Here is a 60,498-nt window from a genome sequence, read left to right on the forward strand (position 1 = left end):
AATAACTTAAAAAAAATTACTGATTAATTTTTTTTAAGGGACTAACAGGAGATAATCAGTAATCACACATCTCATGGTCATTGATCATTTTACTGTGGATTATGATAATATAACAGAATGCCATCAATTATGAATATCCACCGCTTTGACTTGATCGAGTTTATAGCATAACAAGCAAGGTGTTTACAGTTGACATTGTTTAAAATTTATTGACAATTTAATAAGTTTAAAAAAATTATTCATGAGACTTAATTCTTGTTTGAATCACATTTCTAATCTTATAATTAAACATGATAGTAGCCTTAAATTAATTTAAAATGATATGTATAAGATGAATTCAAATTGACCAAAACTATTCTTTAAGAAATACGAATCAAATACCTATGTGTTAACATTATGTTGTTTGTAAAATATTTTAGGAAAGGCTCAACTTTCATAAAGTTATTCAAATTATTTGGAAGTAAAAAAAACATAAAATATATTTTTAATTCATAATAAATACTTAAATCTTGTGTTTGTTCCTAAATTTTTTTTTTATTGAGTTCTTACTAAAATAATAATTTTTTTTTGTCATTAACACTTTTTTTAGTTCTTGATATTTGTGTATGTTCCTTTTGATAATTTTTTTTTATTTTTTATAAAAAAGATTAATGATAAATGAATTTTTTTTATCAAGGAACAAACATAAAATTCTCTAATTTATCAATGATTAAAAAAGTGTCAAGAACCAAAAATAAATCTTATATTTTATCATGGAGCAAAATGAATTTTTTTATTGAAAAATAAATATAAAATTCAAATATTTATTAAGAATCATTAAAATATTTTTTTTTTGAAAAAAGCAAGTTAAAGTTTTGATTTTGATTTTTTGAGCATTATATATGGACAAAAAAAATTCTGTTACGAATATCAGTTCTAACATAATGTAGATATTTTTAACTCAAAAATAAGATTAATTGTCAGAAAAATTTCCCGTATTCTTATAACAAAATAAATAAAGATGAAATTTCCCTATATAAACGTACAAAGTTCAGAATTGTCCTAAATAACCATGGTTTGGTGCATAATTGTCAGCAATCAAGCTTTGAAACCATCTACAGTTACAACTCTCTCTCTCTCTCTCTCTCTATATATATATATATAGCAATGCAAGTTTTAAAATTGGAAGTCCTCGTTCCAATCACTCGCAGTACACATGCTAAAATTGTAGGATATAAATGTTGAATCAATATAATATATTTTGGTAAAGTGGCAGAAACCGAAAGTTGAATCTATCAAAATCAAAATAGATGCTGCAGTGTCACGTCGTGGTTCATGAGGAATATGGGAACCATAATTAGATAGGACAAACGTACGAAGAAGCAAGGTGACGCAAGTACCCAACATAGTTAGTTGGTCATCTCACATTAACACTTTACCTTTGTCAGAAGCCACATAAAGGGTCCGAATATGTGAATAGATTTAGGACCGCGCCATTTCCATATTTTCTTTCACAGGTACCAAAAGATGGAAGAGTAGCAAGTAGGAGATCATTCGTGAGTGCCCAAATGAGTGGCAAGAGTTCCTCCTATCTGAGATAGAAATTGATGATGATCAAAGATATAATTTCATTTGCCTGCAGCAAATAAGCAACTCTTCGGTTTAACTCCACTTCACCAATGATCCAGGTTGCCATCTCATGCAACACCTTCTAAAATGCTAACTAACCTCCCAACTTACGAGTCTTTATATATACGTTGCCAATTAATCTATGTATAATTGTTGTGAGATTTCATATGTTTATTAATTTTTGTAAATCATGATATTAGTATGAATATTTATAAATAATTTTTTTATTAAATACAAATATTTTTTGTTAATTACTTTTAATGACATCTTTCCTTCACATGTTAGAAGTGTAAGTAAAATTTTCTAAGCATGAAAATCGAATAAAATGAAAGAATATAATATTAATATTATGTTCGAATAACAATGGAAAAGTACATGAATTGATTTGTTTTGATGATTAATCGAAGAGACAAAACTTAGAAGATGAAAACTAATTCAAAAAATAAGCTATTGAAATTATATGCTTCTTGAACACAAAAGTAGTTATTAACAGATTTTCGACAAGAGATGTGAAGACACAAGTGTCAATATCTTAGATAATTAATCTAAATAAATTACACACCTTACAAATCCTATAAATGGATATAATTAGGTATAACAATAATTATTTTGTATTGGTTACAAAGATCACAAAAACCTCTACACCAACATACTGCATACTGCACAAGAAAAATGAATACTGATTACTAGGAGAAAATGTATATGTTTGAACTCATTTCTTAATATAATTTATAATTTTTACAATTGTTTTCCTTTTATCAATTTGCACATCATGCAATTTTCTTTTTCTACATTTTTTTCTCGAAACTCTACTTCTTTCAATTTTTATTTCTTCTCTAAACTCAACCACTTATATTTTCTACTCTTTACTTTTTCTACAACTTTCATTTCATTTTGCATTTTACTTTCAATTTACGTTTCAAGTACATTACATTATTGTCATTTTGATTATTGCTTGCATTTCAATTCTATTTACATTTTGGTAGTATTTTACTTTTTTGTCATTTTATCTTTATTTGCATTTCAAGTTGATTTATTTTCAAAATATTTTATTTTACAAGTCTTTTCATCTAATTTTGTTGCAACTTTACTTATTTTAATTATATTTACTTGTTTCAAAAAAACATTTATATTATAAAAAAACTATAAACATGACAATATAATCATTGTGATCATATTTCGAACAAGTATATTTTTTATTTACATTATATTTTTAATAATAATTATCAAAAACCATTTCCTTAACAAATCCTAATAATAGAATGACTATCTTCTATGGTAATGTGATAATAACTAATTATGTAGAAATTCTACGTTTATTTGATTGATTTAATAATTTCTTTAATTGAAAGTTATATCAACCACGAGTTTGAATATAAAGAATTTATAATTGTGATTTTGTTACTTTAACTAAAATAATATTATTTATAATTGATAAGAATCAAAGTGTGAAAACTATAATAAATTACATTTCAATTACCTAAACAAATTTTCACCATAAATATTACCACAAAACTCAAACCCAAAATTTTACTTAAGGATTAAAATTTTTTTGAAGCATTGAAAAATGTTTTCAATCTCTGACCTACAGGAAATTCGGTTAAGCTTTTATTGAGGTAAAAGAAAAGTCAAACAAGTAAGTGAAGGGGGATAGAAATTTAAGCTGGAAGCTACCAAAAATAGAAATTCAGGCTGAAAAAATAGATCGCAGAACTTATTCGTTTTATATATATATCGGGTTTGTTTGTTTAAGTTTATTTTTTAAAAATATGCTTTTATATAGAATAAGTAATTGTTTAAGTAAAATTTCAATTTGGTGATATGCTTGTTTAAATTATTTTTTAAAGTTTAAATGAATTGACATATTATATATTATATAAATTTCTTATGCTACTAGGATTCTTTTATATTTTTTAAATATGATAATGTGGAAGTGCGCAAAGATATTCGTGACTAGAATATGAATCGAAGTATCAAACCGCAAAAATCGTACAAAGCATATCGTCACCGACTTTACCACGTCTACCTGCATTGCACGGGCACAGCCTCATTATTACTTTTATTTTCTTTCCAATATATTCCAGCAGATCAAGCAAGATTGGAAATCTCGAACATTCTTACATTATGCCTACTTTTCCAGCAAAGTCTATAGTTATATCAATGTTAATTCTTAATACAATCGATTAAACTATAAAAAATTGATTTATTATATTTATATATAACTTGATCGACAGAGCATGCTAATTAACCAAAACAAATTATCAATAGGTTTGGTTAAATTACATCTAAATCTCTACACCCATAAGGCCATAACATAAGGTTTGAGATTGAAAAATTGTGTATTCTCACAAGGCTTTTGATCGAGTATTATCCAACCTATCTCTGACAATAAGTCAGGAGCCGAGAGAGTCTCGTATCCCCTATGACGATTAGATCCAAATATTTTGGCCAAATCACAAGGAAAAATTTGAAATACTATCCCTCTTAATAATGACCTTATACACCAATCCAAAGATTGTGGAAAATGAACCAATCCATAATATGAGGGAACCATCTTGAAAAATCTTAAGGTAGGCTTAATCACGTTACACCAACATAAAGCCTAAACTCCACCTAGATTGAATTACATATATGGATTCTTTGGTGGACGCCCTCTAACCCTAGTGGAGGACTCCTATATACCAAACAACAACCATTATAATTAAGATCTTTAGCTCCCTAAGAGGACTTTGAGTTATCCTTGTAAACTTCAACCTTATGAAACTAATCTCTTGTATGAAAACTCCAATCTTTGTTTGTTGATTTCCTACACTAACAACACATTTCCCACGTATTTTTCCTTTGTAGTTATGCATATTTTCAATTGAAACATCTGCAATCATGTATCTATACCATTATCGAGGTCCTCAACTGTAATTCTTCCACCTATTTCCATGATAACGACAATAAGAGTGGCTTCTGAAGCGCATAACAAGTTTAGGAAAAAAAAACACTAAGGAGAAGAGCAAAATGATTTTCTTTTTCAATTTTTATTGAAAATAAATATTTAAAATGAATTTTTGAGATGGTTGATTGCTTAATTTTTATTGGATGATAGTGTAAAATAAATTCACATTATTAATGCATATATATTATATTACTCTCTTAATTTAATTTAAATATCCAAGTCAATTTTTTATTATTATTTGAATTATATCATGTTAGCTTTAATACTCTAACGTTACATTGATTTAAATGAAATTAAACTTGAATTCCTTAAATAGTATCTCAAGTTTGAATTTGTGGATATAAAAAAATGGCTAAAAAGAGATATTCTATTAAAATTGATCAAGTCTCTTGATAAAGATGAATTATTGACAAAATTAATAATTACTTCGCACTTACAATGAAATATATGTGAGTTAATCAACTCATGGTTATCAATTTTGTGAAACAAAACTTTGTACATTTAGCTATTTCGTAAATAAAATGTTAAATAATTTATTTGGTCTCTTATCTTATTTTTTTGGTTTAGTTTGGTCTTTAATGTTTTAAAAATATTTTGGACCTTTATCTATTTATGTTGATTTAGTTTGATCCTTTTGCTCATTTCAATTTAATGTCGTTAATGAAATAAAAATATTGGAGGCTAAAAACCGCCACAAAGTGTAAGATTCTTCCACCTCTTCTTCTTCTCCCTCTAATTTGTGCCAAAACAAATGACATTGTCCAGATCTCATCCAAATCCATCACAACACAACACTAATCCATCAAAATAAAACTCGTTTTCCTCTTCTTAACCCTAAGATCATCATTCTCTTTTCAAACCCTTTCCCTTCTCTCAACTTCAACACCATTTTCAACCTTCTTTTTCCTTTACCTAGGTATAGAAAGAAGGTTTCAAAAACATTTGTGCAACGAATCTAAGAAGAGGATAAAGGAGAGCCTTTGAAACCCATCGGATCTACCTAACAATTGCAAGGAATATCCCCCAACAACTTGCTCTCATGTTACAACCATCCTCGTCAACAAATGCAGCAAAGATTGATACTGCTAGATGAAAAAAAATAATAGGGTGAAGATTGACATGCTACAACCATGAATCCAGTCCACTAGTGAGATCTTCCAATGTAGGTGTCTCTAATGATGCATCTTGTGATCTTGACCTCTAAGAAAAGGAGTGGAAAGACGATGATGGTGATTTGTGTTTTAGGGATTCTTGATTTATGATTTTGGGTTATGATTTGTGATTTAGGAGTTCTTGACTTGTTTTGGGCTCTTTTCTTATTCTAAGTTTTGGATGTATTTTGTTCTTGGCGTTTACACAATGGAAATGTTTAAAGAAAAAAAATTATATTTTGTGATGATTTTTAGCTGTCAATAACTTATATTATTAATGACATTAAATTTATGGCTGATGAAAATGAAAGAACTAATTTGAACCTTTTAAATAAAATAAAGAATCAAAATGATGTTTTTTAAAAATAAAATATCAAATTGAACAAAAAAAAAAGTAAAATAAGAAACTAAATAGTTGATTTGACCTATCTAAAACAACAATAAAGGTTGTATGGTTAAAGTTTGTTGCTTGTGACTGCATGTTGTTGCATTTATCAAAGAAGTAATATTAATTTGTGCTAATTGATCTAAGTCTAACATGAAAATACCAACTAACCTCGATCAATTAAAAGAAACCGTAATATTAATAAAAATAGCATGTAAATGCAAAGTAACTTATAAATTATTTCCACTAGTACTCGTTATTTTCGTAAAATCAACTATACCAACAAAACAATAAAACAAATTAACAAAAAGTGTTGGTGTTTAATAATATGGAAAGAGAAGTGTCGGACATCCGTACTGTACAGATTATGATCAAGAAGACATTATTTGACTACGATGACCGTGACCGTGAAGTGTTGTATGATCATGTTTAGTGCTACAACTTTTTTATCTTTTGGAGGTTAACGTTAGTGGGACGACTTTTATCATGTGCTCAATCCGCTTTATCCAACGAATAGAATTCCGAGATTAAATATATAAAAAATATGTATTGGGTATTGACATCTTTTTTAATTTAATTTAAAAATTGTATTTTGATATTTTTTTTAATAATTAAAACAAACTAATTCAGATGCACATTAAGATCCCCAAAATAAACATGGAATCCCCAAAGATAGTGAGGAACCAACGGAAATGATAATGAAAACATGTAAGAAAAATACTAAAATGATATAAAGTACGTAGTTTTCGTAAAAGTACGTCAAAGTAAATTTTTTTACCCTGGCCTTTAAACAACTTTTCTCTCTTTTTTAAATATGTTCTCTTTACTCATATTCCTTTTTTGTCTGGAGAAATTATTGTATAACACATTTTTTTTTATATAACTATGGGCCATAATAAGAAAAGAGGAAGAAATGTGTGATGAAATACATGATATAATGAAGAGAGACAAAGAAAAAATAATACATATTGTAAAAATTGTTATTAAAAATTATTGTCTCACTCGTTTTATTGGTGAAGAAGAAGAAGAATTTAAATGATTAGTAAAATTAATTCAATCATAAACAACTTTTAGTTTATAAGATATTAATAAATTATAGAATTTATTCAGTTTAATCAAACTTTGTTTATTCTTTAAAAAAAATCACATTTTAATTATAGATTTTATTGGTTATAATGATTAATTATTTTTGTTCATATAATGATTAAACTATATAGCCCGAATATTAATTTCTTTTATATTTTTGTTTTATTTCTAAAACATTGATAAAGGTTTGGAATTACTAATTATGTACACTATGATAATTAAGCTCTTGTCTTCTTATGGCTAATCTTTGTCTTAATCCCATTAAACACGTCAGAGTACCACAACTAGAACTTTTAAAAACAATCAAAGATAATGTTGCCATGCTCATTTGTTGAAAAAGAGAAAGTGAAAGTGAAAGTTAGAGACGATCACATTTTATAAGGCGATCACAATTTTTTATATTTTTTGAGGTAAAAGGCATTCACAATAATTAAAAGGCGCAAAAGATGAAAAGGTTTTATACTGCGATATGATCGTATTTACGAAGGGTCCTGACTTTGTCACGCATCCACCACAGTCACTTGGTTTTTTTCTCCTGTGTTCAATAGACTAAAAATTAGTTTGGCTATTTTTTTTAATAAATACTATTTATAGAAGGGAATATTAAAATGAATTTAAAAATAGAATAAATTAAAATTTTCTAAAAATAATACACTTAATTTATGCATTTTTTTATAGAAATTCTTTCATTTAAATTTTTCATAATTTGGGGAGTATATATGAATTGATTTTAACTTATTAAAGAAAATTGATTTATTTAAACTTCTAATTTTTTAACTACTCTTTAATTTATTATATTTTTTACCACTTCTTAAGAATTAAAAATATAATTAATTTAGGTAATAATATTAAGTTGCAACCAAAAAGGTTAGTAAGATCAACAATTTGTATACTTTTTCTAAAATTATCCTTAAACTATTGAGATTTTATTTTCATATTTTCTTGTGATACAAACACGAAAAGAACACGGATTGCCTTAAAAAAAATATGATTAGGGAATAGTAGTTTTTACTCTTTATTATGGAAGAGTATCGATCTCACGCTCAAGAAATTAAACAAGTGAGAGTGTGAGTAATAAGTTGTGCGATTTTGTTCATGGCTAGCTAGATGTCTGGATAAAGTCATACGGAGTATTTAGTTCCTTGTTTAAGAACTAAAATAAAGCTATCACAATCGAAAAAAACACACTCATATCCCATTCAAATACAACTTGATTCTAAATTACAAAAGTGTTTCATATTTACGTGCTGAATAAATCTTAAAAACCTAAAAAGAAATAAATTATCACTTAACATTTTACTAAGCATTAAATTCTCGATAAAAATGAATTCTCACTAACCATAATAATGATTTAATAAGTTTCATTAATTAACATAATGGTATAGGAAGCACCAATATCTCATTGGTACAACTCAATCTTTTAAGGAAAGTCTCATGTTCAAGCACATGAATGAAAAAAATTAACATGATGAGACAATAAATGTGATTAATCAATTTTTTTTTATAAAAATTAATCATTAATAAAAATGAATGAATAATCTATATCAATATTATGATATCAATATTATAATGGTCTAAAAAATAATGATTTCAGAAGCTTTAAAACTAATAAAAAGTAAGAAAATATAAAAAACAAATGACCTTATTCTACCAACATTAAGTCTGAAAAATACATAAAAAATATATTTTAATTAACTATTCAACCCAAAACTAATTAACTCGGCTAAATAAACTACAACATGTAAATGCATCATGTACAATTATTTATGGATGATTAAAATTAAAATTTAATTAACAATTGCATGATTAGCTAAAAAATCATGTACACTTTATTTTAATTTTTTATATTATTTAATGATCTTTCTTTTGTTATGGTAACAAAATTTCCCACATAATATATATATATATATATATATATATATATATAATAAATCTACAACTTTTAATTAAATTTTAATCTTAACCATCTATATGTAATTGTACTCAATCCATATTTATAATTCACTCATTGATAATTGTATTTCTTAAAAATGTCTCATGTAACCTACAATATGAATATTTGTCTTCATGTTTGTGTTTAAAAAAATACTTATATGTTGATAACTACTATGATGCATGTCTTTGTATTTATATATAAACCATTATTTCGGTGTAACTTTAAAATAAGTCACATCCGTGTAATTTATATATTGTCTAATTATAATGTCACACATGACTTAATTATTAATTTTATTTTTATTTTTAATTTAATATTTTTAAAAATAAATTTTTATCCCTAATTTTCTTAATTCTAAACCTAGCTTGATGACAGTGGAAAAGAATATTAGGTTTAGAATTAGAAAGATTATGAATTAATTAGGGATAAAATTCCCTTTTTAAAATATTAAATTAAAAATAAAAATAAAAATAAATTTAATTTGTAAAAAAATCCTTAAGCATTAATTGTAAAAAAAATTAATATTTTAATGTGACAAAATAAATCACATAGTGACATGATTAAATAATATATAATCAAATCAATATACCTTATTTTAAAGTCACATTCAAATAACGGTCTTAAATATATATATATATATATATATATATATATATATTCACACCCATTATTCACACATTATTTAAGTGTGTAGTGCTGACAAAAAAAATCATAGATTTCACATGAAATTTATATTAATTTATTAAATTTTATTTTCATTTTTATTAACTATGAAATAATCAATCAAAACTTTATAATTAAGCATTTATAACATTTCACTATCAATACATAAAAAGGTTAAATTGTTTTGCAGCTATTCATATTTTACAAAATTTTCAACTAATTTTCCTTATCTAATTGTTGTTATGAAAAATTAACCAAAAATACTTGATTAGAAGTGTAGACATTGAATCGATGCTTTTGTGATATGCTATGATTACAACTAAATGTAAAAAATTTCTATAGAATACAAATTTCTAAACATCAATACAACTCAAGTATTATTTGATAACTCTCTCATAATTATATTAAAAACCAAGATAAATATAAGTATGCTTGATAGTAGTATAATACACTTAGTAAACCACAATGCAGGTAGGGACACTGCCGTCACAAGTCCTCTCTACAGAAAAGCAACAAAACGAGTCTCACACTCACACTCACAATACATTCACTCACACATTCATTCAATTAAACTCTGTCCCCATCTTACTCCAACAACTGTTTATTTATTCCTTTACTTTTCTCATTGACTTTGCTATTTCCCTCCCACTCTCAATTCACACCTAAGTCTCCACTCTCCACTTCCCCACCCACCACCCCCTCCTTCATTCCGTATTTCGTACAAACTATATACTGTACCCTCACAAATTATTATACCCAAAAAAATAATAATTTTTTTTATAACACTTGATGTCTAATTCAAAAGATTAATACACTAGTATAAAATTATGTTCTGCTTCGATTTGGGAGAACAATTTTATTTATTTAATGTGTTGAATTCATTTCATAGGATTCTCTTGAAATAACAATAATCATGAATTACGAATGAAATTAGTATTTGACTTGGGAATTGAAAAAAAAAAACTGTTATCATCTCTCACCCAAAGAAAAAGAAAAAGAAATACTCCTCCATGGCTATATATTGAGACTCATCCCCTATGGTTTAGAACTTGGAGTCACACACACTCTCTCTCTCTCTCTCTTGACCAAAAAAATCAACAACATACCAAGCTAGCTAACATGCAGGAGGACAAGAAGATGAAGGTGAAGAAAGGATTCCTCGCTGTTCAAGTGGGTTTAGAAGACGACGACGAAGGTGTCTCTTCCCCTCAAAGATTCGTGATTCCTATCTCATACCTTTATCACCCTCTCTTCAAGCGCCTTCTGGACAAGGCTCGTGAGGTTTACGGCTACCACACCGATGGCCCACTCAAGCTCCCGTGCTCCGTCGACGATTTCCTCCATCTCCGGTGGCGAATCCAGAAAGAGTCCACTCCTAACCAAAACCACCATAACCAGAGCCACCATCGCCTTCCACACGCTCTGCACTTCCACTCTTGTTAGGGGCTGTGACCCTTCTTTTTCTTTCTCTCTTCTTTTCAGTGTGTGTTTGTGTGTCGATAGTAGTGCTAATTAGGGAATTGACGCCGCTCTGTGTTTTAATGTCCAGAGGGAAATTTATAACAACGGAGAGAATCAATTTCTCTCTGCTTCCAAATTACAAATCCTCTTCTGCAGAATTTACTTGTCTAGCTTTTTTTTGTTTTTCTTTTTCTTTTTCTGATTAAACTGTTGAATTACTCGGACTCTATAGTTGTTACATTTTAAGATTTGGTCTTTACATGAGGAAATTGTGAATTTAATTCTACTTTCTATACATGATGCATGCATGCCAGTTTTGATCCTGGTTGCTAACATAAGATATACAAGATTTATTTAACAGTATAAAATATCTGTAAATAGGTGGGAGAAAGAACAACTTTGCTACTTATAAAAATCTTTGTTTAATTTGAATAGAGTTGTCTTATATATAGTATGGTATATGTGATATCTATAAGACGTTTTTGGTGATGGAAATTACTAAAAATAAAATAGGTAGAGATTAAAACTACATAGATCAAGTGAATAATAGTTTATTTTTTGCTGGACAGATGATGAGAGTATCGAAATATATTGAAATTCTCCTTTTTTCTTCCAATGTTTTGGGATAGAGTAATCATTGTCCAGCTTGAAAATTGAAGAGTTGAAGAGCATGATATAGTTCGTGTACTGCATAATTTAAAATACTTAATCATTTTTCAATATTGGTTTTGGTTTGTCACTTGTGGTAAAGCAAAAATGGAGCTAGAATGGGTGATTATGAAGGTGGTGGTGTTGTTATTAGTGGCCTGATGAGCAATTGGAATTAGGAATTGAGAATTAATAGTGGTGTTGGTGGAAGAATGAGGGAGGGAAAATAGAATAGAATAGTGAGAGGCAGCGCATGTGCAAGAACCTCAAGCTGCAACTGACTTTGCTTTTTGGAACATTCAGAACCCCTAACCGCTGCAACGGATCTCCTATGCTATCTGCTATCTGGCTCCTCTGCCACTTTCTCTGTCTAGCTGTGCAACACTACCTTGCTGAATTTGCTGATACGATACACTTTTGGTTTGATTTGGTCGCTTTACCAAACATTATTTCTTTTACTATATCTATATGAATAGACACTATGACTATTATATCTTTTTTAATAAATATTTTAATGAAGTTAATCTCCATTTATTATTTGCTCTTAATATTATTAATTAATATTTTTTTATCTAAATCACATGACCTAGTTGTGTGTACAGGACTTGAATCCTCAACTAGTTAAGCTGGAATAATCTCACAGAAATAAACTTTGTTTATCTCTTTTTTGTTAATTACTCTCTTTATTCTTAATTATAAGATTTTTTAATAATTTTATTTATCTCTTTTTACAATACTATTTTTTAATTTCTAGACGTATTAATTAATTTTTTTCCTACATATCCTTACTTAATTATTTTCTCTTCAAACATTAATAAGAAACAATTAAGTAGATAGAGATATAAAATAAAGTAATTTTGGAATGATAATATACATAATTGACAAATTTAATGTGAATAATTAAATTAACTATTTTTCTTAAAGAGTGAGAATTAGTTGAAAGTGTCATATAATTAGCAACAAAGAGTATTAAATAATTAATTAGAATATATTTTGGATGCGATTTTTAAAATGATTTAAAAAATTACTAATTTAAAGTAATTATCATAAAAGTCAATAATTATATGATAATTTACGATTGAAGGATATGGTAAACGAAATTATATTAAGGGACTTTAAATTAAATTTTATTTTAAAAGTATTTACTCGAGAATTAATATATAAAATTTCACAGTATGTAAGTGGTACTTTTTTTATGATAATCTTTTTTAAATTTGTTAATCAATATCTTAAGAAAATTTATTAACATTTTCTATTAAAAAATAAATTAACTAATCAAAGGATTTAATTATTATAGAATAAAGAATGTGTTTTAAAGGTATAGTGTTGTAACTAGTAGTTTTTACATATATAGTAAGGGTATTTTTGGATTTAAATAAAAACTAGTATTTTAATGCACACGACAAATGTTTATTTTACATAACAAAAAATTTATAGAAAATAAATATTTTTAATAAATAAATTATATTATAATTAATTTTTTAACAAATTAAAATATATATATTTTATATATAACTATATTTTAAATTTATGATAAATAATTTATATTATGAAGTGAGATTATTTTTAACTATTAATAAATTTTTTTTAAAAAATATTATAATTCAATTTATAAATAAAGATGAAAATGATAGATTAAAAGATGTAAGAGGTTAAGAAATACTCTTAATAACACTTTCATCGAAAGAAAATAACTCTTATGCTTTCATGAAGAATGTATCTTAAATTACTCTCATTCAAAATAGTTATTTTAATTTATAAATATAGATGAAAGGGGATTAAAAATAAGAATGGGTAATAAATAAGAATATTTTTATAATGTAATAATAAATTTTTTGAAAGGATGTAATAATAATTACTATCATGTAAAATAGTATAATGAAAATACATAGCCACTGTGAATAATGAAGATTTTATTTTATTAAATTGAAAAAATTTAAATAAATAAGACTTTTCTTAATTAATTGAATAAAAATTGTGAATTTTTTTAGTAAATTACATTAATTTTAATCTTTAATTAGTTATCATTTTTCTATTAGTTTTTTTGAGCTTTAGGTCTTTTCTTGGATATGGGCTACATTGATACCTTTTTCTTGGGCTTGATGTGCAAACCGCGTCCTCGAGTTTGAGAGAGTTTTGAATGATCTATTTAAACATTGCAAATTAACGACTCTCTTACTTATATAGCATTTTTGTTTTATAATCCTTCAACATATTATTCTCATTTCATAAAAAAAGGAAGAAAATAAACTTATTCAACAGTTCACATGATATTTAATGGAATATTTTAAGATTTGACTATACTGAAATAAAATATTATACTTTTAAATATGACATTATTAATGGCATGATAACCTTAGTTGATAATTTCAATTTTAATCTTTTGTTTAAGGTATATAATAGTGTGAAATGTTGTGTTTTTGAATTCAATTTCATGGAAACATGGCCATTTAGTAATTTAATTTCATTCCTACTGCAGCTAGAATCAGTTGAAAATCTTTGGTAGAAAGGATTTTGTGCAAGCTTATATGAAGGGTCGTGGATTTTAAAATCATGGAAATGCTCTTACTCAATGAGTGTAATTAAATTCATTTCCACCGGCCCCTATTTTAGTTTGATATTAACCTATGTAGTTCCCATTTATGTTGATGATTTTTTGTTGAAAAGGTTGAAGATTTCATAGGGCACTCCCAAAATGTTGCTAGAGCAGTTCAAGAGAAAGAGTTAAAGACAATAATATGGATGTATCCATAAATCTCTTGACTACCTTATGCAGTTTCTAAATGGTCAGATTCAGGGAAATGATTTGATGGATGTTGGGGTTACTAGCCACATAGTTGAAAATAAGAATAACCTCCCTACTTCCTGTTGCTATTTCTAGTACCAATATTAAGGTGAATCCAGGGACAATTCCTCATTTTTTCCTTAAATGCAGGAGCTTTAGGACAACCTTATAATCCTCCTTCCATACAGCCTCATGTTGCACCACAAAACTTCCCAAGATTTTTTGTCTACAGTTAGTCAAAAAGTTTTAGCTCCAAGTTCTTATCTTCCATCAATTAATTCACACCTTCCTCAAGTAGGCCATAATCCATAGAGAGAAGGCCTTCTACAATCATAGGCGCTAAAGGGGTTGCTTTTCATAGTATATGTATTTCTAGAATCAAATTAAAATTAGATTTAAACAAATAATCTATATGCAAGCGATCAATTCTCTTCTTTGCTTTCCCTGTACTGTCTTATAGCTAAAATCTCCCTGAATTTTATGTAGTTCAGAATGTAAAATGCATTATTTAGTATCACATTAGCAAATTGTTAAAAATTTAATAAAAGACTCACAAGGAGTAAAAATAAAGTACAAATAATCTTATATATAAAAACGGAGATAGTATCAATTGTACTAAATAAGGAATGGGGACACATGATTTAGTGCCTTTTATGTGATTATAAATATTTAATGAAAATTGTATAGTGTTGTTTCAAGTGAGTATGAAATGCATTAATAGGAATGTGTTTATGTATTTAAAAGAAAGGATGATATATTTTCTTGTTGTAAACTTTTGAATGATATATGTTTTTTGATTAGAAATTTTTTGTTGATTTTCCATTAGATTAACGAATAATGAAATAATTGAAAATGATATGATTATCTTCTTTTTTCATATGGTGTTCTAGTCCTAACATTTTAACTCTTGCTAAATATTCACACTTTTAATGTTAGTTTCATCGTTGATGTGATATATCTAATATGTTATGCTAAACTAAAATTAATTAATAATTTTTTGGATGGCAGGTTTATGTACTAGTAGTATAGCTTAGAAACAAGAATGTGTGTTTGTGTATTTTACTGTTTAGTTTGACGGGTTGAACTTTTTACTAGACCCTATATTGATTGGCGTTAATTTTTTTACATTACTATATTAGCTTAATTGCTCAAAAAATTATTCAATGCCTAAAGGGTAGGTTCAATTACATAGAAATTGGTTTTGAATTTTTAGTTCTTGGCAAAACTAAAAATTTGAGATTAAGTTAAATACAAATTGGGTTGTCAATTTTGTTTATGGAATAAATTTAAATGAAAAAACTTGATCAAGTTATTGTGAAATTTTTGGCTTCATTTACTTGTTAATATTTTGGTTAGTTAAATAGTGAATTATTGTTCTATCCTATTTTTTAATTATGAAATCTGTCATTATTAATGTTGTAATTTTTTTTAGGTTATAGTACATTTTTGGTTGAAAAAGGGTATAGGGAGATTATGAAGGACATAGGAGAAAATTATTAACAAAATATGTTATGAATAAATACTCTTTGATGGTGCTGTGTGATTTATTTTATCGATTTACCCAAGTGGAATAAGGTTATTGTTATTTAGAATTTGTTTTAAATATGATTATCAGATAGATTAGTTTAATTTTAAATTTTGTTTGGTAATAATGCACAACTTGGGTCTTTAAAAATGAGACTCCCATAGTAACATCTAACATCTGAGTCTTATAGTGTTGAGCTAAATAATTGGCATATCTGTCCCCTTTTTGAAGGTTGAGTTTCTTTCGCTTCTCAACCTTTTGTTAGCATCTATTACATGATGATACTCATCTACTTGTGCAAATGGGGATTGGATTCTTGGTCTGAAGGTAGAGAAGATTTAAGGTCTATTTGATTTCTTTTTTCATTAAAGAAAATTTTGAAGAATGAAAACAACTTAAAATAAAGAAAGAATATCAAGAAATTGAGAAAATTTTACTAGTGGGGTTGATTTCTAGCAGGGAGCAGGAGGGTTAAAATGGTAAATTAGGTTCAGCATCTCTACAATCGTCTACACGCAACTAACCGCCATTACAAGAACAACATAGCAGACGTTGCAACAGCGTGAGCCATGAAATGTTTTTCTTTGCTCTCTCTCTCTTCAATGTATTGATTTAATTGTTCAACTGCATTGATTCGCTTCATGATTCTTCCTCACCCCAACAACGGAACAACCTCCTTCTTCACCCTTCTCCACCAATCACCTTTTCCTCTCAGGACAAATGTTGCGCCGAAGCTTCTCGAAGCTCCACCTCAGTCTCAGAGCTCCGGGTTTAGGGTTTCCGACGCGATCGTTCTCGCGCGACGCCGGGAAGAGGTTCGCGGCATTGTGGGGGAACGGTGATTACGGGAGATTGGGTCTTGGCAACTTGGATTCGCAATGGAAACCCGTTGTCTGCCCCGCGTTCCGCAACAAAACCCTAAATGCCATTGCTTGTGGCGGTGCTCACACCCTCTTCTTAACAGGTTCACTTTTTTGTTATACTTCAGCATATTCAGTATTCTTTGGTTTTCTTTTAACCTCTGTTTGGAACGAGGGAAAAAGAGTGGAGAATGAAAAAAAAAGTTTGAAATTTTTAATTGGAAGGAAAGTGGAACGAAAGAAAATTTTGAATTTTTGGTTTCATTTTTTCTTTCCACTTTCTCTTCAACCGTTATCCATGTTTTCTTTCTATTTATTTATTCGTTTAATTAAATTGAGGATTTAAAAAAAGCGGAATTTTGAATCGTTTTCTGCTTGATCGCTAAAGTAAGGTTATGACTTCGGAAAGGTTAATCTCGTGTAATAGTATGAAGTGCAATTGTTTATCGATTTTATGCACAGGCATTGTTAAGAGTCTTTTTTTGTGGTTCGTGTGGGAGTTTTGTAGGGATGCAATGGGGATTATTTCTTGAGTTCATTGGAAGTGGAATGTCTTTAACTTCCTAGTTGCTGGTTTAGCTTAGTAACAGCTTTCACTGTGCTATTGGATTGGATGGTATAATGTGACAGTGTTTGATAGGATGGGCCTTGAGATGCCCAAATAGATGGCTTATGAATTAAATGCCTTAGATATTATCCTTTTTATGTTATTTAGTTTTTTTTTATCTTATTTTCCTAAAATTGTTAGATGTTTCCACTTGTATGGTTGATATTTCTTGTGAACTCCTATTTAACAGGGTATGTGCCGTGTAATGAATCATCAATGAGAATATGAATGTTTATCTTTTAGCTTTCTTTGTATCTTTCTCTTTAGTTTTTAGGAGTAGTGTAGCATAGAGTTCTCTCGAGCTTATCAGTGTTTAACATTGGTGATGAGTTTCATGACTATTGAAAGTCCATGACTCCTTATAATGTCTTAGTTGGAGTTCATAAATTGTCCTCCTTTCGCAGAGGATGGATGCGTTTATGCTACTGGTCTTAATGATTTTGGACAGCTTGGTGTATCAGAAAGTAAACACTACTCGGTGGTATGATTTTTTCACCTTTTTACCTGTGCTTTTTCTTTTCTTTTCTAGTGAGCTTATCACAGTTGCAGTAGATTGTTCTTTTGTCCAATTGTTGAGGAATGCAGTTCCCCTGGACATAAGAAAGAACCGTAAAAATTTACTTGACAGCCTTTTCCTTGCTTGGGATCTTTTAGGAGCCACTTTGTGTTTTTGGAGAGGAGAAGAAAGTTGTGCAGATCTCTGCTGGTTATAATCATTCTTGTGCGATTACAGGTCTGTGCTCTTGCATGCTGGTGTCTACCACACCAATAGTAACAAGCCTCAACCGTCGATAACTTGTGAATTGATATTGGATGGATTCTTTTTACCTCCAAAATGAATGTTTAACATCTTAAGTTCTTTTACCCTTTGAATTTCTGCATATTCTTTACCTTCCTATTTTTAAACAGTGTCCCCCCCTCTTGTCTCTGTTGTAGTGGATGGAGAGCTATACATGTGGGGAAAGAACACAAGCGGGCAGCTTGGACTAGGAAAAAGTAAGAACTAAACCTTGTATTAGCATTTAATGGTCCTAACAATTTTTTTTTTTTTCCTGAGCCTGGACATATTATTATGTATATACCTTTTTAATACTGGATACTCGTAGTAGTCAGAGATGTTATAAAGCTGTTCAAAGAGTAACACCTTTTTTGCTGAAATGTAGGGGCTCCAAACATAGTGCCTTTGCCAACTAAAGTGGAATACTTGAAGGGAATCAACATTAAAATGGCAGCTCTGGGTTCAGAGCACTCAGTGGCTATTAGTGGTATGCAAAAGATAAACAATCATTAATTTATACTGCATTAGTTACTGAGATGATTTTATCTGTTTTTCATTCTATATTTTTTAGATAAATTCATTATTTAGTTTTTGTTTTATTACATATGATTGGAGTGTAAAGTGAGAATGCACAAAAAGTTAGGTTGGTGTTATGTTTTTGTCCCAATCAATCTGCACAAAAATCTTGAATGGTTTGTTTTGTTCATATTTGATTTTCCATGTCCCATTTTTCAACTAGATATGAATCTTATGATGTACTTGTATGACAGTGGAAGGTTAGGTTTTAATAGGTTAGGACTTTGGATCAGGGTCTTGTTGTTTTTTTTTTTTGAACGGCCAAAGATAATATTATATTATAATGAAAAGCATAGTACCAGAGGTACTACAGAAAGTACAAGGAGAAACATCCCTTAAAACACAGAAAAATAACCAACATCCATCAAACAACGACAAAACCCATCCCTACAAAAGACACATTAAATGAAAGGCAAAGACATACAAGAGGACCATTGGTGAAAAGGAACAGTAAAGTCCTTTTCCCATCCCCTCAACCAAGACCAAGTGAGATAAATAGTTCTGTCCATCAATATAGATATGTCAAAGGACTGGTTGTTAAAAACCATCATTTCTAAGGCTCCAAATGGATCTGGTAGCTGCAATCCACCAAATCTTCCTCCTTCTGTTAGAATTCCGCGATCCAGCCAAAGAACAGTGCTGAAGAAAGTTGTCCATAGGCTTGCTGTGCAAAACTCTATCTTCCTTCACCCATGAGTTGAATTCCCACCATAATGGCATAACTTTATAACAAGTGAAGAAAAGGTGGGAAGCAGATTCCACTTGGCTTTGACAAAAAGGGCAAAGGACGTTTTGGAGGACAATCTGCCTACTAATTAAATTATCCTTAGAAGGAAGCCTATCCCAGAGTAATCTCCATGCAAAGGATAAAGCTGCAGGGGGGATTTTGATTTCCCAAAGCTGTCTAAAGCCACTGTTTGGCTGATGGAGAGGCTGCTCAGATCTGAGACAGTTGTAAGCAGAATTTGTAGAGAAGATTCCCGTTGGTTGAGCTCCCCACACCCAATCATCCTTCAAGTCTGCAACAGGACTTAGAGCTGAGGTCTGGTCTATAAAAGCTGTTGCTTCCCCCAATTCACTATCAAAGAGGTGCCTTCTCCAAGAAAATTTCCACTCCCAGCCATTTTCTCCAAAAATCCCCATGCTTGCCACTGTCTGGAATTTTTGAGAAGATACCTGATATAAATCTGGGTATTTTTCTCTAAGAACAGAGCCATCACCCACCCAAGAGTCTTCCCAAAATAAAATTTGATCCCCGCCACCCAATTTCCAAAGAAATTGCTTGTTGACAGCGGTCATACTACTGTGCTGAACAATTGATCTTAAATCAGACCACCAAGAGGAGAAATTATGTTTATGAGGACCCTCTTCCAAGCCTCTCCAACCCCTGTATTTAGAGGAGAGAATTAGGGTCTTGTTCCAAAGAAATCATACTACTGTGCTGAACAATTAGGGTCTTGTTGTTGGTGGCTATTGTTAGAATATATGAAGAATGTCAATAAAATTTAGGTTGTCTTAAAATAATTAAAACTAGCAATAGCAAGTTTCTCAGGTATTGTATGGGTAAATTTAAGTAAAATTATAATATATAATTAAAAAATATGATGCACTGTGGACCTGTGTTTTGTCCACACTTCAAGCAAAAAAGAGTTCTGTTTAAGATGATGTATAGACAATAACCAGGTTTGCACCAAATGGCTTAAATTTTAGGATGAGATGGTGTTTGAAAATTTATATTCGCTTCATGATATTATTTTCTTATGTCTACCACAATCATAGTATATTACATCTTGTGGGTTTGATTCACTGTTTTTATTGAGTTCCTCTTAGCAAGCATGACTGTAAATTGTACACTAACTATTCATAATATCTTCTCAATTCTTGTTTCTATATTTGCTAGATGGTGGAGCGGCCTTTAGTTGGGGAATTGGAGTGTCCGGTAGACTTGGTCATGGTCATGAGTCAAGCGTCCTAGGATTCTTCAAAAGTTACAGGTTCTGCTAATTCTTTTCTTTTACAATTTTAACCCTCATTAAATATATCTTTGCTCTGTTTTATATATGTTTGGGAAAATTGCACTTGTGTGGTATAAAACTTCACACTTCACCTCCTTGGGGTTGCCCTGTTAACCCATAACAAACATTGTGCTGTTTTCCATCCTTTTTTTCAGTGGAATGTATATTTAGAACTTATTTTAAAAATCTCTAATTCTCATTCTTCTTTTCAGTTTTACTCTCCTAGATTGGGCAGTCATTTTCCCACCCTTTTTTTGCTACCTTGCACTTAGGAGTTGGAATAGGCCATGCCGCATAAGAGAGGCCTATGGCGTAGTCCACATTAGGCCTGGGTAAAGCCAGGGTTTTTAATGAAATAAACTAGGTCAAGAGGTTTATAAAAGTCAAGTTTTAGGTCATTCAAAGCTTTTTAGGCCTAACAAGCTGACCTATTTTAGTAAATATTTTTTTGTTAGTATTATTATTATATTAAAATTTTCATAATGTATTAAAAATCATGTTTATTTACCTTTTTAAATGTTAAGCATGTTGACTTACATAAATAGTTGAGCCTATAAACTTATTGAATGATAAATTTAAGCCCTGTTTCATTAGAGGTCTTATTGCAAAATAGACTTTTAAATAAGTTATCATGAAGGTCAATTTAGACCATAAGATTAGGCTTATATAGTTATATCGTATAAACAAATTAGACTTAACTTTTATAAAGCCTAGCCTACCTTCCTTTCATTTTTGTCTCATGCCTTGAGTAGCAATGGTTTTAATTTTCTTAGTTTATAGTTTGTTTTCCAAAACCATTGTTCATTTTGGTTAAATTGTTGTTGAGAATATTGGTCGCAGAGATGCCTATGATGACTGCCATTTGGATTGTCATCTCTGTACATAATATATATATATATATAGGGGGTAACCTTAGAGACATACATAGATTGGCTGACTGTAAACAATAAGAGGAAAACAGATACAGCAAAAAGTATAATATTAATGATTAATTGAGAAACATTAATTTAACAAAAAACATAGTATACAAATTCTAACAGATAATTTAGCTTATATAGAACTCAAGCCAAGTTAATACATAATTTATAGCGACAATACCTTAAAGAGGTGCATGATTTTTCTCTTTTAATAATGGGTCTTGCATATTCTTTTTTTGTAATTGATTTAAGTTGTTGCAATTTAATGTACTAGTTACATACATAACTTAATTTGTTTATTTTCTTGTACTTGACCTTTTAACTTAAAGATTAAAAAAAGATCAGAAGTGCTTGTGACTTTTATCCAATTTGAATTCTGTACAAAAATGTGACACTTTGAATATATTAAAGAATACCTTTTGCACTCAAAACATGTCTGTAGAATTTCGGAAATAGAAGCTTTAAGAAAAAATTCACTATGCAAACATGGCGTCTATATTTGATTCTAGAGAGGTCTAATTATCCAAACAGAGCTGCTTTGACTAGGACTCCATGCAACCTTTACCATACTATACTATTCAGTTTCTGTGTATCTGTATTGATTTACTTTTTCATATCATGCAGTGAGTATACCCCAAGGCTTATAAAGGATCTTGAAGGAATCAAGGTGTGATGTTGTCATGTTGAACGGATTGCCTTCTTGCTTCTAATTTAAGACAGTTATATTTGCTTCAAACTTTTAACTGTAATCTTTATTGTTTTGCCTTCATTCTTGAATGTGTTTAGGTAAAATACGTAGCTGCTGGGTTGCTAAATTCAGCTTGTACTGATGGTACTTGAATCTAATTAAATCTTTTATCTTTTTATATTTTTGTTTCATACCTTATTGTACTATTCATTGGGAATTTGTTTGCTCTATCTTAATGTAAATTTTGCAGAAAACGGTTGTGTTTTTGTATTTGGTGAAAGAGGAATTGAAAAATTGGTATGTCCAATCAGAAGCTATTAGTTTTTACTCACTGTCTACTGCTTGTAATGACTAATATTTTTTCAATCAAAATATTCAGCGTTTAAAGGAGATGAGCGATGCAACAAAACCATCCTTGATCAGTGAACTTCCATCCTCAAAAGAAGTTGCTTGTGGTGGCTACCACACCTGTGTCCTGACAAGTAATTCATCAGTTTCAGAACTTAACCATGTGTTGATTTGTTTGTGATCATTTCTTCACTCTATTGTTTTAATAAATAGATTCTGGTGAGCTTTATACTTGGGGTTCAAATGAAAATGGCTGCCTTGGTATTGGGTATTTCATACTTAGACTTGTTACTTGGTCATTTTCATTTTTTGGCATTTCCATTCTTTTTTGTATATGCACAATTGTGTTTTAATTCTTAAAATTATTTTATCTAGTTCCTCAGATGTCATTCATCTACCTGAAAAGGTTCAAGGGCCATTCTTGAAGTCTTCTGTTAGCCAGGTTTCTTGTGGTTGGAAGCATACTGCAGCCATTTCTGGTAAGTTCTTCCCTTGAACAGACAGAAGAATAAAGAATTGCAATTAAGTACTTTCTTCCTATCATATTGATGTAAAGGCAGCTTTCTTTTATTATAAACGAATAATTTCATTTCATCAAGGCACACATAAAAGAGAGCAAACAAAACATCAATGAATACCCAGTCTCTTGACAAATCTGTAAGGGAAACCCTTTTAAATACTATGTGCTTTACAACAGGTAGTGGCCAAATGTTAGAGGTGGCCATGGGTTAACTTTTATTCTGTATAACTTTATGCTCATCTTAAATTGAACCAACCCATCCATTAAAAAAAAAATCTGAAAAAAGGACAGAAAAATTAATAGGATGGATTTGAGGTGGATAGGATCGGAAGGTAAAGGATTCTATGACAGAATAATTTTGTTCTGTATTTTATGTTTTGCCAAGGCAAAAATATATATAAGAGAGTCACAGCAAAATCTCCTAAGATTGAGCTATACATATTGATTCTCCAAATAAAACTCCTAAGATTACGTCTAGACTAAACAAATTGATTTACATGATCTCAGGCTAATAGTACGGGATAATAATTGCACATAATTGCATACAGATTCTATTATCTCATCATGATCTCATTACCCCCCTCAAGTTGGAGCATGTAAATTACATATTTCCAACTTCCACAACAAAGAGGTGAACTGAGTGGGACCAAGAACCTTAGTAAAAATGTCAGCTAATTGTGCAGGTGTAGGAACTTAAGTAGGTGCAATATTTCCAGTGAGATACTCGTCGCGAATGAAGTGGCTGTCCACTTCGATGTGCTTGGTGCGCTCATGAAAAATCGGGTTCTTGACAATATGAAGCGCTGCTTGAATGTTACAATGAAGTCGCATAGGCTATGGAGAAGACCTTTTAACCATTTCAATTCTCTTGTTACAACTGCCATGGATCAATTCTCAGCCTCAACAAAGGAGCGAGATACTGTTTGTTGTTTTTTAGTTTTTCATGAAATTGGAGAAGATCTAAGGAGAACAAATCATTCCGTAAGGAACCTACGAGTTAAAGGACATCCAGTCCAATCAGAGTCACACCAACTAGATAGTTGCAGGTCACAATCCTTACGCAACAAAATACCCTGTCCTGGATTCCCTTTGAGGTATCGAACAACACGGAGAGCAGCCTCCCAATGGGTCTCTTTAGGCGCTTGCATAAATTAAGACAGCACATGCACTCAGTATGAAAACTCGGGTTTGGTAAAACAAAGGTAAATGAGACGACCTACTAACCGCCTATACTGATTAGGATGAGGAAAAGACAAGTCTGCTGCAAGTGCCAGACGATGATTCTGTTCAATTGACACATTTGATGGCTTAGCTCTCAGAAGTCCAGCTTCGGCTATAATGTCCCCGTGTAAAAATGCATTGTGCACATCCATCTGATGTAGTTCCCAAGATCGTGTGGCTGCTACGGCTAACATGTGCGTACTGTTATCATTTTTACAATGGGTGCAAAAGTCTTTGTGTAATCGATCCCTTTCTTTTGATGATTGCCAAGAATTACTAACCGTGCTTTGAACTGTTCTACACTTCCATCAGATTTATGCTTTATTTTGTACACACACTTCAAGCCAAGTGCTTTCTTTCCTGAAGGCAATTGTGTGATTGTCCAAGTTCCATCAGTCTCAAATGCATGTATCTCATTTTTCATTGTATCTTTCCACCGACTGTCTTTCACCGTGTCAGTATAAGTGACAAACTCCTTTTCTTGTGAAATGGATGCAAGAAAAACACGATGTGCAAGAGAAAAATGGTCATAATTCACATAATCAGTTATGGGATAGGGTGCACCTGAGTCTGTCTTTGGAGAGGGTGAACAGTTGGATGGGCTCAATCTTTTGGTGGTATTTGTCACATAATCTTACAATCGAGTAGAAGGTTGTTTGGTTCTATGTTCTCTATCCAATAATGGCTCGGTTGGTGATATAGATGGAAGTACTGTATCTTGTGTGTCCATATTTTGTAGAGTAACACCTTGTTCATCGAACCCTACATTTGGCTAACCCCCTCTATCATCCATTGTCATATCACCATTTTCTTCCGTACCTCCTGTGTGATCCGTTTCTTCTACACCATTAGTCATATCATCAACAATTTTTTCACAGCTCCAATTTTTAGGAGGAACATCTTTTCTGGTAGTAACATCAATAGAAAAAGGATACTTGGTCTCAATGAATTTAACATCTCAAGAGACAAAAATCTCTTTTGTTTCTAAGTCAACAACTTCCACCCTTTCTTGGAATATGGGTACCCAATAAGCACGCACTTCTTACTCCTACTTGCAAATTTATCATCATTCCTTCTTTGATTATGGGTGTAACATAAGGAGCCAAATATTCTCAAAATGTTCATATGCAGGTTGCTGCCCATGTACCATCTCATATGAAGTTTTTTCATTCAAAACAATGGAAGGAGTTCGGTTGATCAAATATGTTGCAGTTAAAATACATTCCCCCTAAAACTTAATAGGAAGATTACCTTGAAATCGCAGTGCTCGAGCCACATTCAAAATATGTCTATGTTTTTCGTTCCACTCTCCCATTTTGTTGGGGTGTTCTGGTGCAAGATGTCTGAAAAATTATTCCGCGATCAAGAAAATATTTTTTCATGCATGTGAATTCTGTCCCATTATCACTTCTGAATATTTTGACTTGTTCATGAAACTGCCTCTCAAGCAGAGCAAAAAAATTGTGAAGCATTGTCAATATTTCTCGTTTATCACCTAATAGGTATACCCATACAACACGTGAATAATAATAAATTATTGCCAGAAAATAAAAAGCACCACAAGTAGAAGGAGTTCTATATGGTCCTCATAAATCACAATGAATTAATTCAAATGCACTAGTGTCTTTATGTTCACTCAAAGGAAACTTCTCTCTAGTATGTTTGGCTCTAAAACAGACTTATGTTTTATTCACTATATTGCTATCTGTGTTTTCTAACCTCAGGAATCAACTGAGTGATTTTCAAGGAAGGATGTCCCAACCATTTGTACCACAAGTCCATGGAATGCAAACCATCAGTTTTGTAAGCTCTCACATTTCGAACTCCTCTGAAGAAATAGAGTTCACCCCTCCATTCACCTGCTCCAATCAGCGTCCTCGAAATATGATCCTGCACAACACATAACTTATCAGTGAATTGAACAACACATTTCAATTCATCCACCATCTATGAATCAAATATCAAATTGCAATTCAATTTAGGCACATAGAGAACATTAGTAAGTTTTAAGCCTCCATCTAGCACCACGCTTCCTTCTTTAATCACTGTTGTATGTTGTCCATTAGGAAGTCCAACTAGACAACTTTGAATATCTCGTAGTTCATGCATATGATTCAGGTTTCCAGTCATGTGGTTGGAAGCTCCTGTGTCAATTATCCATGTATTGGTATCACGCTCACCTGTCATCTTGTCATTAGAGTTTGTTTTTTGAGCATTTAGTAATTCTACCAGCGTCTGCCACTGCTCTGTAGTAAGCCCAATCAAACCTGAACTATCTCCTTATGAGATCTTGGTGTCTGCACTTGTTCCACCACTGTGCACAGCATTTGCACGCACTGTTCCTCCTTTTCCTCGTCCAGTTCCCGAGTTGTTGTTGGAATTCAATTCATATGGTGATGAAATCTTCTTCACCATATCATGTTCTTCTTGCTTATGAGACTCATTCTTAGGAGCCTCCTCTTCATGATGACTCATTGTCACTAAATTTCAAGCAAAACCTGTTGGCTCAGATACCATAAAGGATTCTATGACAGAATAATTTTGTTCTATATTTCATGCTTTGCTAAGGTATAAATATATACAAGAGAGTCACAGCAAAATCTCCTAAGATTGAGCTATACAAATTGATTCTCCAAATAAAACTCCTAAGATTACGTCTAAACTAAACAAATTGATTTACATGATCACAGGCTAATAATACGGGATAATAATTGCATATAATTGCACACAAATTTTATTATCTCATTAGAAGGGTTTAAATTTTATCAACCCAAGTTCCAACCTGAACTAATCAGGACTGGAAATGTCTACTAGATTTAACTTGGATACCTGACTCAAGCCAGCTCTTTTAAGATTTAATTGAGTTGGGTGGGTTCAAGAGTATATCCAACCTATGTCCACCCCTACCAAATGCGAAATCTTGGTCCAAATAAACTTCTCATCACAAGAAATTTCCTTAAAGATGTAAGGGTTACATGTTACAACCTTTGAAGGTAAGCATGTTGTTAGTGTAACAATAGATGTTTACTCAAATGATGAGAAGTTTGTTACTCACCTTGCTGTCTCTAGTCCACATCTGCTAGTATGAGAAGTAGATGTTGAGTTTAGAGGGAGAGAAATTGAGAGGCTGGAATAGTTTGATTGATATTGCTTGAGTAAGTACTTAGGTTATGTTGAACATCTATATAATAAATTCTTTATAGACTAAGTGGGGACTATTTCCTAGACAAAGAGTAAATGGGTGCTACTTCCTAAATACTAATTCCTATGAAAACTAAATGCATTTAACTTGTGATGCACAAACTCGTTTAGAGCATTTTAGTTAGCACCATCATAGATATAGTGTTATACTAGTGATGAGTGATTCCTCTGACTGCCACAGAACCTGTTAGAAAAGTTGTTTTTCTATTAGCAAATTATACTGCCTTTTTTACAATTGTCATATAGGCAGTTAGCTGTTTATATTTCTTAATAAGAACAAGATGTGGACTAAAAGTTAATAATCAGTTTCATGCCTCCTGAAGAAACTTGATCATTTATCTTGTTTCCAGTATCTGTTGGTGGTGTGCTTAGTTTTTCTTTTAAAGATCAAGAACTGCAATTCCCTGCATGTTAACTGGCATATCCTTTATAGATTTCTTCAGAGCTGTAGGCTTTCGATGGAGATTTGATGTAATGCATAGCTCCTTTTTGGATTGTACAAGTTGTGGGATGGATTTTACTTCTAGTTTGCTTTGATAATATTTTATTTAAGTTGATTTAAATTTTAACTTCCACTCACTTGTTAGGCTTGTACCTGATGCTTATACTGTACTTGTAGTTGCGAAAGAAAATAATTTTATTCCTGCCATTTATCCTGGAACTTTTCATTGACTTTCAGAAGGAAGAGTGTTCACGTGGGGCTGGGGAGGTTCCAATGGGACATTCTCTGAAGTTGGACATTCTTCTAGTGGACAATTGGTATGCTTCTGCTTCTAAAACAATTTACAAATCCTAGTATTATTAAAAATACATCAAGAGCTGGTTATGCATGTATACACAATAGTCCGAATGCCAGATTCTATGACAAGGACAACAAAAGAGAACCAAAAATATATTTAAGTAACGAGAAATTGTAAAATTAATCATGACTTTCATATGTATATAAAATTTGACACACAAAAGCTTTCTAATTGAAGGCATATTCTTATTAGAGGAATGTGGGATCTGATAAGTCAGACTGGTGCATCTCTTAAATAAATTGATTAGTTTTTTGCCTTTAGTTTTGCAAAGTGCATAATTATCTGCCATGTGCAACTATAAATAAAGTTTATGCCTTCACTCAGGGTCATGGAAGTGATGTGGATTACATAAATCCTACAAGAGTTTGCTTTGGAGAAGATGTGAAAGCATTGCAAGTTTCATGTGGGTTCAATCATACAGGTGCTATACTTGAATATGCATAGGTTGGCTGCTCCAATAATTCATAATTATTGGTAATTCTTCAAGAAAGATTCAGAATGTGATTCATCTCTTCATGTATCTTCTACACATCACCATGCATATCTTCTAATCCAGGTGGTTGCAGCATGCCCCAATTGAAGCATATATTATCTATCTGTTGTATTATACCATTTTTTTTCTCAGGAATATATATACACACAAAAATAAAGCTTCCAGAGATGTACAATACTTGTGTAAAGAAAGAGCAAAGACAACTGCTTCAAATAAATAATGCAAGGGAATGACAGCAGAGAATGAGATAAGGGGGAAATTGTTCCTAGGTTTATTATTATTTTTGGTTAGCTGAGTTAATACTACTTACTACAGAAACAGGTAAATGCTTATGTCATTTGCTCTTCTTCTAGAATTATTTAAAGTAACTCGTCAGTTGGCGTTGCAATTATATGAGCCTATATGTCTTGCTATTTGTCACCCCATGCGCGGATACTTTTCCAGCATCATAATTGTAAAGCTTTTAGAGATTCTCAGTGATTTATGGTTCTTCTGCAATCTACCACTGAAGGCATTACATCCATCAAATATGATGCATATGGGAATGAGAATCCCAATAACATGGTAAAGCGGTGAGGTAGTTTTCAAAATCACTCTACTCTCTCATAATAATCGTCGTGCAAGAAGTAAATATTTGTTTTAAAATAATTAGTTTTATTTTTCAATACATCATTAATTATTTTTGTTTATTTATATTTTTTATAATATTAAGTATATAGAATAAAAAATAAAAAAAATGGATTATTTACGATAAGATTAATTTTGTAAAATTATTATTTTATTTATTTATTAATTTTTTTTGTGTGTAAAATAATCTTAAATGACAATTGTAATAAAACGGAGGGAGTACAATGCAATTAATCTTTATGGATTGGCCCTCATTATTGCACGATGGAGGGAACAATAATATTGCACTTCACAAGTCAAACATTGGCGCTCATTATATTTTACACGAACAAGACCGCCTACGTTTTTTACTGTCATAGACTCATAGGTATTATATAGTTAGTATTTACTAATTTCTTTTGGCTATTTTTGATGGAATCTCACTTAATTATTTATTTATTTACAAAACTTTGTTTAAAGAAATTAAGTTGGGTTTTAGTTGGACTGGTGAATATGACTATAGTATTGACTCCGTCAATGTTTTTTTTTCAGCCCGTCAATGTTGCTTGCTTTTTTTTAATGATTTTTTCAACATTGTAAATTATCATTGCAGCAAGCAGAAGCCCAGTATTTCAGTTTTGTTTGGACCCGTGATCAATGTTTTGCTAGTGTGCGATAACATACTGTTATTTAGAAAACAAAACTTGAAATAAGATATTATATGCAAAATGCAATGGCAAAAACTTAAACATCGTTTGATTCCCTTGTTTGAAGAATAATTTTAAATCCGGCTTTATCTTTCTATTCGTATCTTTTTTTTGGTCAACAGTAATATTCTTATCTGAAATGCCACATCTTCACCAGTTCACATAATATATACTGTAAGGTAATAAATGTCTGCGCTGATAGGTCAGTACAGTAGGACATAGCTTTCCAGTAGAGTTTATGATTCGATATTTGAGTTGATAAAACTTTAGTTATTTCGTCCAACCGTTTTAAAAGCAAGTTATCATTATTATGTTAATAAATCTGTCTACTTTGTTATTTTTGCATGGTAAATTGGTAATGATACAATATGTCAAGTATATTATGTTGTTACTAAATCATGAAAAAGGCTACTGGAACTAAAATCAGGAAAAAAAATACTACTTTTCCTTATATATAAGACTCTTTTTAATTTAGTTTATTTTTTTATAAGACATTCTTCTGATTGTTTGATGACTTGAATATTTATTTTTTATAATCTTTAATTAATCACACAGTTATATTAATTAATTGAGAAGCAATTAAGTGAAAAAAGAAATAAAAGATAATCTTAAAAAAGTAATATAAATTATTGATAAATTTAATATAATTAATTAAAAAAATTATTTTTATTATGAATTAGTTATATTTAAGAAAAAAGGTACTACTATAAAGGATTAAAAAAAAGACATGTTAATATAAAAATTTAGCTTTATTTAAAAGTGTTGAAAATTCACCTCTAACTCGCCGCAAATGATGAATGAGTTGTGGAAGTGAAGGCCCCAGAAAATGCACAACACAACGTAATGAGGCTTACTGTTACCAGTGATGAGCGATATGATGAGCCCATAATTGAAAAAGGTGGTCCCCACTTTAACAAAACCCTATGTCTACGTGCTCTTGTCCCCTCTGTACATTGGGACCCACTCGCATTCAGTGGGATCATTCAATGTGATCATAATCGACTATATGTTGCACATAATTATTATTGTTGAGAGTTGCAACATGACGCCCTTTTTGATCACCTAATTGATTATGGGAGATGCATAATTGATTATCAGATGTAAAGAAAGAAAAAAAGAAAAGGGAGAAAGAAGTAAGCCTCACTTGGGTACAACAAGGGCCACGATTCGACTTGAGTCATGGGACAATTTTAGCAACATAGCAAATAATATACCGTGTTGTTCTTGAACTTCTTACTTTCACTCCCTTTCTTCATAATTTGAGATGAAAGTTAAAGCATATGGGTCTCACATTTTTTCAAATCTTTTAGTTGTATTTCATATATAACAAACATCCAATCCCATCTATTATTTTCACCCCTTAGCGGCACATTTCACTTTCATTGCTTTTTCAACCATTTAAACCAAACACTCACTTAGTCTTTGATTCTTAAGTTTGTCTTATTTGCTTGGTCACACAGAAAAGAGAATTAGAATGGATAAAAATAATAAGGATAAATAATAATAAGTGGAAAATAAAATCAAAATTAAAGATATTTGATTAAGGAAAAATAAATAATTGATGAAGAGATGAGTAAAAATAGATAAATAATAATAATAATAATAATAATAATATAGGTCTCATTAATTTTAAAATTATTTTTCCTTTCTAAATCTTCTTAATCAAACAATCCAAACAATTTCTCCATACTTTTCTTCCTTTAGTTGCTTCTCTACCAAAAAGAGGATTAAAGTTCAATATAATTATTTTTTATAAAATTGATTTTAAATTAATTTAAATAACAATTTGATTCCTATAAATATCATACTTGTTTGTCTTAATCTTTTAAGTCTCCATAAAATTATCAAATAACAACATTAATGTAATAAAGATATTGGCAACTAATTAATTGTCATGTCATCTAAAAAACTAATGAATCATCACATAGATGTTTTGTGTAAAATATATTTTTAAACTCTTATTAATTACTCATTTCCGGAATATTTGACATTTTAAAGTTTTGATAAAAGTATAAAAAATATAATTAATTTGTTGAATTTTAAATAAAACATTGGACAACTTCCTATATTTTTTATTTTTTTAATTAATGACTCATTTATTCTTTAAATGTATTATTCCCACTTAAGTATTTATTAAACTCGTTTTGAAAAAAAAAATGTTTAATGCAACATTAATTTTATAAAATTACATACATTTTGAAATATTTTTTTAAAAACGTCGTATAATCTGAAATTGGAATAGTGGGAGTAATACTCACGTCATTTATTTTGAGAACAATCAAATACTAGAAATTTTTCTGGATAAAGAGAACTTTAAGTTGTAGAACGAATAGTTTACGTAAACATAAACGGGGAGAACAGATCCTTCAATAATAAACTTTAATTTGAATCAGTTGATAAATTAGTAATCCCGCCGCAATTGCAAGCTGAGTAGATAACAACCATTTTTTCTTCTTCTTTCGGTTCATGATAACATAATCATTGCCTGTAAGAGAATGTAATAGGTTTTTTGTTTTTAAACCTTCTTGTTGTTGGTTCCTTAACATGTAAATTAAAATTTAATAAAAAATTAATTCAAATAAATAAGTCTAAATAATTATTAAAAAAATGTTAATGGTTGGCTGGCCCAACTTATTACAAATCAGTTCACGTTGGCCAATCAAATTTGCAACTGAAATAGTGAGCTCAATTTCAGATTTTAGCTTTAATTTTTAGAACTTAATCAAATTATATATCGGACTATATGAGGGATTATATGGGCTAACCAATTTTCACACCCTAAAAATAGAAAACTTGAAGCACATTTATTGTTTAAAAAAAATAGAAAAAGTATTCGTAAAATTGTATTGGTGTGAGTTCGAGTTATAGACATGTAAAATATATTTATCGTTAAAAAATTGAGAGAAAATTTATTATTTATAATAATCTTATCTAATTCAAATAAAATTATCTTTAATAAAATATGCATGTATTTTATAAAACAAAATTGTATTGGTGTTTAATATTTTTTCTTTGTGTAATTGAAAAAATATATTTTAGTTATCAAGAAGATGTGAAGACTAATTCTTAAACAAGCACAATTTTATTGACAAAACTAATAAAAGATGCAAGATGTATTGAAATAATAATAACAACAAAAAATCGTATTAAAGTTATTTTAGTTTTAAACTTTTCATTAGCTGTATTGTGTAGATATTATATTGTATTGATACTAAAATTGAACGGATCTGAAATTAAATTATTCATGAACATGTACGTAGTGTGTATGCATCATGTGTTGTTTTGTTAGCTTGCATCGGTAACTTGAATTTGTGCTGCTTTGCTCCTCGTTTGTTGGGTTCTTCCGGTTCTACGCTTCCGCTGACACAAACATGACAGCTTCTACTACTCTTGAGGCTGAGCAATGCCCTCTTGATCTCAACTTTCAACTTCCTTTTACTTCTCTTATTGTAACGTTTTCTATGGAACACATGGTTCATTATCACATGTTTTAAACCATTTCACCCAACTCATTTTATTTTATGCTATACAAAACAAATCACCTTTGTATTATGCTTTGTAAGGATCAATTAGTACATGGTTGCATTAAAGTTTTTACAATTTTCATTTTGTAAGTTGAAGTTTTTTTTTAGAGATTGCAAGTATTTTTTATTAGTAATAATTATGTTTGAGTTAAATACAACTATTATGGACAAATAATGTATGTCTAAAACTCAAACTCAAGAGTACGTATTAAACAGAAATAATTGTCACTTGATTCACCATCTCAAAGTATGTTTGGATTGATATTCCTTTTCATGCGGCATGAGTTCCAAGACAGATCATATCGAATGGCTGAACGGAGAAGCAATTAATGAGTGATGCATTGACTAACTTAAGTTTGGGGCTCCATCATCTAATTCCCAACACATGCACTCAATAGTTGCAAACTTAGATTTGGAAACTTGGTTCGAAGTTCAAATATATATACATAGGTGTATAAAATAATCAAACAGAAATTTCAACTTGTATAGCTTCCAATCCTAAGTTAGTTCTTCTTCGATATCTAAGGTATTGTCTATTTAGATATTGATTTATCATCACAATTTTATCATTGGTAAAAGATATTTTAATGAGTTGAAAGGAAATACTATTTATAAATTATTATTGATCTTGACTCCTAAATTATGTAAGACTTTGTGACTTCTAAGATATCATAAAATTAAGTTTAATTAACACAAAGCAAAGATATATTTGAGACAACTAAACAAGAAACCAAACATAGCTTTATTCCTTATTATTTCTGGAAGAGGAGAATATCTTAAGACTTATAAAATAAATGATAAAATTTTATTTGTCGGATAAAATATTGATGATTTAAATCTCAAATATGTATCTTATATATAATTTATTAAAATGAAAAATATTTTCCTAATGTATCAATTTTTTTAATGAAATAAAGATTGTTTCATCTTTATCTAATAACTATAAGTCTCTAATTAATTGACTATTAAAGTAAGTCAAATCCTGATATCTCATTGTAGAAAGAATTATCTACTATTAGGTCGTCACTCAATATATATTTTGATAATTATTTCTACAATGAAATCACAAGTAGCATATTATCTCTAATTTTTATTTTATATATCATCTTAGAATGAATAATGTAAGAAGTATAACTCAACTAAAAAAATATATATAAGCTGCACTTTAAAGATAGAAGCAGCTGATGTAGAACTTGAATATTTTCCAATACGACTAATGCGATTCAATCTAAATAGATTTTAGTTTTGCCTAATACTAAAAACGATTGATAACTAAAATAGATGTTCTGACCACTAACAACTAAAATAATAATTTGTGATGGCTAACAACTACTAACTATTTCTGACAGATAGCAACATAGAATTGGACTGAGAAACAACCTATAATCAGACCTACTTCTTGAAGACCAGGTTGGAGGAAGATTCAAACATGGAAGGTTGTTGCAGGTATTTCTCAAAGCCTAAATGCTTTATGAAGCCATGATTTCCTGGAATTTTTTTTTGGAAAAATGGATAGTGGAAGTTAACAACTCTTTTTCTGTGCGTGGAATGAAGTTATTAGAGGTCAAAACATGAAAAAGTGTCCAAGAACATATTTCAAGACAAGTGTCAGTGAAGGAAACATGCACTTAAAATTTTCGTACATGGGTAGTTATCAGCAAATTAGTGGCATATCCAAAAAATGGTTGGTGTTTGTAAGTGTTCGGAAAATATTATAAATAGCAAAAATATGACGTAAACCTAATCCCGACCAAATCAGTCAACTTTATATTTTATAGCCGTTATCGTATTATTTACAAGTTTTTTTTATTATTTTCCTTCACTATTTTCCTTTACCGCAAATTTATAGTAGTAGTATAACATAGAAATTGTTCAACCACTACTAAAGAATTCTTTGGAGTTGATTAGCAATCCAATCAATGAACAATATCTCTTAATTGAATCAACCATCTAAAGAAAATCAACTTGATAATTATAGTAGATTTCACGCGTACCAACACCAAGAAAAGCGGATAACAATTTCTTTAAATGAATTAATCCTAATTTATTTTACTATTGAAAAATAAAAAAGAAAAAGACTAATTAATCACCTTATTTTTTCAGTATGAAGTAATTAAATTTATTTTAAAGAAGTAATTATCAAAAAAAATATTCATATGAATTAATCAAACCTTGCATAAGAAAATCACCGAATCCATAAAAATTTCAAAACGCAACGGATTGGCACAAAACTTAATTAATTTTTTTCTTCTAAATATACCAATTTGATATGAACATATGCTCTTAAAATTGCTCGAAAAAATATGCTTGCGAGCATGAAGATAAAATATTAGAGCGTATGTACCTTGAAAAGAAGAGTGGTACCCTCGTGACAAGGCTCTCCTTGAGTCAGGGTAGTCTTAATTTTCCTCGTATTGATGGTGTGTAAAGGGTGCCTCAGTATCGAATTACGTGGTCCATGGGTGCTTGTTAGGCCTGAGGTCGTCCTATAATTAGTGTTTCAAACTTGCACGAGTGCCAAGATTCTCGAGCATATGTAAAAGAGTGTTGAGTTAAATCTGGGTGAATAATATAATAGACCTTGTAGTTTAGGGCCAACATATATGTTTGCTTTATTTGACTATATGGGTAGAAGGGCTATGCTAATAAAATAGTTTAGAAGATGTCAAAAACGCTATGCAATAGAACACTTAAAGAGAGAGCCTCTGAACAAACTAAAAATGCAAATTCTATTCATAAAATGCAGACGATATTTCCAGGGACGGAGCCTGCATTAGTTTTTATATAAAACTCTTATAACTTTTTTTGTTACAAAAATTCTTATAATTTGACACTTAAAAAATGTTAACTATTTTTTATATAAGGAACATAATTTAAGATAGGAAACAAACAAAACTAAAAGAAAACTTCATAATTATTTATTATTGGTTAAGGACAATTCATAAATTATAAACTCTAGCACTCTTATTTTGAGAATCCATAATAAAGCAATATACGTACCATTTTCAATTTATAATATACTGAATGTATATAGTGTATTTCCATGTTCAATTAATTGATATACATGTAAACTAATAAAAAAATTAGATATCAATGGCCAAATACCATTCATGATTTATGAGTATTGTTTACTTGTTTATTTTGATTTATGAGAATTGATTTAAGATAATTTTTTAACATCAATGGCCTATAGTAATATGCACCCCTTTAATTTGAAGGTGTGCTCGTTATCCCCGACCTTTTTTCAATGCAGTTAACTTGATTGGAATAACTAGCATTCGTACGTAAAAGAATGGGTCATTTTGTTGTTTGATAAAAAAAAGTCATTTACGTAATTACTCCCAAGTTGTCAGCTTGCATCGGAACTTATCAAGCAGCATTCAAACACCGTGGTCTACGGACGATGAGATACTTTTTCCATTTTAAAATATTTAATAATTCAGTATTTTTAATTGTTTAGATTTATTTGTATTTTTAAAAACTAAAAAAGTTAATTATATTTGTTAATTTATTTTTCCTTCTAAAATTTCTTCAAGATAATTTAACATATATAATATACAAACTAAAAAGCTAAAATTTTAACCACTTTTAATAACAGTATTTTTAAAAATTAATTTTATTTAAATAAATTTGTTAATGTTTTTATACTACCTTTTAAAAACGAATCTGATTGTACACCTTAAGCTTCCTTTTCTAATTTCCGTATCAATTTTACCATATATTTGAGTATTTTTAAATTTAAAATAAAAATATGTAAGAGATAAAAACATCATTAATGTCAAGAAATGTGAAATACGTATTTTAAAAATTATAATAAATATTTTTTTATTGTTAATAATAATAATAATAATTTTTGTTATAGAAACATAAATTTATAAAATCATACTTTTAAGATTGGGAGAAAATTATGTAAACGTATAATTTACTTTGTTTGTTTTACATGACATTTAAGATTTTGACATACTTATTATGAAATATAATTAATATTTTGAATTTCATTAAAAATACTCTTAATATTGATTAAGAATACTTCTAATATTGATTAGGGTATCCTAGAATCCTATGAAAAAAAACATTTAATGCTTCATCGTAAAACAATAACTATATTTTAGAACAATTTTTTTTTGTGCTAAAAAGTCATATAAATGGAAATGGAGGGAGTAATTAATATTACGAAAACAACTTATTCTTTTAAAGTTAGGGTAGAAGATGTTTTTTTATCCTTATGTTTCAGTTAAAATTGGTTTTAGTTCTTATAGTTTTAAATCATTTTGATCCTAATATTTTTTTAAAAAATAGTGTATAAACATTATAGCTGAGAATTTAAGCTCATACAACTGGGCTAGACGATTGAGATATAAGTTAAGAGAGTGTGGTTTTGGATTCTGGACTGGTATATGGCCGTGCGGGTAAGCGATCGTACAGGAGAGTTTGAAAGTAGGGTTTGGAAAAGGCTAAAAATAATAAGGTAATCATGAATGAATCGCATTAAAAGCTAAACCCTTTCCTTTTGTCTTCTTCTCTCTGTTTGACTGCCTCTAGCAGGTAACAGGTCGGTTGGTTCACCGGCATTACCAGGTCACTCGCATAGGAAATCTAACAAAATTCCTACTTTTTAAGCCTACTACACTCTGCATTATGCATCATACACTTATTTTTACTACTTTATTTGTATAAAATTACAAATAGTAGGGACGTTGGGGCCTCTTCCCAATCTCAGTCTTTTGTTTTGTGGGGTGGTGCTGCTGCTGTCTGCTCAAGTAAATTGGTTTGTTTTAGTTTTGTTTATATATGAGTTTTAATTTATCTTTGACCATAGCAGTTAGTTTAAATGCCCTTTTGCACAAGTTAATTTGGGAACAAAAAACATCTGAAATGGGTGGCTAAAAAGTGCCATTAGTGTAGTGTGAGTCAGTGCTCTCTCTCTCTCTCTCTCTTTCTTTGTCTATATATAAGAAGCTATAAGCGGGTTAGGGTTTTCAGAGTGAGAGAGGGGACAAACCGCAAAACGTTGAGATGGGTTAGTAGTAGTGTTGAGGGGAATGTTGGCTGGCTCGAGGCTTTTCAAAGAGGAGGTTCTCACTGGCAAGAACTATAAGGCTTCGGACCAGGCTTCATTCCCCTCAAAAATTGTGTTTTTGTGTTACGGGGGCTTCATTTCTTCTTGGATTTGTGTTCATCAAGTGCCAAAGGTTGTGTTGTGTTGGGTTTTCATGTTGGAGGCTACATATGCATTATTATGTGTGTATATGTTTGGTTACAAGTGTGTAAGCTAGCCCTGCAAAGGTTAGGTTGAGAGGAATGTTGTCTGGCTCGAGGTCATGGAGATATACATATGAAAGTGTTAACTTTTCAGTTAATTTCTAGGATAAATTAATGGAAATTAATTTATACCCTAAATGATTCTCGGACCAGGCTTCATTCCCCCCAGCCAACATTTGCTACTCAATATATATACAGCTACTTAATTTGCGTTTAATTTATGAAGATTCTCATCTTCATAGGATTAATTGGTAAGGCTTTCTGTTTAAATTATTTTAATTAGTACATGTTCTTCTGCTAACTATATATATGCTGCTTTCTAGTTTTTCATCTTGCTATCAGATACCACTGAAGAAGAAGGCTTTTTAATTTTTAACTCTTACAAGATTGGAGAATTTCCAGAAGTAAGGTTACTTATATAAACTGTTTGTTATAATCTCCTATGAAGATATATATACTATGGTTTACCCCTTTTACTGTCTAGCCTTGTTTCCATTACACCTGTAAGTGACCTTATGAAGGCTTCTTCTTCAAAGTTTCCAGCTTGAAAGGACGACTAAACTAAAAGCGAGTGAGTTCATATGCATTTTTTTTTACATGGTTGAATCATTTGATTTTTTTCTTCTTTTGAATAAGAAAAATACAAGGACCAAAAAGTTACTCAGTTTGCAGCTGTTTATATGATGCACACATATATTTCACTCATGAAGGAATTAATTAACATCTATACTCTTCAGCGTCACCAATGCCAAGTCCAAGTCTCTCTAGTTTTCTGCAATATTAATTTAAGATTAGCATTTGACAGATGACAGAATGTGAATAGGAATATAGTATTGTTGTTATTATTATTATTATTATTATTATTATTATTTTGAATAAATAAAAATTGGGTAATCAGTCCTGGCCCGAATGTTCATTTCTCATGGACAAGAAAGGTGCAAGCATGTACAGTGAAAACCTATCAGATGTGAAATTCTTTCTTCCTTGCTTTTATCTGCAGTACTCTTAGCCAGCTTTGTCTCTAGGTCTTTCTTGGGTTTCAAACTACAACATCCCTCCCTCCTCTGAAGTCCTTTCAGCTTTTTTTGAATTAACCCGTTTTCAGACTGGTGAGTGAAAATTATAGGGAAGGGAAACCTCTCAATTTACCGGGGAAAAAAGGGCATCATTTTCATGAATCTGATCTGAATGAAATTTGTACTTCATGCAGGTAAATCAACAGTTACCAAGTGAAATTCATCGCAGTGAAAAACCTAAAAGTTAGGTTTCATTCACTCAAAATATTTTTATATATGGTTTTACTTTCCAACATTCATATATACATTAAAATATATTAGTTAATGTGATTTAAAAAAAATTAAATGTTCATATGTTTTTATTTTATGTTGAAAAATTAAATTTAATTTAGGATTGATCTTTGATTCATAGTAACTTTAAATAGTTTTTTATTAGAAAAAAAATTATACTAATTTTTGTATTGGATAAAAAATGATACTATTTAATTCAAGAGTACTAACTTAATTTTTAATTAAAAACTCTGAACATAAATCACATTATTTTAAAATCAAGTTTAACTAAAATTAATTTTACAAAATTCCCCCAAACATACACTAAATTTGTTAGAACATCTCTGTATACTGCACTTATACTAGACGTTCTTAATTCATTTTTAGTGGATACTATATAATACCATCACATTTAACAACTTCAACCCTTTTTATTCTTTGTAAAAAAATAAAACAAATTTTAATTCAAATCGCATGAGAACTCGGTGAAATGAATCTTTAGTACATAGTATTATTACACCCAAAAAAAAAATCATAACTAATTGATTATTTGTATAAGAACCTTTTCTTACATCTAAAAGTCGTGTCAGCTTCATTCAACAGTAATTCTGAATAAAAGCCTACTACTACTATTAAACTCAGAACTATACTGAAACTTGCATAGGAGATGTTGTGAACTTTTCTAGTAATAATTATTATAAATATAAAGTATGATTTCTGATTGAACTTAATTTTTTTTAATTAAGAGTACATTAAAATTAAATTAGTTATTTTTTAATTCTCTGGTTCAATAAAAAAATCTTGATTAATTGATTCAAAGTTTAAGCTAGAAGTAAATAAAATCTGATTAATTAATTCAACGATTTAATCTTTACTTTATTATATTAAATACTTATATTCAATCACTTTATTATTATTATTATTATAAACATGCATTCAAATTAATATGTGCAGTCAAAGAGTCAGCTTAATTGGTTTGATCGAATAGAATTTGTGAATTAGATATTAATTTTTATTCACACCGATAAAACTATGCGCGCGTATGATATGGATGATCTGTTAGGCTTTGAAACGTAACTGTTGAATTTATTGAAATTTGTTGTGTAGTGAAATGGCAGGCATGAGTGCTAATAAAGGCATGCTATGTATGCATTCGTTGATGAAGGTGGTGGAGGAGGAAGATGATTCCCTTCCCTTAATGAAATAGAAACAGAAAGAGATAAGAGAGAAGATATATATGTGCTGAAACAGTTAACGAGAAGAAGTGATGACAAGAGAAGCTAGCTATGGATTCTCTGTCCGTGTATGCACAAGCTGATGCAAACTTAACAGAGGAAGAGAAATTTACTAATGCTTCCTCTATCTTCTCTATGGATATGCAAACAAGTACGTGTGTGTGTGTGTCTGAGTTCTGAGATGTGTGTTTTAGTGTAAAGTATTTATGGGGCTTTTAAAGTTGTTGAAATTTCAGAAACCATCTTTGGGAAAGCTTGATTGGATCAGAAGAAGAATCAGCTTCCTCCTCCTTTCCGTGGAGTCACACAGTAGTAATAGAGATTTTGAAATTGGAAATGCAAAAGAAACAAGAGAGAGAGAGAGAGAGAGAGTAGTAAAATAAATGACAAGTATCTGACGAATCTTGGGAAATGAAACAGAGACAGAGCTACCCTGGGAACGATTCATCGCCAAGCAAGCCAACTTGGTCTCTGTCTCTTTAAAGAGGGGAAACTACTGCCAACCCTTTATTTCTGACACTTTCATCATCAATTTATTATCACCACTGCCCACCTAGGAATACAGAATTTTTTTCAAACACAAATGCCTACTCACTCTTTTAGTCTTAGGACTAGTAATTATAAAATGAAAAACAAAATCATTAAAGGTACTATTACTTGGAAAGCATTATTACTTTATTGATAAAAATAAGTCAAACAACTCTTCAGGGACTTCTGCTCTGACTCGACTTATTTATTAAAAATATTAAATTGTTTTTTTTAATTAATCAAATTGATCAGATTTAATTTTGTAAAAAGACTATTAAATTTTATAAGTTGGTATTTTTATATAATTATACATACAATATTTATATTTAATATACATTTACTAATATTAACATTAATAATATGTTTGATAGACCTGTTTGTTTATTTAAGTTGGATGGCTTACTTAGGCATACAGATTTATTCACTTGTCTATGAGTCTTTTATAAAAGAAATCATATAAATATGCTTTAAGTTAGATTAAAATTTTAAATAAATCATGCTAAAACTTAAAAAACAATTTGTAATAAATAAATAAGTCAGGTTGAGATAATATAGGATAGACTTATGCCCACTAAAGTTTGGTGAATGCATCCTTAAAGTACATTTTAAGTAAATAAATATATGTACTAATAATATAAAATATCTTTGTGCACATATACATTAAATTTAGTTGATTTTTATAATAATTAAAAATTAAATGCACACATTTTTAAATAAAATTTTATTGATTTTTTAACTAGCATTATTTATAAAAATTAAAAATATGATAAAATACATTAATAATTTTACTTACGAATGATTTATATATACTATTGTTATTGTGCCTTAACTCTTACGTAATTGGAATTAATTATTTCCCCCCTATAATTATGAGGGATGCAAAATTCAACTGCCAAGCTTTCTTACTCACTACAAGGTACCAACAAATTAGACATGCAGCCCATTCTAATATGGGCATCATTGTGCTAAACTGTGTTTATCAGTTTATGCAATGATCTTCTCCGTTCTCACTAACTTAAGTACTACTATAACATATATAAAATAACATATATAAAACTTAACTATAGTATTTGATGAGATTGGAATAAAATTCAAATTTTAATAAGAGACTAGCACCAAAAGTGTATTTACTTAAATTGTGTACATTTTAAAACATTTCAATGAAATGTGTATGCATTTTGGTGGTCTAGGGATGCATGAATATATGAAGATTCTCAAACAGATATAGAGAACATGAGAGAGAGAAAAGCTTCAATTCATGGGAAAGGGGCAGTGAGATTACTTGAGTCACAAGCACATGTACCTCAACTCAGTTTTAATGTTTACGCATGCATTACAGGATTGAGAGGAAGTGATGGGTCCCGTTTGTATGCATCCTATCCTATCAATCTCATCTGCATTCTTTCTTTCTATGTACCGTTAGTTCCAATTGTTGTCTAACGTTCAATACCGTGACTCATACAACACACGTTGCTTTCTTTCTTTCTTTCTCATACAAAGGTGTTGGTGGCATTCACAATTACTATTTTGACGGCACTGTATTTTATGTACTGTACCATAATCTACAATGGCCTAAACATGGTGCCACACCCATATATTAATAATATGTTAATTGCATTAGTTGTTACACGGGTAGATTGGTAGGTACAAGGTCCCCAAGACATGGAAGATCTTCCATCTTTTCCTCTTTCAGTTTAGTTGAAGTTGACTGAACACGATCCGTAAGATATCTTCGTGGTTTGAGATCAAAGCTTAGCAACCAGTTACTTGAGGGTGCATCTTTTGGAAAGGACGATTAATTGCCGCTTGAATTTCTATTATTGAAAAACTTTCAAAGGTAAGAATTAAGAAATAGGGGTATAAAACAAAATAATTTTAGTTTGCGTCAGATAATTTATTATGATAAAATTATTTTTCTAAGTATTCATTCTAATTATATATTTATAAATTGAACTTAAAACCTGTTGTTAATCCAAAATAATTTCACGTTGATTCTTGTACTTTGTAATAGATATACCCAAGATTTGCTATCTTTACATGTATTTATATGCATGATTAACCATGTATGTTAGGCAGGGACAAATAGAAGTTAATGACTATGGAGACAATTGCTCCCACAAAATAATTTTTTTTACTTACAATATTTGATTAAAAAAAATTCCCCATAAAATATTCTCCATAGACAAATTTTGTTATATGAATGTAAAAAATATAATTAAGAGATAAAAATAGAATAAATTTGTATTAATTTTATTATTTTGTCCTCGTTTTACTCCAATAATAGTAAACATATATAGTAAATTAGTGGTACAAGCACGTGTCTTGATTCGATTGTAATTTGTACGTAAAAGCTTATATAAGTAATCTGAATTTTTTTATCATAAAATATAATTATATTTTCTTAAAAGTTTATAATATTTTTCTTCTGTAAAAAATAATATATTATTTTCTTATTCCATTAAACAAATTTTCTGGATCAGTATGTAAGGTAGATATGCATCGAGTGAATGATTTGCAGGTGTATGATAATCGATACTCGTTTTTTTATGTATATATATGGAAAGGTTTGTTATCTATCTTTTTAAAAATGCTAAAATATATAATGTTTAAGGATAGCTAATTATCAGTCATGTTATGCATACAAATATAATGCTAATTATAAAAAAAAATTGTTTAATGATTGGTTTTAAAAAGATAAAACATTACTATTCTTATTGCTGTATTTCATACTAATATTAATTGCATTTCACATCTAGTAATTCACTTACAATTATGCATCATAACAAAAATATGAATTTAATATTCCTTAACGGACCCAAACATTGGGCTTTTGCAGAGGGAAGTTTGCTCTAAGGAATCGCCCAGTTACGGTCCCACAGCTAAAGGTCAACCAATTAAGCTAATGCAAACGAGTGGTGTTCAGCTGTTCATTTCTTGAGCAAAACTTTTTCAAATTACACTCTAAACTTTTTCAAATTACACATATAATGTCACTCTTCTTTGTTTCCTATACTAATTTTTCTTTATGTTTGAAACAATTAATTATACTAACACCTTCTCATATATTATACTAACACTCTTTTAATCTTCAAAAACATCACACTGACACAAATTTATATAACATTAACACACTTACACCCCTTACATCAGAGATGTGATCAGGGTAATTTACTCTTAAAAAAAAGCATCCATACTAGAGAACAAACGGGTCATTACAGCTATGAGTTGGACACTGGCAGTGGCATTAGTTCATAGTATATGATCCTGTGAATTGTATATGGGAGCTTCCTTATAAAATTAGAGAGAAAATCTCGTGTTTGAAATCAATGCGATTACATTGCCTAGTGAGCTATATAGAAGCTGCAGATATTAATGAGTCGTCAATGACTGAATGTGATTATAGAGATACAAAACCTCCCATTTCGTCTGAACGTGACAAAGTAAGTTCCTTCATTGTTAAGAATAATTTTTTATATAAGAAATTCTAATATTTAAATTTCTTGTGATTTCTTACGATTTATTGTATTGGAGTAAAATTTTATATGAATTTTTTATAAATGATATGATACTGTGGAGACCATAAAAAATAATATGGGAACCAAAGAAAGATGATTAAAAAACCCATATAAATTTCTTACCTTGGAGATGCTCTAAATATGTACATAACGTGTTGACATGTCCAAAACCAATGCATATTGCCAGTCAGCCATCCATCCATTTATCTTCATGCATCACACTCTATTAATTAATAACAGTTATCGATTTAAAACTAACCAGTCTCAATAGCCCCGATTTTCAGTCAACTCCATTCCTAATAAGAAGAGCTATCTAGAATAATATAACAAATCTTAATTCTCTATACGACCGGCGTAAACTTTTTAAATAATATACTTTTTTCACAACTAACTAGATAATTGCCAGGTAAATGCACCCAAAAAAAGAAAGCCTAGAAAAGACAAGTCACCTGGTCTTCAAGAAATATAAGTTTTACAATGATAAAAGAAAACGTCAGGATTTATCTCCTCCAGTGACATGAATTTCGTACGCAACCTTTGCATCACATCCAATCTAATGCCAACAAAAGCTGTTGTCATTTGACAGTATTTTCTAACAAAAAAAATCCCAGATAATTACTTCAAAGAAGTACCTAGGTAGTACAATTTTTCACTTTATTTGATTTTGAATTATCCTCCCATGCCTTTTGATCAAGCACCCCGGTCTATCAAGTACAGAGAAGCCCTTTAATTTCCAATGCAGTACCCTGAACCATTTCCAGTATCCAAGGGAAGAATTGCATTAGGTGGAGGAGGCAAACTAAAATGGTTTTTCTTTGTAATGCCTAGGACATGCAACAGTGCCATGTGTGCCACGTACTGAGATACTGTACACTTTTGAACAATTCTAACCTAGTGAAAATAAAATATTTTTTATGATACAAAAGTTATCTTACTCCATTGGATCTTTTTAATTTTAAATCCATGGTTTCAAATTTTTTTCCTTCTTTTTTGTTCTTTCTCTTCTGTCCCAATTTTATCCCTTGAAAACCTTTTTCTCTATCGATCTAACTTTCCCTCAGAGACCACCCACATCAACAAGCATCACCACAGGTTGTCACCATTGCTAATCAGACTCTTTCACCGCAATCACCCAACAACAACAACAACACAATCTCCGTGAACAACAACAAACCAGACAAATAATAACCATTGTTTGTTGCGGTATTCAAATTGGAATTTCTTCAACATAGTGAAAGAGAGTGTTGAGTTTTTGAAGTTGAATATCACGCATTTCTCAAGCCCCGATCAGGGACAAAAACTAAAATCCCTAACATGTCTACACACCACAATGATTCACGCGTTTTTATCCGATTTGTGGCTTTTAGCTTAATGGGTTTTTGGTTCTGCTCCGAACTTTTGCAGATTTTAATTTTTTCTTTGGTGATAAACTAATAATTACGAGAACTTTGGTTCTACAATTTCTTTTTTCTATTTTTATTCCTTCACATATCCTATGTGTCAAATTGGGTGATTTAAGAGGGAGAAAAATGAAAATGAGTGAAAAGGGAGGGATTGTATAATTTTGTTTTGTTTGATTGGAAGATAAATAAACAGCAGAAAGTGTCAAATTTTATGGGTTTCATCATTTTACAAATCCTTCCATATTTGTCCAGATTAGAAGATTATTTTTGTGCGTCTCTATTTTTTTGTTATTATTTTTTCTATTTTTTAAACATTAAATATTTTTTTATGAATATAAATATAATAAATAATTTTTGTGTTAAGAAAAAATACAAAGAAAAAATATTTTACATTAGTGTGAAAATGTTTTTTTTATTAATTTACTTAATTTTTTCCACTCTTTTTTTTTTCATTCATTCAAACAAGTGAAGAAGAAAAAAATCTATTTGTTTCATCCAAACAACACATCCTTTTCATCCTATTTGTATTCTTCCTATTTTTTCTTTTCTTTTATTTCTTTTCCCTCTATTTCACTTGTAATCAAGATAAACCATTGTGTTTGGTTACGATACATTTATTATCTAATTTCGATTAAAAAAGACAAATTTTTCAATGGTTCGGGATCTGCATTTTCAAGATAACTTGTCAAGAGGAAAAGAAAATCATATGAAGTTCATTGTTCCCTAAAAGCAAATTTTAAATATAAATAAATATTTATTTTCATCTATGAGAGTGTGAGACATTAATATTTAAAAGATGAAAAATTCAAATATAATATCTGAATACGTAAAATATGTGACAAATTAATCTTATTATTAATTCTCATAATTTATTCATATGTCTATTTAACACTTTGTGATAATGTGACCATAACTCTTGTTACATGTTTAAAAATTGACTTTTTTAATTTAATCTCTAAATTTAATAACTTATTTTTTTTCTAAAATTTAATCATTTAATTATGTTTTGATCCCTGACTTAAATGTGTTATATTTTTTTTAATACGTAATTAAATTCATCAACCAAAATATTAGTAATTGATTAAGTCATCACAAGGGTGTAAATTAGGAAGAATATTGAGAATTAACAGCAAAATCAATTTATCTCCCTTTAAATAAGTTCAAATATTAAATTTAAAATTTTCATTCTTGTTACCAATTTGTTAGTGTCTTAACCCTAACATCCAAATGATTATTTACCCTTTAACTATCCACCTTTGGCACACATGAAAATATGGCAATAAAATCATCCATTCCGATGAAATGACGAAAACAACCGCACCACCGTGTGTGTTGTTGGAACCACAAGTTCAGAAGCCCCGCTAAACGACAAAAAGCAAAACTGGTGGCTACGACGCAAGTATCTTCATTCAAACTGTCACCAACAACATCGCTCTTACTCCCATGAGTGTAATCAAACCCACCCAATGGAACACTCGTTTTGGTCACTCCCATGAGACATGATCGCCTCCACCTCCACTTCCACCAATGTTGTACCTCACCCTCTGCGCTTTCTGTCCAAACCAACCTCACATTCCACTACGAGGTTTCTGTCTCTCACACTCCACTCTCGGGGCATCGCTGTTGCACTTTCCTCGTCCAGTAGAACCACCCCCTTGAAGCCCACGTGCCACTTCAACAGCAAAGATGGAAGCTTTGAGCTGCATGAGGATGAGGATGAGCGTGATGTGCATTGTGAGGTCCAAGTGATTTCGTGGAGGGAGCGCAAAGTTAACGCCCAAATCACGGTTGATGCTGACACTGAGTCCGTTTGGAATGCTCTCACTGATTATGAGCATCTTGCTGACTTCATCCCAAATCTTGTGTGGAGGTAATGCTAGTGTTGTTATTCGCGTTCAAGTTAAGAAAATAAAAATGCTTTTACTTTGTATTGGTTGTGATTGAGTTAAAAGGTACAGTTTGTAAGGCCTTTGTTTGTTGTTGTTGTTGTTGTTGTTAGTGGGAGAATTCCTTGTCCGTACCCAGGAAGGATATGGTTAGAGCAAAGGGGATTCCAAAGGGCAATGTATTGGCATATAGAAGCTCGTGTTGTGTTGGATCTTCGAGAAGTCATCAATTCAGTAAGTGTCTTATAACACATACACTGTGTGAAAATGGGTACTGTGGGTGTGTTTGGTTTATCTTTTCAAAATCTGCTTTAAGTTTTCAAAATGCAAGGAAACGATGTTGCTGAGACAGCTAGTAGAGGATAGTACTAGGCACAGAGCAGAGTGTGAAATTGAGGGAGAAGTTTAACAAAATGAAGAAGATGATGAGGAAACATCTTCTAGCTATTTTTGGCTTTTAGTTTTTAAAACGCTTTTTTTGGAATAATTTATAAAAAAAATTTGAATAAGAAATTGATTAATGAATGATATGGAATTGTTTTAGAAAACATTTTAAACCAGAAAAGTGAGAAGAGAATCTAACAGACCCTTAATCTTTGGTACTCCAACCCATGTTTTCTTGTACAATTTGCCCTATGAAACTTATATATGATCAATTGGTCATATATGAAGAATAGTTTGGTTTCTATTAACAGTGGATGTGCTAATTTGAGTTGATAGATTAGTCAGTCAATAGAAAAAAGTCCACAAGAGAAAAGTCGATTATTTGTTAAATTAGTACTGCTACATTTGTTATTTTCAATTCTTCAGGCATGGGATCGAGAACTTCACTTTTCCATGGTTGATGGGGACTTTAAGAAGTTCGATGGTAAATGGTCCGTAAAATCTGGAACAAGGTATAAAATCCATTTCTCGAAGCTATTGTCTGCAAAGCAGCTTTGCATCCATCTAAAGATACTGTTTGTGTATTTAGTATAGTAAGTCATATCAATCTTAAACCATCAAACTCAAAGTTTGAACTCTACAATGAAGTTCTGATTCTGATTAATGAAAAGGCTTCACTTTAGTTAGGCCTTCATCAACTTGCTGTCTGATACTGTATATTAGAATTTGTCAGACTTCCTGCGAGATACAATAGAGTTGGGGTAATAATTCATTTGAATATAACACAATATAACTATGTTTTAAGTATCCTCTTCTTTTGTATGGCTCTCCAAGAGAGAGACTTACTACACAGCATAGGGTCTTGGTTTGCGATGTTCATTAATTCATTTTAAGAGTTGTAAACACAAAACCAAATAAGTTACAAATCCAAAAATCGTGTGGTTGCAGCTGAAGGATAATAAACAATTGACTTTTAAGAAGAAGGTAATTGGGAATTTTAAGATAGTGTTAACCTCATTTGGGATGAGATGTTTAAGAAGGATAGAAAGGTTGCTAAAGTAATCTTAGGTTTGGACTGAGAGATAAGGAATCTTGATGGTGAAAAAGTGTAACAAAAGGTAAGACACAATAGGAAGGGTTTTAAGGCCTTACATGGATGCAATAATGTTGAAAATTAGGTAAAGCATCGGAAGACGGGACTGGAGAGAAGGAAAGCTGTGAGTGAGACACAATCCAAAAGATTTGAAAAGTTTTACTGAGATCTTGTGACAGAGAACAGTGAATGAAAGATATATAAGCTTGCCAAAAATAAGGAAAATATATCAAGATAATTGGACCAAGTAATATTAAGAATGAAGAAAGAAAAAAATTGCTTATAGATCAAGATATCAAAGAGAGATGGGGTAACTATTTTTTATTAGCTTTTCAATGATAGGAACAGCTGAGGAGAGTAGATTGCATAAGTTTTAGCCCTGTGAAAACTGGTAGAGGGAGGCCAAGCAGTAGTTTATAAGTATTTATTAAAAAGGATCTCATGGTGATTAATATCTCTGAGTAATTGGTATTTTATCAAGTTCAATGACATCGTGTGATCCATGTAGCCAATCTTACCTAGTTGTAGAAGGCTATCGTTATTGTTGTCATTGTCTTCTTTTGTAAGGCTCAAAATGTGTTCAAGACTTGAAGTATACTTTTTATGTGAGAAAGAGAATGAAAAATAACTTGGTTAACTTTCCATATGCAATAATAATGCAACCTGCAAGACAATCAAGCTTTGCCAATTGCCATCCTAAATTATTTCACCCTTATTTTTAATGTTTGAATTAAAGTGGATTTTTATGGGATAAGTTTCTCATTTGCTATTAACATGAACTGTTCTTATTAAAATTAATCACAAAGTTTACACCAATTCTGGTTTATGTAGGTCATCAACTGCTATTTTATCTTATGAAGTTGATGTGATACCAAGGTTCAATTTCCCAGCTATTTTTTTGGAAAGGATTATCAGATCCGATCTTCCTGTGAACCTTCGAGCTTTGGCATACAGAGCTGAAAGGAACTTTGTGGGATATCAGAAACTTCCAGTGTCAGAAAACCACTTGCGCAAAACTTATGCGGCCATTAACGGGTCATCTGTTAAAAAGATAAATGGTGCTTCGTCTGAAAGTTTTAAAAAGATAAATGGTGCTTTGTGTGGAAGTGATAAGTTGCCTCCTGCAGAGAACAAAAAAGAAATTGCCACCTCAGTTTCTGGTTCCATGCTCACATCTTCCAGTGAGGTGAGAAGCAACTGGGGTGTATTTGGAAAAGTTTGCAGGCTTGACAGACCTCGGATGGTGGATGAAGTTCATCTCCGCAGATTTGATGGACTTCTGGTAAATGATCTATACTAATTATTATGAGTTGACCTTGGTTCAGACAATGAGCTGTTTGTTTTGCCATGCTTACTAATAAAATGATTTTGATATGAAGGAAAATGGAGGTGTTCATCGCTGTGTTGTTGCAAGCATAACAGTTAAAGCTCCTGTTCGTGAAGTATGGAATATTCTAACTGCCTACGAGACTCTTCCTGAGTAAGCCGTTTATGCTGCTTCTTTACACTAGTTGTACTGGAACAAGTGAGAGATTCCCAGTTCTATTGTTGCATTTTTCTAACTTGATTCCACATCATTTGTTGCAGGATAGTTCCAAATTTAGCAATCAGTAAGGTGGTATCACGAGATAATAGTAAAGTTCGCATTCTTCAGGTATGGGACAATGTTAAAGAAGTGGTCTTAAAAGGAGAACATCATAGCTGTTTATAGCTTAAATTGTTTCTTGACAGGCAGTGTTTTACTATCATTATCAGCAATCAGTTAATCAAACTTGTATCCCTTATCATAAGCACTGATACAAGCCTGGACATGACCTACAATTTTATCTATAAATTATGTGATTTCCTGGTTTAATTGACATGCAGGAAGGGTGTAAGGGTCTTCTTTATATGGTGCTTCATGCTCGTGTAGTGCTGGACTTGTGTGAATATTTAGAACAGGAGATCAGTTTTGAACAAGTTGAAGGGGACTTTGATTCATTCCGGGGAAAATGGATTTTTGAGCAACTAGGAAATCATCACACACTGCTAAAGTACTCTGTGGAGTCAAAAATGCGCAAAGATACTTTCCTTTCCGAAGCCATAATGGAGGAGGTTTGTCTATTAATTCATTCATCTATGTAATTTCAGATTGCTTTTAAATTTTCCTAGATGAGTTTTTTGCACAATTTCGTTTCAGGTCATTTATGAAGATCTCCCATCAAACTTGTCTGCAATAAGAGACTATATTGAGAACATGAATGCATCAAAATCTTCTGAAGTTTGTGAGCAGAATACGAATTCAGGGCAACAAATTGTTTCATCAGGCTCTCAAAAAGATGACAACTCTGGTTCAACTGAGGAAGTTCCTCATTGCGACGTTCGATGTTCATCTCAGCAAAGATCTAAAGTGCCAGGCTTACAGAGGAATATTAAAGTACTAGAATCTGAACTACTGAAATTCATTGCAGAACATGGACAGGAAGGATTTATGCCAATGAGGAAGCAACTCCGTTTGCATGGAAGAGTGGATATTGAGAAGGCTATAACTCGCATGGGTGGATTCAGAAAGATTGCAACCATATTGAACCTTTCTTTGGCTTACAAACACCGGAAACCTAAGGGTTACTGGGACAATCTTGAAAATTTGCAGGAAGAGGTAGTTTGCAAAAACTCTAATCTAGTTTACTATAATGCCTTATGCTTTTCCTATCTCAAATATTTCCATTTCCTTCTTCACTTTGTACCACTAAGCCCTCTTGTTTATCTCTTGGAAGAAATGCCACTGTTTAATCACAATGACACAATAAGTAGTAAACGTCATTTATGAAATCTGCCATTTAAGATAATTGCAATATAAATGACACTACATCTTAGATCATAATGGAATTCATTTTTTGATGCAGATAAGTCGGTTTCAAAGGAGCTGGGGCATAGACCCTTCATTTATGCCCAGTAGAAAGTCATTTGAACGTGCAGGTAGGTTTAGATAAGATATTCTTGTTCTCAACTTTGATTTTATGGCTGCAATAAACTATAGCTCTATTTCTAGTCTATGAAAGAAAGATTGCTAAAATATGCAACATAAGTACTACCTAACCAATGCCAGTGGATCAGTGACAATCATTTTTAAATTAGTAGCAATGGAATTTCCCACAGGGCGATATGATATTGCACGTGCACTGGAAAAGTGGGGTGGACTACACGAGGTTTCTCGCCTTCTGTCGCTCAAGGTAAGACAACGGAGCAGACAGGACAACCTTGCTAAGGATAAGAGGAGTGATCATACAGATAGTGAAATGAAGACACCATGTATTCCTCAAGACACACAAAAGTGGCTTACAAAACTAAAACAGTTTGACATGAATTGGTTTGAGTAAAAGAGGATTGATTTTATATTGTGTATACCCGTGTTAGTGTGGTTATAGTTCAGTTCAATGATTCTCCACCAGGCCATTCAGTATTCACCTCGTCCTTCTCTTGGTTTCTTTAACATGCACTTTGTTTGTCCTGATGAATTATTATTCCATTCCAACTTCCCTGGTGGGGAGGGGAAATGAGGCTTGGTGTGGTACAAGATACCACCAACATTAACATCACACTCACCTCACTCTTAAAAGTTAAAACTTAGGCCAATCACAATTGAACTACCATCTCAACTATTCCATTCTTAACTCATTTTTTTTTTTACAGTTTTAATGGTTTCTAAATTATTTCATCTTTATATTTATGATTAATTTATTAATTTAATAGAGTAGGATATTCATTATTAATAAAAGTATTTAATATTCTTTTTAATTTGTTTCTATATAAATTTTAATTGAATTTAACAATATTTTTGTACATGTGAGAGAAACTTACTAGTTAATATTAAAAGGAAGATAAAAATACTAATATCCAAATTCAAATTTAAAAACTTGTATATGCAAACTTCTAAGAGTTTGTTTTGCAAAATATTTTAGTTAATTTTTAAATTTTTTTATTAATTGAAAAGTTTATTTGACTATTTGACAAACAGTTTTATTTAATAGTTTCTAATATTTTTTGAGATATTATTTGAAGTTGAGTTTTTTAAATATCACTTGAAGTAATATTTTTAAAATGTTAATTTTTAGTTTCTAGTTTTTAATATTTATTTCTTTTTTGTTTTTAAATATGTATTACATTTTCTTTTTAATCTTTTTTAAGGTAAAATTTTATTGTTTTTATAATTTCTCCAACATATATTTTTATCAAATTCAATAAGATATTTTTTTTTTTTAATTTTCAGTTAAGTTTTTTAACTTTTAGTCAACATTTTAACTTTTTGACTAATTTTTCAATTAATTTGGTGAAATATAACCTCAAGTTAAAACTAAAATATTAACATGCCTACGAGAAACGACCATGTTAACTTAAAGTAGTCAGTGGTTCTGTTGACTTAAGCAAGCAGAAATAGCATATCAATATAGACATTATTCTTTTAAGAAGAATAATAATATTAACAAATACTTAAAGGATTGATACTCTTTCCAAAATATTTCTATTAATTTTCCGTTAAGAATTTCCTAATGATATCATTTCATATCATATGTCGTAAATATATTAAAATTATTCCTCGAAAAAGTATATTATTTAGTTAACATGATATAAAATGAAATTAAATATGAAAATAAAATATTTAATTTAAAGGAAAAAGTGTATTTTAAAGAAAATAATAATGCAATATAATGTATTCTACTCCCTCAATCTTGGGTTAAGGAAGTTAAATAGAGTTTTTTTTTTTTTTTGGAAATGTATAAAATTTTGTTGCTTATGATATTTTTTCGTTCTTTTATGATTTTTATAATAAGTATTTTTTTTAATTTCTTAAATAATATCTTAAAACACTCCTTAGTAAGATCCTATATTTAAAAAAAATGATGATATAATATAAAATTATCTTAGTCTACTCTCAAATCTGAATAATAATCTTTTATATGTAAGTTAATCAAACTTTATTAAGTAAATTCTATTTTTATTTTTTTCAAATTAATTCAAAATGTTTAAAGTTGCATCGTATAAGAAAATATAATTTGTTTTAAAATAATTGTCATTTTATTTTTTTTTAATATGAGATTAATTACAATTTTTTAATATTTCATCTATTTTATTGTTATCTGGTATCCTTTGGGTGGACATTGATTAAAGAACTAATTTTTTTTATTGAGATGCACAAAATCACATTGTCCAAGACATATTTTGCGCTTTCATATGATTTCTAGAATAAATAATTTATTTTTTTAGTTACTTAACTAATATCGTAAGAAGACTGATTAGCAACATCATTATATTAATGATGGACAATAAAACTTATATAATATAAAATTATTTTTTTAAAACTACTATTCCCCTTTATATATATATATATATTTTATCTGTCTGAAATAAATAATATAGGATTACAATTATAATAAAAGGAAGGGAGGGAGGGAGTAATAAATTAACAATTTCCCCTTGTTTTAGTTTTAGCCCAGCCCACTCAATAAGGGGCTTAACAATCATGCATTCGTTGCTTCGTTCGTGAATTAGGCACAATTTCCTGACTCATTTGTTGACCAATTCTAATTCCTAACTAATCGATTTCTCTGCTTCTACTCAGTAGTTCGTTCAATTCACCGGTTTGTTCAACTCAAATCGTGCAATCCTTCTTTCAAGCTCGCGATTTCCTCTTCTGGAATTCTCAAGGTAATCCCTAAACCCACTCGTTCTGATTGGGAGTTGCTGCGTGCAAAATTGATTATTGTTTGAATCCAATCCATTGCTCACTCTATTCTATAGAATAGCACTGAATTTGAATCTGTTAGCTTCGGACTTTCCGCATTTGATCTCAATTACCTACGTGTCTGTGCAATGTGGGTCTGCGCTGTTCAATGCTTGGCCTTTTCTTTGCGCTTTGGATTCAATTTGACTTCTTCTTCCCCTTTCAGTTCATGATCCTGGATCATTTCTTGTTTTTTAATGTTAAATGTTCTCTTTAACGCTCAGGTAGTTTTAGCCTTAGGTTCCAAGTTCCAAGTTGAGGGTGGAATTTGAAACACTAAATTGGTGCATTCAACTATACAACACAGAATAACAATTCCTCCACTCCTTTACTTTCCAAATTGAAGGATATTGACAGTATTGGACAACACGATATGATTTCCTTCTTCCTGTTCCCTGATCTCGAGTCATTGGAGGATTTGATTTCCGTTTGTGCTCTATTTGTGTTTAGATCCATTCGTGAATTTCCATTTATCTTTGTGATTTCAATTGTTATAATAAGCATAAGCATAATAATGATTATGTATTTATATCCTCTTTTTGTGTTTTGTGGGTGCAAGATCTTGATAATGGCAACCACTGCCTGTTTCATCATTGTTAGCAGAAATGACATTCCTATATATGAAGCTGAAGTTGGAGTAGCTGCTAAAGTATGCTTCTCTTTATTTTATTTTAGTTTTTGTGAATTTCAAGCTTTTGTTGATTTGTGATTATTATTTTTTTTTTGTTTAACTTGCTTCTTGCTAGATATTGGTTTTTCTGACTATTTTAGGTGGATTAATTGACCATTCATGCATCGAATTTAAGTTATGGTATTTTTTAGCCTGATTAGTGTCTGAAAGATTATTATGGGGGAATTCAACTTATGTTGTCATTTGATTGCCTGATTAATGTTGATGCTTATTTGAATCTTGTGCATCACTTATTTTGTGTGGCTTTGTAAGCACTAAGCAAGGGATTGTTGTTTTCTTCACCAAATTTACATCATTTTGCAACTCCATGCTACCTTGTGACAGAGGGAAGATGCTGCTCAACTGCATCAATTTATCCTTCATGCTGCTCTTGATATTGTTCAGGATCTTGCATGGACTACTAGTGCCATGTGAGTTACATTTTCAGTTGATACGCAACCCTAGTTCAAATCTTTAACGTTATGCTCCTCTTTTGTGATTGTTGTTCTATATGTTATGTTCTTTTTCTCAACATCGTGTTCCTTAATATTCTCTATGCAGGTACTTGAAATCAGTAGACAGGTTTAATGAACTTGTGGTGTCAGTGTATGTTACAGCTGGTCATATCCTTTATACTTGGGATTCTTTTATAGTTTAGATAAAAAGAATTGCATTACTCTTGTTTGTTCACTTTTTTTTAATCTTTTTTTTTCCCAAATAAATGAAGTACTGAGTACCCAACTTTGAGGACCAATCAATTTAGTTAGCTTCTTTAATTGTATAATTATGCCATTGTCACTGGCAGGGGAGCAAAATATAAGTGCCTAGAGTGGAGAAGTCTTAAACTAAAAGCTTACAGCAAGCACATATCTCTTTATGCCTTTTTTTTTTTTTGTGTGTGTGTGTGTGTGTTGTGTGTGTGTGATATTTTCCTTGACTTGTCATACATACCCGACTTATGTTGCTACATGACTCCCGTAATGATGATGGTATTAAGAGCTTCTTCCAAGAGGTGCATGAGCTTTACATAAAGGTAACATGTTTTTTCTTGCACACCCAATAATGTGTTTCATATGTGTAGCCTGTCCTTGCTTTGTTAGTTAATTTCATATGTGACCTTTTCTTATTCTACAATTGGATGCTTCTCTTGAAATGGGATTATGAGAAAGTTCATGTTTAACAGTTCCTTAAAGCATGCTTTGCTGACTATACAAATATCAATAGCTGTTGGAATAATTTTTCTGGTCTTATCGCTGTTGAATTAGTCAAATTATATATTTCCCCTAATTACAAATTCAATATATTTCACTATAATAGGCTTGCTAAATTGCTTAGTAGATACCTGGTACAATATTAACAACAAAATGACAAACCTGCATTTGAAAGTTCTATAGAAGTTTGGCAAATTCCGTCCAAACTGTGTTGGGGTACAATATTCTTCCTGGATGAATATGCAGAGTGCAAAAGAAGTTCCCAATGGTTACTTTTTGGCAGTTGGAGTTTCAGAGTTTCAACTACTACTTTTATTTCTGTTTGAGATATGATTAGGACACTTCTGTCAGTAAAAGAAGTTGAAGTTGTTAACTGTCCTCTTGATGTGGTTGTGAAGATAACATACAGATTCTTATGTTAAATTTGTTTGTGAACTTCATTGTATGGATTATGAATTATTGAACTGGTAAGAGATAAAGTAACTTTATCTGTATGTTTGGGAAATTGCAGACTCTCCTTAATCCCCTGTACTTGCCTGGCTCCCGGATCACGTCATCACATTTTGATACTAAAGTCCGTGCCCTTGCACGAAAGTATCTGTAGTATGTAGAAACCACTAATTGTCTATGGTTGCTAGTTCATATAGCTCTGTGGCCCGACTCTCGTTCGTTCTTGATTACAGTTGAAAAGTTGTCTTTCTTTTTCTTTTTCTCCTTCATGATTTGGCGGCATGGGTAGGTTTGCTGTTGTCTATATTGTACCTCAGTCATTAGCAGGTGGTGGGTGCTTATGCTAATGAAGGCGATTGTTGACAAGCTTCATTTGTGATACATATTAATCTTGTACTCAATGCTCAACTATTTGATTTTAAGTGGTAAAAATGATTTTTTATTCTTTTTATGCTTCATTATTATTAAAGTAATTAGTCCTTTATCTTAAAGTAATTTAAACAATGGTTTATGATTGGATAACAATACAAAACTGTTTTAGAGTAATGCATAAGCATTAAACTCAAATTCATAACCCAAACTATCTTCATCAACGGAGCCAAAATGCAATAAGTTAATAGTAAATATCTCTATTATGACATGATTTTTCAGTAACATAGAAAAAAAGAAGATTAAGTTTATACTTTGAATTAGCCCAACTAAGTATTCAAAGTATTAGATCCATTAACAATTGTTGATCTAAATCATCTGTTTGATTGGTACAACTCTCAACAACTAGTCACTGAGACACACGAGGGTTAGTAACAAGGTCCCTTACCCAAGGTATGTTGCATAATTATGGGACTTTTGTCAGCCACGCTAATTACATGTTTGATATGTTCCACATTTCTGGAATGACCATCATCACCTTTAGATCTTTCACTTGAGACCGGTGCACCTCCTTTCTCATTGGTAGGTATACCAAGTGCATCACTATTGCTTGCATCAGGGGCAACAGAGAGCTCATTTACTTCATCCAATAACTTTTGAAACATATTATTTACAACGTTAAATAACTGGTCTGATGTTGACGCAAAGTAACATGGTACTGAAAAACGGGACATCACATTACCAATACGCATCATTCTCGTCACAACATCATTAGACACCTGAGGCAAGTAACACTGCCAAAATTGTGCAGTAGACTTTGCTGATTTTGTCCATCTTGGATGTATGAGGTCTTGGGGAATTTTTCTAGCCTCTCACAATTGATTATATGAATGGCATGGCAGCAAGGAAATCCTGTTGTCTCAAACTCCAAGCATGAGCATTTAATACTTGGACTACTAGGCTTGAACATAACTTCACATGCTAGGCTCTGGTGCTCAGAGTTGCCTAACATGTATTTGCGGAAGTTTGAACCTTCATCTATGTTTAAGACAAACAAATGAGTCTCCAACCACATCTCTGAAAGAAAACTTTTATAAGATTCCATTGTAAACACCTCAGCAGCATGTTTCTCATGAGGAGCTGAGAGCAAACCGCACACAGGTGGTATCATATTCAACCTTCCCCTCATTCCACCGGACTTCATTAACTGTCTTGTCATATTCATCAACAAATTGACACAGTTTCAGTTTATGTTGTGAAAACCTACTCAAATGTTCACAAATGCTTTCACATACTCTTGTGCTTTTCAACCCAGCACAGAAATGTCCCCTAAAGTAAGCCTCTGCCTACTTATGGCGTTTCTCATACATCTTATGGATCCATGAGTTT

At 30.7% G+C, this 60,498-nt stretch overlaps 4 protein-coding genes and 1 long non-coding RNA gene across 5 annotated transcripts; all 5 read left to right on the top strand.

Annotated features, from left to right (window-relative positions):
• The first annotated feature begins 10,799 nt into the window (after nucleotides 1–10,799).
• On the top strand, nucleotides 10,800–11,518 carry LOC114410040 (auxin-induced protein 6B-like). The gene has a single exon (XM_028373782.1). It carries the CDS (start codon nucleotides 10,896–10,898, stop codon nucleotides 11,217–11,219), a length of 324 nt encoding a protein of 107 aa, XP_028229583.1. The 5' UTR covers nucleotides 10,800–10,895; the 3' UTR covers nucleotides 11,220–11,518.
• Nucleotides 11,519–16,407: 4,889 nt separating this feature from the next.
• On the top strand, nucleotides 16,408–29,639 carry LOC114410041 (ultraviolet-B receptor UVR8). The gene is made up of 15 exons (XM_028373783.1): nucleotides 16,408–16,522; nucleotides 16,655–17,159; nucleotides 18,067–18,143; nucleotides 18,317–18,395; nucleotides 18,599–18,658; nucleotides 18,826–18,927; nucleotides 20,917–21,010; nucleotides 22,573–22,615; nucleotides 22,735–22,780; nucleotides 22,887–22,933; nucleotides 23,016–23,118; nucleotides 23,198–23,252; nucleotides 23,360–23,463; nucleotides 28,606–28,685; nucleotides 29,051–29,639. Exons 2-15 carry the CDS (start codon nucleotides 16,916–16,918, stop codon nucleotides 29,168–29,170), a joined length of 1,254 nt encoding a protein of 417 aa, XP_028229584.1. The 5' UTR covers nucleotides 16,408–16,522; nucleotides 16,655–16,915; the 3' UTR covers nucleotides 29,171–29,639.
• Nucleotides 29,640–38,743: 9,104 nt separating this feature from the next.
• LOC114410042 lies at nucleotides 38,744–42,495 on the top strand. Its single transcript, XR_003666269.1, has 2 exons — nucleotides 38,744–39,889; nucleotides 41,712–42,495. It is a non-coding gene; the product is annotated as an uncharacterized LOC114410042 (long non-coding RNA).
• Nucleotides 42,496–48,676: 6,181 nt separating this feature from the next.
• On the top strand, nucleotides 48,677–54,094 carry LOC114410043. The gene is made up of 10 exons (XM_028373784.1): nucleotides 48,677–49,155; nucleotides 49,285–49,405; nucleotides 49,982–50,067; nucleotides 51,480–51,930; nucleotides 52,028–52,128; nucleotides 52,236–52,302; nucleotides 52,515–52,742; nucleotides 52,828–53,286; nucleotides 53,534–53,606; nucleotides 53,787–54,094. The coding sequence occupies exons 1-10, from the start codon at nucleotides 48,785–48,787 to the stop codon at nucleotides 54,005–54,007; spliced, it is 2,178 nt and encodes a 725-aa protein (XP_028229585.1). The 5' UTR covers nucleotides 48,677–48,784; the 3' UTR covers nucleotides 54,008–54,094.
• A 2,011-nt stretch (nucleotides 54,095–56,105) lies between these two features.
• Nucleotides 56,106–59,191, top strand: LOC114410044 (trafficking protein particle complex subunit 2-like). Its single transcript, XM_028373785.1, has 6 exons — nucleotides 56,106–56,333; nucleotides 56,969–57,058; nucleotides 57,425–57,510; nucleotides 57,641–57,702; nucleotides 58,027–58,112; nucleotides 58,802–59,191. Exons 2-6 carry the CDS (start codon nucleotides 56,978–56,980, stop codon nucleotides 58,892–58,894), a joined length of 408 nt encoding a protein of 135 aa, XP_028229586.1. The 5' UTR covers nucleotides 56,106–56,333; nucleotides 56,969–56,977; the 3' UTR covers nucleotides 58,895–59,191.
• The last annotated feature ends 1,307 nt before the right edge of the window (nucleotides 59,192–60,498 follow it).

This window comes from Glycine soja, chromosome 4 (assembly GCF_004193775.1).
Source record: "Glycine soja cultivar W05 chromosome 4, ASM419377v2, whole genome shotgun sequence".
Classification (NCBI taxonomy): domain Eukaryota; kingdom Viridiplantae; phylum Streptophyta; class Magnoliopsida; order Fabales; family Fabaceae; genus Glycine; species Glycine soja.

Coding starts and splice junctions, on each gene's coding strand:
- LOC114410043 (XM_028373784.1), top strand. CDS start 48,785: ATGATCGCCTCCACCTCCACTTCCACCAATGTTGTACCTCACCCTCTG. Junction 52,303..52,514: donor GTAAAGTTCGCATTCTTCAG/GTATGGGACAAT, acceptor ATTGACATGCAG/GAAGGGTGTAAGGGTCTTCT. Junction 53,287..53,533: donor TTGAAAATTTGCAGGAAGAG/GTAGTTTGCAAA, acceptor TTTTTGATGCAG/ATAAGTCGGTTTCAAAGGAG.
- LOC114410041 (XM_028373783.1), top strand. CDS start 16,916: ATGTTGCGCCGAAGCTTCTCGAAGCTCCACCTCAGTCTCAGAGCTCCG. Junction 21,011..22,572: donor GGATTCTTCAAAAGTTACAG/GTTCTGCTAATT, acceptor CATATCATGCAG/TGAGTATACCCCAAGGCTTA. Junction 23,253..23,359: donor AATGGCTGCCTTGGTATTGG/GTATTTCATACT, acceptor TATTTTATCTAG/TTCCTCAGATGTCATTCATC.
- LOC114410044 (XM_028373785.1), top strand. CDS start 56,978: ATGGCAACCACTGCCTGTTTCATCATTGTTAGCAGAAATGACATTCCT. Junction 57,059..57,424: donor AAGTTGGAGTAGCTGCTAAA/GTATGCTTCTCT, acceptor ACCTTGTGACAG/AGGGAAGATGCTGCTCAACT. Junction 58,113..58,801: donor TGCATGAGCTTTACATAAAG/GTAACATGTTTT, acceptor GGGAAATTGCAG/ACTCTCCTTAATCCCCTGTA.
- LOC114410040 (XM_028373782.1), top strand. CDS start 10,896: ATGCAGGAGGACAAGAAGATGAAGGTGAAGAAAGGATTCCTCGCTGTT.